This window comes from Homalodisca vitripennis, chromosome 5 (genome assembly GCF_021130785.1).
Source record: "Homalodisca vitripennis isolate AUS2020 chromosome 5, UT_GWSS_2.1, whole genome shotgun sequence".
NCBI classification, from domain to species: Eukaryota; Metazoa; Arthropoda; class Insecta; order Hemiptera; family Cicadellidae; genus Homalodisca; species Homalodisca vitripennis.
In genome coordinates this window covers 5461771-5533859 of record NC_060211.1, presented here as the reverse complement: position 1 = coordinate 5533859, position 72089 = coordinate 5461771, and the positions used below count along the sequence as shown (strand labels likewise).

Here is a 72089-nt window from a genome sequence, read left to right as displayed (position 1 = left end):
GACGATGTGGTTAGTTTACCATAATTGAGGTTATCTTTATAGGTTGTTTTTTAGCCTAGTAAATAGTCTATACAAATTAAATTACCCTAGTTCATTGAAACAAAGAAAATAGGAACTTGAAGAATTAATGTTTAAAAAAATGTAACCAATGTAGGTTAGATCGTGACTTCAAAATAGTCTACACTAGACTATTTTTTATACTATAAATGATATAAAGCTCCAAAATACATTTGGTGTGGACTAATTTAGAAAATGAAAATTTAATGTTAGGAAACAGGAAAGTTATGTTAGGTAGTTTAGTGAGTTTTCATCAGTTTAGCCTACTTCTAACAATATTCTGAGATAGGATGGTTGACTTGGATTGTTCAGATACCCTTATACCATTTTGATCCCAAAACTGAACCCGATTTTCTCTCCTTGGTAAACTGTTACAAGTTCTATTTTGTCTGAGTTGTTCATTTTTTAAATGGAAAGTATTACTTACAAGTGTTAAAGATAACAATATTCAAGAAAAAGTGAGGAAAGATTGAGTAAAAAACATTTGCACATTAGGAACCCAATTCCTTAATCCTTATCATATGCATAACCCATCATATATATAAAGTGCTGGGCTGGGGTAGTGTAGGCCTACTATAAGCAGACCTGGTTTTTGTGTATTGAAATTAGCAAACAATATTAATTAATCTTCCAAACTTAGAGATACTTAAAAAAAATTATTGAAAAAATGTCGGTAAATCTTAAGCTCAGCGACTACCGCTCCAATCGCTGTAATTTTTTGCATACTAACAGGTTAACGTAATTTCACCGAAAACAATAATCCCGATTATCGCTAACATATAAAAACCAGTTTTTCGGCAGTAAAATGTTGGCAATACAAAACACATAAAATAACGAGATTTTCGACTATCAAACTAAAAACAATGGCCGACCATGGTCGTTTTGATGAGTTTACAGTAGTCACGTGACAAACAGGAAAGTTTCCGATTGGCCGGGCGGGTCACGTGACCTATAGGACGGCTTCGATTGACCGCCAGACGTACACAAACAAACCCACATGGACAAGGAATAATTAGTGAAGTTATTGACATGGCGTGCAATGGTTCTTGTTACACGCTAAAAAGACCCTAGCTTGCGTATTCAAAACTCAGATCATGCGATGCTTGCCCGCTGCGCAGCGCTTTGCGCTGCTTCTCTTTAAGAAAAAAAATTAACTCGAGCTTGCAAAGTCCAAGCCCAGATCACGCCATGACTGCTTACACACACAAAACTCAGACAGAACTAACTTAACGCAGGTTTCATAACAAGCAAAAGGTAACCGGCGCGCGTTTATCACTGATAAGATAAGACGAGTTTATACTAGAAGTAGTACCTGGACTACTGCCCTACGAACTAATAATACCAAAAAAACGAATAAATGCGATGTCAGTCAGGTTTTTTTTAATTTTATTTTTTCCGACATTTTTTTTGGGGGGGGGGGGAGTAAACGGCTACGGCGATAATCAGGATTATTTTTTTCGGTGAAATTACGTTAACCTGTGTTAGTATGCAAAAAATCACGGCGATTGGAGCGGTAGTCGCTGAGCTTAAGATTTACCAAAATTTCTTATGGAAGGGAATAACAACAAAAAATGTTACTTTGTTCATAAAGCTAACCTAACCAGATTACCTGACTCCTACCTACCCAAGGAAATATTTCTTTCTTTTAGGGGGGAATATATTTTCCAGTGTTTTGGGCCTTTCCTCTCTTTTATGTAATTAATACTGCTATCGTAGTCACGTTAAAGCATTTTCATGGGCCAACCACCGTACTTTTTATTTAGTTTTTAGGCCTGTTCTCATATATATATAGTTAATATAGCTATAATAGTCACTCTTTAAACACTTTCAATTAAATATCAATAAAATCCTAAAATTGGGTTTTGTAATCTAGTACCTGGTAACATTTCTTATTAAAATTTGAGTTAGTAATCAAAGTTTACATAGGTCTAGTCAAGAACATTTTAAAGATGAATTTAGATCGTTTTGATTATGGTGTCCCTAAACACGATAGTTACTATAGTTCCATTGGACCCATTAGCAACATCAGGACTTAATGTAGGAATTCATGATAGGCAAGTGTACAAAGGTGGATTGATTACATATAATCAGAAATGATTTTTAAAAATTAGAACATAATTTGACTAAAGTTATCAATGTATAGGCTGTTATTTTTTTTTACTTATTCTCTCATCCTTAAAATAAATTTAATCATCGGATTGGGGGCTTTTATTTCATCATCTTCTAATCTCATTGGTTGTTCTCATAGCCAATGGAGCACAAATGCCTCCATTAAATCGTTGTCTTCGAAACACTGGTCTCCAAACGCTTTTCTGAGGGAGGGGTCCAAAAATATGTGAAGTGGATGTTCCAGTAATTCCCATCATGCAATCAAACTTTTCCTTCAGAACAATTATTTTTTGGCATTAAATACTATATATATATAATAATATTGGGTACTCTAGTATTATGCAGAAGCTACTATTTCTAGAAGACTTTTTTTACCGGAGACTTGAACAAACTACATTATAAGGAAGAAAAGGAAAAAATTATTGGAATTGGTTCTGTGTTCTCTGCCTTCCAAAAGAAAGCAATGTCGGCAAGAAGTAGGTCACTCTGTCCCTATCTACTTCTTGTTACTACGTGATATAAGTAGGTTTAGATTAGGTTATTATAAATATGTTAAAGTTGTACCAAAGTTAAAGATAACCTTTACAAGCACTCATGTGATCTGAGCTTGAATTTGGTATATCTTGAGTGATGCGTTCCTTTTTTGTCAGAAGTGTGGAAGGTGCCAACGATGGCCAGGGGCATTTCCAATCTGTAGTTTTTTGAGCTCAGATCATGTGCCTTATTGTCCAACGTTATCAGATATCAAAAAAATTGGATGATCTATCACATGATCTAAGGTCTGGAAAGTACCAATTGGAAATGCCCCTGGTAGGTAGTCAATGTGGCTTTGGTAATGTCTTTGTTGCCACCTCGCATTTCTGATAAAAAAAAAAGAAAAAAAATCCTCATGATAGAAGGGGAGACCGGGGGCACTATTGGACTGGGGGCACTATTGGACAATGCCTTTTATAGCTAGAGGGAAATTTTTGTCTCCCTTCAATTTCCCATTTTGGTATGCCTGAGACGGTCACATTTCACTGTGGAAAGTTTTGGTTATTGTGGCACATCTTCTTAGAAATTGAGTTCATATTTTATGTTTTTTTACCCAAAATGAAGTGATTTTGCATATTCACAAACTTATCTCTTTCACAGTAAGTATTATCCTGAAACAATTGTGTCTATTATTTTGAAATTGTTAGTTTAACTGACTATGCAATGAATTCATTCATTTTGAGGTTATGTCACTTCCTTTCTGTAATCTTCAATTTTTATATCTTAACCTACCTCGGGGCAGTTTTGGACAAAAGTATGGGGCACAATTGGACAAAACATTATTTTATGTTTTGTCATTGCTACATACTGTTTTTTTGTTTTTCCAGGTTAAAGATGGTTAGGAAGTATATAAATGAAAACAGACAGGGCTAATATTTCTGAAGAATCTATAGTAGCGGCATTAAAATGACTATAGAAATGGTAACTACCGATCCCAATTAGAGAAGCTGCCGAAGCCCATGGGCTTAAAAAAGTCGACCTACATTTCAGACTCAACAAAGTAAAGCAAAAGGAAGTCAACAATGAGAATAGTCTTATAGCTAATGAGCCTAACAATGGTAATGGAGTTGATGAGCTTAACAATGAGGATCATGTCAATGAGCCTGTGGGCAATGAAAATGTAACTTTATTTCAAGAGGTTGAAGATGAGCACCAGCCAGTAAAAGAGGTTTACTATAGAAGATATGGCCCCTGTTTATAACACTAAATACTCTCAAAGACAAGTATTTACACCTGAACAAGAACAAAAAAATTGCAGACTATTGCATTTGAAAGGTCCAGAATGAAACTATGGCCCTAACTTACATGATGGCCAGGGAATTAGCCTTCCAAATATGCCTTGGCTTTGAATCTCGATCAACGCATACCTGCTAAATGGCGTACTACAGGCTTATCAGGAGAAGAATGGCTAAAACCATTTTATGAAGAGACATCAAGGACTTTCACTTCGCCAAGCAGAAAAGACTAGTCTGTCCAGGAACACTAGCTTTTAATAAAACACAAGTGGGAACGTATTTTGACAACCTAGAAGCTTTGTTCGCAAAAGTAGAAGTTCCTCCGTCAAGAATTTTAAATTTAGACGAGAGTGGAATAAGTACTGTGCTGGAGGCGCCAAAAGTGATTGCAGCAAGGGGAACAAAAAAGGTGGGCCAAGTCGTATCAGGAGAGAGGGGGGAGCAAATAACTTTCTGTGCCGTCATATGCGCCGATGGGACTTACTTGCCACCAATTTACATTTTCCCCAGAAAACGCCCAAACTTTGCCTACATGATTGGGGCACCTGAAGGAAGCAAAGCTCTTTATTCTGATTCTGGTTGGATGACATCAGCTCTCTTTTTAGAGACGCTTAAAACATATCCAAAAGGCCACAAAATGTTCTAAAGAAAACCCCGTGGTTTTAACCTGGATAATCATGAGTCCCACATTGGCTTGGATGTTGGTGATGTACAGCAGAGATCATGGCATCATACATATGATCACTAGCCATCCAACACACAACGCACAAAAGTCAGCCGCTGGATGTAGCAGTTTTTAGTCCGTTTAAAAGGCGCTTACGTTCTGAATTCAATCTCTGGCTATCTCAACATCCTGGTCATACGATTACAATTCGAGAAATTTGCTCAGCTTATCTGCTAAACCATTTGTTGAATCTTTCACTGCATCTAACATCAAAAGTGGATTTCGTAAAGCTGGAATCTATCCACTCAGCCGCAGTGTGTTCACTGACAATGATTTCAAGGGTGCCAGTGTGACTGGACCGGAAAATAGCCAAAGCTCTGACGACCCCACAAGGCTCACAATCATCAAACAAGCCAACTATTGACCCGAATGTACCTGGCCCATCAACGCCACAACCAGTAAATGTTAAAAGACCTACTACATTGACGCTTACTCCAGAGGATGTCATGCCTTACCCCAAATTCGTTCCTAAGGGGAAAGGAAAGGCGAGGCCGAAAAAAAGGTCGTTCGCGAATTCTGACTGATACTCCAGAGAAAGATGCTCTTGTAGCAGAGTTAAAAGAAAAAGAACATAAGAAAAATGTTGGTGGAAAAAAGAAAACAAGAGAGGGCAGTAAAAAAAGGAAAGTAAGAAGAAAAAAACTGAGGGGGCTGTAGAAAGCTGTATCAAGATGACTCATCTAGCAACGAAGATGAGATACAAATAAAACAAGACGATGGAGGCCTTAGTCCTGAAGACTTTTCTGAGGATGAAGAAGAACTGTTTGATTACCTTCCTGATAAAAAACTATGCCACAAATGACTTCATACTGACAAAGTTTGCTTCTAAGAAGGCCATCTACCACTTTATTGGCCAAAATAGAGGAGCATGTGACTGATGGTTTCAGTGTGAAATTTCTCAAAAAGAACCAAAACTCTTACAAGTTTTACTTCCCAGAAAATGTTGAAGTCAGCTTTGTCGAAACCAAAGACATCGAGTTCAAGCTGCGACAACCAGATATAATTTGGTGGGTACATCCAGAGCAGCAAACTGCTTTGTTTTCAAGGAAAATTTGACTACTTTTAATTTCAAATAGTTTTTTACGTGTGTCTTCTGTTTTTTTCAGTTATAAAGTTTTGTATATATGTTTACTTAAATATAGATGATGTTTGAAAACCTATAAATGAGTTATTTTTATGTCCAATTAAACCAATTTTTAGCACTGTCCAATTTGTGCCCCAATAAAAAATCATTTTGTCCAAAACTGCCCCGACGGGGCAAATTTTGGACAAAATGTAGAGGTTTATAAAAAAAAAATAATCCACATAAAAGGGTGCTCAAATTAATCTAGAAAAATTTGTTGTGGGGTTCTAGAAGACCAACTAAACACAAGGCAAAAAACTAAAATTTTTTAACTAACAGTTTTCATAATTAGAAAAAATGCATATAAAGTGAAACATGAAATTACGTCCAATAGTGCCCCGGTCTCCCCTACCTAAATTCAAACTCGGATCACGTGAGCGTTTGTTTACTTTTTATTTTTATAATACGTACATATGTAGTTACCTACTTTTATATAGCTTATAACAAATAGTAAATAGAGACAGAGTGGCCTCCTTATCATCATCGCTGTTTGAGAGACAAAACATGATCCAATCATCATAATGACGTGTAATTTTCACAGTGAGTCAATTAAAATCTATCCTGTCTATTGTAGATTTTGTAGGTCTCTGGTAAGAAAATTTCTTCCAAAAATAGTGGCCTGTGGATAATACAAAAGTATCTAATACCTTGCATTAATTGTTTGTGGAGAAAATCAACAACAAAAATAGGTTTGCAAATGAAAAAAGGTTATTGCTATTATCTAGCAAGCAGACAAAAGGTACGATCCAACAAGTTTCATCTCCTCATTAGAATTGATTAGAGAGCCTCTGTGAAACCTGATGTCGAAAAAAGTGAGGGAGGAGCTGTCAACCATTTCTAAAGAGGAGTACAAAAAATGTTTCGAACAGTGGAAACACTGGTGAAACAAATGTATTAGTTGTATTGGAGAGTGGTTTTAATAGGATAAGGTTTTTTTTGTAAATAATTCAAAATATACAGCTTTAAAAAAATTACTCTGGTTTCTTTAGGGTACCCTCTCGTAACATCAGCCCATCCCCTAGACCCCTTTATACAACCAGTTCCAACAATATTTGGACACATTTGTATTTTTTTATATATACTTGTACATTCTATCCACAGTTTTATCAAACTATTTTTCATTTTTCTGATGCCACTTCCATCGTTACGAACAGTGATTGAAGAAGTTGTTTCTAAGATATTCAGCATGATGAATTACACTGAATGGTTATTCAGAAGATAGTGTTAAAATAATTCATTTAACCCTTTAAGCGTCACTGAAATTGTTAAAGGAAATTACAGTACATAATTAATAATTTTAAAACTATATTTTCTCATTTAAATTAAGATTGTAGAATGATACAATTCTAATGTTGATTGTTTTGCTAATAGGATGAAACTTCAAGTGTGGGAAGTGGGACTACCGACAACACATCTTCAAGAAGTGAAACTCCAACAAACAAAGGGAGGAAAGGGCGGAGGGGAAGGCAAAAAGTTGTTAACAAGACATCAAAGTTCGGCTATAAATTTACGTGAGTTGAGTTTCAAAGTAAAAAACATAAACCAAGCACCACATTATATGACAATAATATTTACCTTGACTAGAGTTTGTTTGTACTTTTTAATTTCAGAATACTTGTTAATACAGCGTTGTATTTATAGATTTGTGGGAAGTAATGTGTGTTTAATTTGTCGTTTTTGTTAATATATATGTTTTAGTATTATCTATAAATACAGAAATTTATAAAATTTTTTGAATAAGGTTAATTTTTTATGAATTAGCTCAGATAAAAAAGTTGAAATTCAGTATAGTTCGAAAACGTTTGCCTTCATTTTCTAATACAGAATTTAATTGTTTCGACCTAGAGGAGGATGTTATTAAAAATTTTAATAAAAGGCTATGTTAAACCTAGAACTGGCAATAGTATCATTCTGTATTGGCGACTATTTCAACAACCACACAGATATTTTTTTATAATTTATTCCATTTCATAACTGGCAGTTCAAATGTAAACAATTATACGTCAATTTATTCGTATGTATTTCAAGAATATTAAAATAACAATAACCTATTGTAAATAATTGTATGAACAAAATTGTATAAAAATACTTTTTGCAATTAATTTTGTAAATATTCCGTTGTGTAGCTTAGCAGTAAGTTTTATATCACTTTCAAGTTTTTATTTACTTTCATTGGTAAACGTGTTGCAATATATCTGACTGCATTTATACTTATGTAATTATGATAGTTATAAGCAAAAATAAAATGAAATACAAAATTTGAATCCTACCTTATTTACATATGTACATTATATAAAAAATTTCACTCAGAATCACTGAATTCCACCCTGAGTTTGTGGCCTCCCTGTGAAACTGGTCTTACATAGTGTTCAATCAGAGGGTAGAGCTTAGGGTGAACTCCACAATTACATCCAGGGGAAAACAAATTGGGTTTTCTTTTTCAAGATATTACACTCACGTACGGCACACAAGCGACAGTTTGAGTTGGTTAGTTCCGTGAGTTAATGAGCAGGGCCAAGGCCATTAGTAGGTGGAAGAACAACTTCTCTGTCTGACTCACACAACTTTGAGAGAACACTTACTAGGATATCATGTCTGCTACACAGTCTGTCATGTTTACCTCAATGTTAGAATAAACTTCGTCATCACTAAAAATAGGATGATCCAAAAAAAGCTCTCCAAGATCACATCATAATTGGTCTTTAAAGCTTCCATCCATAATAAACAACTAAAACTATATCCAAAGAAAGCTAAACCACAGTAATACCAACAGTAAAACACTATTAAATACATTTTTCCACAAATACTATTGGATTTGTTTACAACACACTACACAATACTACACTTGTTTACAGTTTCACAACAATATGAATGACACAGCAATGTGGCTGACGCGTATTACGTTTGTTGAGAACGATGTTCGATGTTGTACAATAATCGAAGTAAGAACAATAAATCGTTAATATAGTTAATGCCAGAATGTATCGAATAAAAATAATTCATATGATCGTAAATACCTAAAATTTTTCAACGAGTATTTGTCGTTGCCAATTCAGACAGACCTTTGGTGACAAAACTTCTTTTCATGTCAGCGGTAGGTTTAAATGTTTAACATTATTTTAAAACTCGTTTAACTCAAAACGATACCCTACCTTAAAAATGGTATCAAGGCCTGGCAGTAATATAAAATACAATGTTATTTGTTTTAATCTGTCAGTTATTTATGTAAAATATTCCAAATTTAAACTAGAATTTATAATGATTTAAAAATACAGTGGCTTCAATGTTCCGTTCTTGAACAGCTCGAACTGTAAGAGAGAGAAGACATCCTCAAACGAACACTTCAAATTTCAGTGGTTTGACATATATTTTTGTCCTTAGAGTTATATTCTGTCATAAATATTTCATGTAACTGTTTAGCTTGTGGTAACTCTGTTCGTGATGGGGCAGCATTTATGTATCATAGATGTGGGAATTTAGTAGGTAGTTAGGGTAATTACAATAGCAACTTTGAAGCTTAATACACAGAATTGGTATAGTAACATTTACGTTTTTTAGTATTGAACTAAAATATAGATTTGTATTAATGAAATTGTTATCTACCAATTAAAAAATGTAGTATTTAAAATGTTATGGAGAAATTAAACAAGAGTTATGTACTTTTCCCTAAACAGATGCAGCGTGAAAGAAGATCATGCACAGCCTCTTTTTGGAGTTCAGTTTAACCATTTGCTGAAGGAGGGCCAGCCCATGATATTTGCTTGTGTCGGCAGCAACAGAGTGTCCATCTACGAGTGCCCTGAGGACAGTGGAATACTCTTCCTGCAGTGTTACTCTGATCCTGATGTATCCTTTAACCACCACACTAGTGTAGTGAGGCTCAGCCTGTAAGGTAGTGTCACCTTACATTACACCACTCGAGTTTGTATAGTAACAGACCACTCAGGCGTGTATTGTCTCAAACTGTCAGAAAACGTAGATGTCCAATACACCAATACATCGACGATTGATGTGCTCCTTCATAAGGAACCAAACGGCAGATGCTGTGGTCACTCATCAAAGGTTTACTTGACTATTGACAGGTATAAGAACTTGGAACTTTTAGCGCTGCGCGACTGTCAGTTCTTCTTCTATAGGATTATTAAGGCACATTCCTGTATAGACTTTCCCTTGGAAATCCGTGGCATGTGTTCCTAGGAATTATGCAACCTTACACTTAGGTCCTGTAATGCCCATTCCAGCTTTAATTTTAGATGCATCCGTGTACCAGGCTTTGTTTTGAGTGTTCCTGAAGTCCAACTTAGCGTTCCAGTAGAGTTACGTGAATGGATGCTCAAAGTTATAGCAAACTTGTATGATGTATGGAACTGAATTAAGACATTTCACCCCAAGTTATCTCAATGAGGATAATCCAGTGCAGATTAGGTTCTCTGGAAAGAAGTTTCGTCCGACAGCATTATGACACTGGCCATTGCTTCCTTCCTCACGTGTAGGTGAAGTGGTAGCAGACCCAGCATTGCATCCAAGGCTGCAGTGGACAGGTGTGCATTGCACCACTTATATTCAGAAAGGTCTAGCCATGTTGTTCTTTGTATTTTCCTCTTGTTGCTGTATGAGTTGAATTTATGGGCTGAGCAAATTGTGTCTTACTATTTTATGATAACATGTATTTTATGTAAATGTGCATTATTACGTCGACGTAATAATGCACATTCTGTATAATTCTCTTACATTTGTATTGTGACATCTAGTGGCAATATATACACACTCCAGTGTGGACGTAATAATGCACATTCTGTATAATTCTCTTACATTTGTATTGTGACATCTAGTGGCAATATATACGCACTCCAGTGTGGACGTAATAATGCACATTCTGTATAATTCTCTTAAATTTTGTATTGTAAATCATAATAGAATGGAAATGTTCTTACATTTGTATTGTGACATCTAGTGGCAATATATACACACTCCAGTGTGGACGTAATAATGCACATTCTGTATAATTCTCTTACATTTGTATTGTGACATCTAGTGGCAATATATACGCACTCCAGTGTGGACGTAATAATGCACATTCTGTATAATTCTCTTACATTTGTATTGTGACATCTAGTGGCAATATATACACACTCCAGTGTGGACGTAATAATGCACATTCTGTATAATTCTCTTACATTTGTATTGTGACATCTAGTGGCAATATATACGCACTCCAGTGTGGACGTAATAATGCACATTCTGTATAATTCTCTTAAATTTGTAAATCATAATAGAATGGAAATGTTCTTACATTTGTATTGTGACATCTAGTGGTAATATATACACACTCCAGTGTGGACGTAATAATGCACATTCTGTATAATTCTCTTAAATTTGTAAATCATAATAGAATGGAAATGCTCTTACATTTGTATTGTGACATCTAGTGGCAATATATACGCACTCCAGTGTGGACGTAATAATGCACATTCTGTATAATTCTCTTAAATTTGTAAATCATAATAGAATGGAAATGTTCTTACATTTGTATTGTGACATCTAGTGGTAATATATACACACTCCAGTGTGGACGTAATAATGCACATTCTGTATAATTCTCTTACATTTGTATTGTGACATCTAGTGGCAATATATACGCACTCCAGTGTGGACGTAATAATGCACATTCTGTATAATTCTCTTAAATTTGTAAATCATAATAGAATGGAAATGTTCTTACATTTGTATTGTGACATCTAGTGGTAATATATACACACTCCAGTGTGGACGTAATAATGCACATTCTGTATAATTCTCTTAAATTTGTAAATCATAATAGAATGGAAATGTTCTTACATTTGTATTGTGACATCTAGTGGTAATATATACACACTCCAGTGTGGACGTAATAATGCACATTCTGTATAATTCTCTTAAATTTGTAAATCATAATAGAATGGAAATGTTCTTACATTTGTATTGTGACATCTAGTGGTAATATATACACACTCCAGTGTGGACGTAATAATGCACATTCTGTATAATTCTCTTAAATTTGTAAATCATAATAGAATGGAAATGTTCTTACATTTGTATTGTGACATCTAGTGGCAATATATACACACTCCAGTGTGGACGTAATAATGCACATTCTGTATAATTCTCTTAAATTTGTAAATCATAATAGAATGGAAATGTTCTTACATTTGTATTGTGACATCTAGTGGTAATATATACACACTCCAGTGTGGACGTAATAATGCACATTCTGTATAATTCTCTTAAATTTGTAAATCATAATAGAATGGAAATGTTCTTACATTTGTATTGTGACATCTAGTGGTAATATATACACACTCCAGTGTGGACGTAATAATGCACATTCTGTATAATTCTCTTAAATTTGTAAATCATAATAGAATGGAAATGTTCTTACATTTGTATTGTGACATCTAGTGGTAATATATACACACTCCAGTGTGGACGTAATAATGCACATTCTGTATAATTCTCTTAAATTTGTAAATCATAATAGAATGGAAATGTTCTTACATTTGTATTGTGACATCTAGTGGCAATATATACACACTCCAGTGTGGACGTAATAATGCACATTCTGTATAATTCTCTTACATTTGTATTGTGACATCTAGTGGCAATATATACACACTCCAGTGTGGACGTAATAATGCACATTCTGTATAATTCTCTTACATTTGTATTGTGACATCTAGTGGCAATATATACGCACTCCAGTGTGGACGTAATAATGCACATTCTGTATAATTCTCTTACATTTGTATTGTGACATCTAGTGGCAATATATACACACTCCAGTGTGGACGTAATAATGCACATTCTGTATAATTCTCTTACATTTGTATTGTGACATCTAGTGGCAATATATACACACTCCAGTGTGGACGTAATAATGCACATTCTGTATAATTCTCTTACATTTGTATTGTGACATCTAGTGGCAATATATACACACTCCAGTGTGGACGTAATAATGCACATTCTGTATAATTCTCTTAAATTTGTAAATCATAATAGAATGGAAATGTTCTTACATTTGTATTGTGACATCTAGTGGCAATATATACACACTCCAGTGTGGACGTAATAATGCACATTCTGTATAATTCTCTTAAATTTGTAAATCATAATAGAATGGAAATGTTCTTACATTTGTATTGTGACATCTAGTGGCAATATATACACACTCCAGTGTGGACGTAATAATGCACATTCTGTATAATTCTCTTACATTTGTATTGTGACATCTAGTGGCAATATATACACACTCCAGTGTGGACGTAATAATGCACATTCTGTATAATTCTCTTAAATTTGTAAATCATAATAGAATGGAAATGTTCTTACATTTGTATTGTGACATCTAGTGGTAATATATACACACTCCAGTGTGGACGTAATAATGCACATTCTGTATAATTCTCTTAAATTTGTAAATCATAATAGAATGGAAATGTTCTTACATTTGTATTGTGACATCTAGTGGTAATATATACACACTCCAGTGTGGACGTAATAATGCACATTCTGTATAATTCTCTTAAATTTGTAAATCATAATAGAATGGAAATGTTCTTACATTTGTATTGTGACATCTAGTGGTAATATATACACACTCCAGTGTGGACGTAATAATGCACATTCTGTATAATTCTCTTAAATTTGTAAATCATAATAGAATGGAAATGTTCTTACATTTGTATTGTGACATCTAGTGGTAATATATACACACTCCAGTGTGGACGTAATAATGCACATTCTGTATAATTCTCTTAAATTTGTAAATCATAATAGAATGGAAATGTTCTTACATTTGTATTGTGACATCTAGTGGCAATATATACACACTCCAGTGTGGACGTAATAATGCACATTCTGTATAATTCTCTTAAATTTGTAAATCATAATAGAATGGAAATGTTCTTACATTTGTATTGTGACATCTAGTGGTAATATATACACACTCCAGTGTGGACGTAATAATGCACATTCTGTATAATTCTCTTAAATTTGTAAATCATAATAGAATGGAAATGTTCCTTGACTCTGTAAAGGTTGATGAAAACTTTTACACTTGTGCCTGGTCTCAAGAGGAAGACACTGGGAGACCCCTGCTGGCTGTCGCAGGCTCCAGAGGTATCATCAGAATCTTGTACCCCGCCAATATGCAGTGTATCAGGCATTATATCGGTGAGTAGAATTGTAAAGGTATACAGCGTTTCTAAACTTTCCATCAATAGCAAAAAAATAATCAATAAATATTGTATGAAATTTAAAATCTGAGATAATGTTAGTAACTTAGGTTGCAAAGCTTGTTTAATTATTTGCATCAAACCCATACAAGTATCCAATAAAAAATAAATTATCACGTTAAATTTATTAAACTAACATGTATTTTGAAGGTCATGGACATGCAATAAATGAGCTGAAGTTCCATCCTCAGGACCCAAACTTGCTGTTGTCAGTGTCCAAGGATCACACCCTGCGGCTGTGGAATATCAAAACTGACGTGTGCATAGCAATATTTGGTGGAGTGGAGGGCCACAGGGACGAAGTGCTCAGTGCGGTACGATCCAAATCATTTATTCTCTCACTCATTTTAGTTGAATTTTTTAAGAAGTAATGGTTCCTCTGATGTTATTTTTGTACATTGTGAGAAACACTGCAGTATTTATTAAAAAGTAGAAGCCTGATTAGTACATTATTATTGTATTGTGTAGATTAGTAGAAGCTAGATTAGCCTTGAATGAAAATATAACAAAAATCATTAAAAGACTTGGATTTTAGAAAAGGTTTGTTTTTTGCTTAAAAACTAGATTTTTGATAAAAAATTATAAAAAAAACAAAAAAAACATGTCCACTGTTTACTATTATACACCTGCATGCCACTATTTGGTCACAATCTGTTTTTTTTAACCTGATTTTGGCTAATATGTACATTATTTTTACATGTGCAATCGTAACTTTACAAAAACCGACTTTAATCTGATATTACTATAAACGCATATTTCTATTGAACACCAAAATTCAATTTTTTTCATCACATAGTGCTTTTTGTATATTACATAAGTGGGAATATATAAAAAAAGGATAATAATTATGTTTATAACAGAATGTACTTCTTTTTACAGGCTTTCAAAAGATCAGTAGGATATGTTTGTCCTCATTTTTTTTTCTACATTTCCAAAGATGCCAATACTGAACCACTGTCTTAAATCTGCCAAGTTGAAACTTTTGTTTCAAAATGTAAATGGGATGTTGTGGCATGTTTACAGACTACATATTTTTGTTAGACATGTTCCACAAACCTTTTAGATTATTCCAATCCAAAAGATTATTAATTATTGAAAACCCAACTCTCCATGTACTACATTACTATTGAGGTTATGCACATCTTATTCCTAAAATGTTATGTCAATGGTAATGTTTTTATCTATATATATTTTTTTCCTACCTGCTGAACTTTTTGTAAAAATTGTTTTTACTATTTGATGATACCTCATTATTTGTATTAAAAACATCAATACACAAAAGTTATATTTCGGGTTGAGTAAATGTTTAGTCTGATAATCCCTGCCTCATGTTAATAGTTAAACCTGTCAACAAATTATTAGTTTAAGTTTGATTTATTTCACATTTATGGGGCTTATACAATTTGTATAATACAACAATAAAATATCAAGACCAGGCTTAAACCAGAAACTAAGGCATTAGCAGTTCAAGATGGCATAGACATTAGACAACAAACTAAGTTGCTAAAACTAATTAGTTAATCCAGATGAAGTATAAGAAAAACAAGCAAGAACAATAACGAGAGAATAAATAAGTACTGAAAACAAAGATACATTCTACAAGCTTCTGCCGGCTATGATAGAACCTAAGCCTATGCAAAACACTTAAGAAACAAATACGGATTTAGAAAAAAACCCAAGAAAAATATAGATAACTCAAAAATACGAGGGGGAACATTTTGAACACTTACTTTGATCACAGGTACTTAAAAATTGGTGTTTACTTGTAATACTTAATAATTTACATTATTCAATTGTTTTAAAATTCAAATAGCTATAACTTCTGAATGAATCCACCTTTTGAAGTCCGGTTTGCGGCATTGTACTCTGCTAAGTAAGACCTTTAATTTGATACCAAACTTGACCTATGCTGCTATTTAAGAATTTTGTCTGACTCCTTGTGGACCATCCCCCAAAGGGATTATCCGGTCGGTAATTGGGCAGATGTGTGCATTACTATCACCAGTAAACACGTGTGAACTTTGGTATTTCTTTCTATTGTGGTTCAAAAATTAAAAAAGAGGTTCCAGACTTAATTGTCACCCTGTATAATACATATATGCTATAAATTACCTAATAAATCCAATGGGGTTAGTTGATACATGTGTACCAATAAACATTGCTGGAAAAGTGAACTCATAATAGTGGGATATAACTATTTTATAAGTACATGCAAGTGTGGCCAAACACTTCACAGATGGAACTTTACTGTTTTAACTTAAGAAGAGACCAATGTTATCATTTCACCAGCCAGCATAGATTGTGCTTCCCTTTCAATTCAGGTCGGGATTATGTTTAATTTGTGTTTTCCCGCAATAATACTACTACAATGGGGAAACAGAATTTAATATCCAGTGCCGTTCTGAATGCTGTCTATTGGAAATTATTTGTTATGTAGTACAAAGTTAGCACAGAATAAATGTTGGTCACATAAGACGTCATGGTGCTCTATGTAATATGGTGGCATCTTATCCAATGTTGCCAGATTTGTGGAAAAATAATTCTACAATTAAAGACACAAAGATTATTAGCTGTAAAAGAGGGCTGACCTGTATTTAATTCTTAACAAGTGACATTTGTTATTATTTTTTTCTCATAACAGTCAAATTGTTATGGCGAATGTTAAAATAAAATTATTTGACTTCACAGGCTTGTGAACAGAAAAACTAATGTACTTGATGTACAAATTCAATTTACTATAATGTTCCTCCAATCAACTTTTTAATTACTGCACATGTTTTAGGACTTTGACTTGCTTGGAAAGCGGATAATGTCTTGTGGGATGGACCATTCTCTGAAACTGTGGAAGTTGGACAAAGATCACATCCAGGATGCAATTCGTGCATCTTATGATTTTAATGCGAGCCGAAGTGCAAGACCCTTTGACACTTTAAAAGAGCATTTTCCTGATTTTTCTACAAGAGACATACACAGAAATTATGTAGACTGCGTGCGGTGGTATGGTGATTTTGTGCTCTCCAAGGTAGGCTTGCTAGTCCTAGTTATTGGACATTAGTGGTGACTGTTTGTAGACAAATTGCAACTACTTCCCTTTCATTTATTTTTATCATTCAAGCTATTGCCAAATGTAATAATTATATAAAACGTATTGTTTTACTCAGCAAGTACTGTAGAACAATGTTAAAATTTTAAAGAATTTAATGAAATTATATTATACAAATTGAACAACATATGCTATAGTACAAAACAAAATTACCAACTCTAAGCTAGAGGATATTTTTTTCACGTTTGTTTAGTACTCCAAATGCAGAACTCCCAAAAATGCAAAACATACTATTTTAAAGTCAATGTTTTAGTCTTAGCATTTACGCAGTCACATACTACATAATTTTATGTTTATTGTGTTGTGTTGTTATTCTCTACTAGAATGTACTACAACAGCTCGTTTACAAATCAACAACAGATGACTTGCATTGTTTTGTTTATTTTCGTCTGCCCACTCAGGCTGTCATGGATTAACAACAATTTCCTACTTTGTGATATTTTTATGATTTTCTAAGTGCTACATAATTAAGATTGGCTTTGAATTTGACAAATTATTTATAGATGACTAACTATAAATCTGTTTCTGTATGTTCATTCAGGAATTTTGAAATTATATTTGAAAAGAACAACAACAACAAAAATCAAACTATTTTATATCTGTTATTATGAGAGTTTTCTGTTGTAGTCATGTGAAAACTGTATAGTCTGCTGGAAGCCGGGGCGTTTGGAAGATGAAGAGCTTCGTAGTAATGATTCAAACATTTCCATCATTCATCGATTTGAATACAAAGAATGTGAAATTTGGTTTGTCCGATTTGCGATGGATTTCTGGCAAAAAGTGAGTGGAAATTTTATTTCTTACAATATTAGAATGGTGTAATTAGTCTTCTAACACAAAAATTGTAACGGTTGTCTAACAGGATATTTTGAGTTAGGTACACTTGAGAATTTTGCATGTATGTATAAAATATGCAAGTATGCAGTAAAATATCTAGAAAGTAACAAACTACTTTCCACACAACAATATGGTTTCGGGAAACAAAGGTCAACTACTGATGCTGTCCTTGCTTTTATTCAGGATTGTCTGGAAGGTTTAGAGGAAGGTGTGCATATTAGTGCAAAGTTTTTTGATCTCTCAAAGGCCTTCGACACAGTATCTCATGATATCTTATTAATGAAACTTGAAGCTCTTGGTTTTGATTACAAGTCGATTAATTTTATAAAATCTTATCTTACTGATAGATCACAGGCAGTTTATTTTAAAGGCAATTTATCTAATTTTAGAAATGTTGACCAGGGTGTCCCACAGGGTTCAATTTTGGGACCTCAGCTTTTTTTAGTATATGTAAATGCTACAATACTTGCCTTGTAATATTGAAGATAATAATACTACTTGTTTTCTTTATGCCAACGATATTTGTGCTAGCATGAAATCTCAAAATGCTAATATTGATGATGTATATGCTTCAAAAGTTGATGCTTTGGCTGAGTGGTGTGATGTAAATAAATTATCTATTAATTTGACTAAAACTCAAGATCTTGTTATATCTTTAAGGAATAATACTTTTCAAACAATTAAATTTTTTGGCATAATGGTCCAGTCAAATCTTAAATGGCAATCTCATGCTAAATATATTGCTCCAAAAGTGTCTAGAGGAATTTTTATGATTAGAAGGTTAAGTTTAACCGTCAGATCTCAAGTACTTCTTTTAATTTACTATAGTTTTGTACATACATATCTTTCTTATGGTAACATCTTGTGGGCAAACAGTTCAGTGTCTCATTGTTTGTTTGTACTACAAAAAAGAGCTATCAGACTAGTATGTGGTGCTAGGCCTAGAGCACATTGTAAATCATTATTTAAAGAGTTGAAAGTTTTATCCTTACCTAGTCTATATGTTTATAATTGTTTGCTATAATATGTTAAAAAATACATTGATAATTTCAAAAGTCATTCTGAGGTGCACTGCTATAATACAAGATTCAAGGATAATTTAAGGAAGGAGCAATGTAAATTCTCAACAACTCAACAAAGTTTTAAGTCCAATGCCATAAATTTTTTCAATCATCTGCCTTTAAATGTTAGAAGTAATTGTATGTAAAGAATGTACTAATTGAGCATTGTTTGTATACTGTAAATGAGTTTTATGACATAGAATGTAGATAACATTCACTTTAAAAATACTTGACTATGCTAATACAAAATGTTTTTTGTCCTTGGCAATAAATTATTTGATTTGATTTGATGAAATGCAGGGTTTGGTATAAATTTTAGTTGTGTTCACTTTGGTGTTTAATTAAGTGTAGCAATCTATATTTGTGCAGTAATGCTTTTTTATTTTTATGTATATTTTAGTTCACAATTCAAGTTATATAAATGTTGTTACTATGACAATTTGTAATTGTAAGGGTCAAGTTTGAAGAAAAAGGGTATTTCTTTTCATTTGAATTCTTTTTTAATCACCTCAAATACGTTCTACCATACTATGCATAGAAGAGTAAATATTGTATTTAAAAAAATGACTAGAATTGTTACTATAAGAATTGCTTATTGAACAGTACATAAAATTAAAAATGAACAAAAAGAGAATTTACTCTCTAGACCTATTTACAAAATATACACATCACCCAACAGATATGCTTAGGCTGAGGTATTCTCTTTGTAGTTATTTACGAGTAGGATGGAGTCTAGGTTTGCGTGGGCATAGGCTTTGCCTAACTCTAACTGGTGCTGAAGTTTGTTCAGTCTCGTCATTTAAATCACGATCACTTGCTACACTTTTGTCCTCAGAAATAGCAAAATCAGGGTCAATATCATCATAACTATCAACAGTGCATTCTCATGTCTGCAAAACAATTGCATCACCGTCCACACACAGCCTCCCTCATTGATGCCATTTCAATTGAAAATGAAAACTCACTTTACATGTTTTTTGTTGGCAACTAAATAATCATAATATGTCTATTCCTAAACAAACAAATTCAAAACAAATGTTTAACCAAACAACAGCAGACGCTACAAGTAGATGGTCAGCTGAAAGTAAACACTACGCATTGTACTAATGCCGAAAGTGAAACCATAGAGGAAGATGTTCACGTTACAACAAATGTCGGACTGAGTCCTGCCTTGGACCGGAACAGCCGAGAAAGTGTTATTTACTTTTATTATAAAAATTAGCTTTGAACTTAAAGAAAAATATGTTTATATATCTCTTGGAGCTAAAGAAAAATTATAGAAGTAGTGTACAAAGAGTTAATATTATTCTGAAGTAAAGTTAAAAGTTGTACCTTGGTCGTATTTTACCAATTGTTTTATTTTCTTATACATACACTGCAATAAAGCTTTTCAATGCTATTCAATTTTGATTATTTTAGGCACTTGTAAAACATTAAAATTAAGTTTTGAAATATCTATTAAGAGAAATTTGACGTCCACTCTGAAAATGAAATTTTCACTTCATCATTGCATTGAAATGCTTCTTTTAGTTATTGAAAAAGGTGGAATCGGTCAGAGGCCGGGCTGTGTGGCAGGTGATCCAGAATTTCCCAGCTGGAATATTCTATTATTTCCTGAGTCAAGACAGAAGTTTGAGGTCCTGTGTTGTCATGGAAGAGTAAGATTACTTTTGTCAACTGCTGCTTCTTTTGTTCTGAACTGCTTGGCAGAGTTTCGCCAATGTTGGGCAGTAGATTTTTGCGTTGATAGTCATTCCACCAGCTTTTGGGTATAACCATATTTCATCTCCTGTGACAATCTCTTTGTAGTAACAAGTCAAAAAGGTCAATGAACTGTCTAATCTCTTTTGTGTGTAGTCCTCTGTGATAAGCTTAGATCTCATTGAGAGATCTCTGGATTTAAGGTTTCCTCGCACAATTTTATATAGGACAGATCTAGACAATTAAAGAGAATATCGTCACAAATTTTCATTTCACTCACTAATTCTTCAATAGATGGCAGATCTGGATGTTTTTTGTCACAAATATTTTCACAGCCACCTTTGAACTATTACATTTTGTTCTATTTACCTGGTAATTGCATCATCAGTATACACTTCATTAAAGTTGATGAAGAATGTCTGTAGCTGACGTGTTTTTGCTGTCTAAAAATATAGTGATAATCTTATCTTGCACGCAATAGATGATTCTTGGACATTTTACAGACGCACAGTGAAGCAGCTATAGAGCATGCTGAGAGGCGATATGAAGGCTCATTAAGGCGCTTGCATGAATTTAACAATTATAGAAGACAATGGCCCTTACTTAACTATCGATAGAGGAGACCATGCCGTTGGTATCTTCATGGATCTCAGTAAAGCATTCGATAGTGTCTGCCATAGCAGCCTTAACGGAGTTTTAAAACAGCTTGGGTATATCAGGAATCGTTTTAGAGTGGTTTGTGTCATACCTAAAGGATCGAAACCAGTATGTTGAACTATCTTATATTGATAAGGACAGCCAAATTAGCTCTGTAAAATCACAAATTAAAACTATCAAATATGGAGTGCCTCAAGGTTCTATTTTGGGGCCAATACTATTCCTGTGCTATATTAACGGTCTGCCGAAATCTGTATCTAGCATTAACAGTAGGATGTTTCTGTATGCTGATGATTCCAATCTTCTTGTTTCTCATAAATCTTTAAATGAAATTCAAAATGTATCCAATCTTAACTTAATATCAATACTTAATTATTTTAGTAGTAAAAATCTATTGTAAATCCCGATAAAACAAATTTTATTTCTTTCAGAACTCTTCAAAACAGAAATGATGTAGTACCTTCAATTGAAGTGCTTGACACACAAATAAAACAGGTAGACCAGACTAAGTTCCTAGGGTTAATTGTGGATAAGAACTTAACATGGGATAATCATATACAGCATATTGAAAAGAAAATATCCTCGGGGTTATTTGTTTTATATACTCTCTCAAAATACTGTGAACTTGATACCTTGAAAATGGTTTATTATTCTCATATACAGTCCCACATTTCCTTTGGCGTTGTGCTTTATTATGGAGCAACAAGTGATAAAAACTTGCAAAAAATTTTGATATTACAGAAAAAAAGCCATACGGATTATGCTTAAACTACACCATCAAGAATCGGTAAGACATTTATTTTCGAATTTAGGCATTCTAACAATTTACGGACTTTATATATTGGAAACGGTACTTGTAGTAAAAAAAGTAAATGACACATTACCAAAATTGGGGGCTTCGCACAATTATTTAATTAGGAATCGTAATCAGCTTGCAGCTCCACATATAAATCTAAAAATCACCTCAAAAAAAACCAAAAGTAGCAGGTATTAAGTTTTATAATAGCTTACCAGAACATATTTTAAAAATTGATAGTTTCTTACTTTTTAAAAAAAACAGTAAAACAATATCTTATAAGTAAATCTTTGTATTCTTTTGATAAGTTTTTTATAAACTGATAGGTGGTTGTGAAATACACTGTTAAAATGAGGGAATTTATTATGTATATTTATTATGTAAATGTATGTTATGTTATGTATGTTATAGCTGACACCATTCGATGTTTGTATGTTTATGTAACTGTATATGTACAAATTTTGAATAAAGAAATTTTGACTTTGACTTTGTTAGAAATAATTGAGGACTAATTTGGTGATTCCAAAGTAACTTTTAAATTTTTGTTATCCCAGAAAAAGACCCATGATGGAGTGTTAATTAAGAGCAACCGATGATTTTACACAAACTAATGATTGTTTATATTACGACACAAGCAAGACAATGAAAAGACATGATCAGCAAAAATCATAAACATAATTGTTCTAGGGAAGCCAATGTGAAAGAAATGTTTGTAACGTAATCTAAACTCGACTCTTGTGTTTATCAGTTGGTAGCCCTGGGAAACCAGGTGGGACGCACATTCGTGTGGGAGCTGAAGGTATCGGACCCTGCACAAGCCCGGTTCACCACACTGTCACACCCACGCTGCCTCTCTGCTGTCAGGCAGACCAGCTTGAGTCGAGACGGCTCCGTCCTGCTCTGTGTGTGCGATGACGGCACCATCTGGCGCTGGGATAAACTCACTAGCTGAGCAGTGAGCTGTAGTTATTGCTTTATTTCATAGACTGCAAGTTTTTATTCTTTTGTTTTATAGATTGTAAGTTTTTAATAAATTTTTTACAAATTGTACTTATTGTTTCTTTGTCCTGTTACGTAAATTTCCTATGTTCAAAATATGAGGTGATTAAGTCTTCTAGATCTTGGTGGTAGGTATTAAACAGCAGATTGTTATTAGTGGTAGTAAGGATCATGTCTGTACATTATAACATTACACTATCTAGTGGTGAATGACCTCTGAAATAATAATGTTTAGTTATAACAAAACTAAAATAAACCACTATACATCTGCATAAAAAACCTTAGTAAACAATTGATTATAAATTGTTTAATGTTATTTGGTAACAAATTTGGATTGAGTATTTTAATTATTTGATCACCAAATCTTTAATTAAGTTATTATAATTCTTACGAATTGTTAAAAGGTTTTCACACAATTCTATTAGCACTACTAATAATATGTAATCATAAACAATAATTCAAAATGAAGACTTTAGGTAGTTATAGATAATTAAATTATGTAATCTAATTTAAATAAATGTTTTCCCAATTGAAACAATTTTATTTCTAATATAATAGATGTTTTAAAGGACAATTCTATGCAATTATATATTTTTAACCTGAGATCCGCAGTAGAAAAACCTACTAACAAACAATCCTTTGCTATTTATGCACATAGTAATTTAAACATCTGTAGCCTATATTGTCAATTATTTAGGTTATGCGTACACTAATGGGCAAAAATCGATTCCCGATTTTTAAATTTAGAATCCTAAATATGTTGTTATAGCCTAGGTTTGATTTAGGCAAAATTATCACCAATCCAAATGTCTGCTATTCTTAAACCTTTTGAGAATATCCAATAATATAAAAAGTATTAGAATATATATAATTGTTTATTGTCATTACACACATATAAGTGTAATAGACATAGTCATGTTAATGTACATATATACAGTGTATATTTATAACTTAGAAATAGATCTATTCTAAAACAATTATGCCCTTCTGTGATAAAGAACCTTTAAATATAGAATTAAAATCAGCATCAAAGCACAGAATAAAAAGGTGTTAACAAAGCTACACATCAAAACGTCTTTATACTTTGACGTTGGTTCAACTTTTCTTAACTCCAGTGGAAGCTTGTTAAATAGCTCGATGTCCTGAATTTTATAGTTACTGGCAACCTTACTTAGCCTACAATAAGGTACATCAAGATGATTTCTTGTATTATACGTACATCTGATCTCAAAGTTAAAGAGTTAGCTTCTTTCTTAATGTCCAATAATAAGATCTTTATTGCCATTGATCATATATTCAATGAAATGCATTGTCAATACACTTTTTAGTATAAAACATACACTAATATAGAAACAAACCATCATAGAAAACCACAAACTGGATTTAACAGACTCAAAAACATTTCTCTTATAGTTGTAAAATAAAGATATATTTTAAAATTAAAACCCAATGATTTAAAACTGAATATTGAATCCATAGTTAAAAATCTGTCAATTTAATAAAATGGATTATTTAAAAGCCACAAATAAATTTGTCTTTTTAAATGAGTTATGGGAGTAACATGAGGAACTTCTGGAAGCTTGTTAAAAAATCTTACACAATTTTCTATATGGGATGTTCCAAATTTGGTCAATAAACGTTGAGTAATGTCAAGCTTATTTTTATTTCTGGTGTTGTGTGTATGAAATTGATTTCTAATGAAAAAGTTTGAGGTTTGTTTTAGTGTATAATGCGATATGGTAAATGTAGAGATTAATTATGGTAGGTATTTGTACCTGTATAAATATATATTTGAAATGATCTAATGGTGCAGCATGACAAATAGTTCTACTAACCCTTTTTTGTATTTAAAGCCTCCAGTATACATTTAAAATATACAAACTATATACAGTTAAAATATTTTCCTTTACAAAGGTCTACAATGGTCTCTAATCCCTGCTCCAGCCAATATTCTGACAACTTTCATCTGAATCACTAATATGTTATTTACTCCACTGAACTAACCCCCAGAGTAATGCCATACAACAGTATGATCTGAAAGAAGCTGAAATAGGCTACTTTTAAGATACAATTTGGTACATTTGTAAGTAAGTCTTTCATCAGGTAAACTACCCTCAACAAGTTATTAAAAATATAGTTTGTATGGCCAGGTAAGTTTCTTATCTAATATAATGCCAAGCAGTTTGGCTTTTTCTAAGGCCTTAGTTGTACATATATCAATTGAACAGACTTTTTTTTCTCTCTGAATACAATAAACTGAGTCTTATCCCTCTTTACCTCTTTAATAAAAATCCGTTGGCTCTAAACCAACCAGTAGCTTCTTACAGTGAATATTTACAGTCGTTCTATAAATTATTTACATCTACACCAGAGTTAAGGTTGTGTCACCAGCAAAACAAATCACATTACAAGGAACATTATAATTTGTCATTGATCATTATCAGGAACAGCAAAGGACCAATCACAGATCCCTGTGGTACACCCAAATATACGTTAATACATTCTGAAAATTTACCATTTATGAAACAATCTGCTGCCTCCCCTCAAGATAGGATTTCATTAAGGATAAGGAGGTACCACAGATACTATAGTAATTTAATTTGACAGCAAAGTTATGTGGTCAACACAATCAAAAACATTACTGAGTGACCCTAGTATCAACCCTATCGTCAAAATTTACAAGTGTGTTATTTAATAAATAATGAACTGCTTGAATTGTAGATCTCCTTGCCCTAAAGCCAAATTGACATGCTGAGAAAAGAGTGTTTATCTTCAAGTGCTGGTGAAGTTGCATATACATAATTTTTTCTAGAACATTGCCAAACACAGGTACTAATGATATAGGCCTGTAACTATATGGAAGCCTATTACCTTTCTTAAATATAAGAATTACTTTAAATAACTTCAGTTTGCTAGGAAAGATACCTTCCGTTAGACACTTATTATAACAAAAGGTTAGTGGTTGTAATACTACATTCACAATAGCTTTAAGTAAGACATTGGATAGGCCATAGATATCTTCACTGTTCAAGCTTTTTAGACAATTTATATGAGACATTACCTCTTAACAATGCACAGTTCTCCATTGGAAATTTGGGGCTGTGATGATTCTTGAGAGATCTCTTGAAGAATTGAGAAGATCCAGGGTAGCAGCTGTCTCACCACATTACTCGACTGCCTCTCTCACAGAAGAAGTGAAGAACCCGTTGAATTGATTATAATTTATGGAGACTTGAGGTTGAGAACTGGCACATGTCACTTAGCACATGGCTTCTCATGCTGCTTTACATTATTCCAAGCATACCACTCTATTTTAAAAGGATCCACAGAGATTTATACAAATAACTATATTTTAAGAATTAAGACACATCTCTTACCTTCTATTTTAATTTGACAGGTTATAATATAGGCTTCCAGAATATATCTTTAATCTGCAAAAGATATGGGCATATATATGCATATATTTGTATCACTTAAATAAAAAGTAATTAATTTAAACTTAGTGTGTTTAAACATTTAAAAACCACCACTAGCCATGATAAAAAATACTAAGATAAAAACATAATATATGTTATAGAGGAATAATAAATATATATATATACACATACACACAACAAAAAAAAGAGAGTGATCATCAGTTTCTTTTCCCCACTGAAGAGCTGATATCCGTGCATAGATGTGCATTATTGCACAAACAAACATAGAAGATACTAACTGAAAGCAAAATATTATTGAAAAAAAAAAAACAATAATTTATGTATCTATGCTTTTTCATACACAAAGCGCAACTAAAACTGGTTTCATTGATCTGTACTTTGTGTACTGGCATCTGCAAAATACTCAGCGGACAGTCTTGATGCATGTAATAAATAAATATAGAATTGCAAACAAAATATTAATTACAAAACTGAGATAATTTGTTAGTAAGATTGTCTATTAATGATTTTAAAGCACAAATTATAAAAACCAATTGGTAATTAATTCGGGTAAGTTATTTGGGTGTACTAATAAGTGTACTACCGATCAGACAAATAATGCGGCAAGTTTCTGTAGATTTGATTGACATCCTGTCGATTTATTCTCGAATCCGACTCTTTGTTGAAGATTTTGTTGTTTAGGAATCATTAATATATAACTGAACAACAGTTTTAGTTCATGATTAGCATGTCTTTTAATAAAGAATTTAAAAACATTGAATTTAAAACAGTTTAAGATAATGTTCTGAAACATCCCAATACACTTAGTGTGCACAAAAAGGTTCTTTGTCCAAAGAGATAGAAAATGATATTAAATATGTTTTATTTTATAAGTAAATACAGTAGTAGGTTTCTTCATTTCGTTAGTTTTTCTATTGGCTAACAATTATTGTTGATAACATCTTGTGTTTGTATTCAAGTTGTCACTCTGAGTTAACATTGTCTGCTAATTACTAGAGAGAATAACAGCTCCTGGGCACTGACAATATTAAGAAACCTACAGTTATGTACATGGAGTTTGAATCATGCAGATTTGTTGCCAGATTGTATATACACACCTCTTCCTCATATTGGCAGGTGTGATGATATTGTAGTTCTTAGTTTCTGTCTTACTACTTCCAAAGACTGAATATCTGGGTTTTCTCGCAAGCTTTCAATTTCAAAAGACTGATATAAAGCCTGCAACAAAACATTAGATTAATTGGATATTTTTTTAAGATTATTAGAGCTATAATATAAATAGATTTGTATATTTGAATGTTTATTTCATGATGGTATCAAAGTTATAAATTTTTTAAATATTTTATACATACGAGATATGGCTATTAAATAACCTACAATTATGACTCTACAAGAATTACTCATTCTTGTATTAAAGCACAAAATAGACATTTATAAAGTAGATTCTGAGGAGGAGACAAGAAATAAACAAGAGGCAGAGAAAGGAATATTACTTGTATTACAGAGATAACTCTGCAACAGAAGTCCAAGTGAATACTTTCAAATTCAATGAAGGAAAATTTGAAGGTACACCTAAACTCATTTCATAAAATATGTGATCAAAAATGCAAAATTGTATTAATATTAGACAGGCAACTAAGGGTTGTGTCTTGCATCTTAAAACAAAATATTTACCTGGATGTCGAGCACAAGATTTTCAGAAATGTTTTTAGCCTCAGAGTTTTCAAGTCTTTTCAGTACTGATTTCTTTATTTGGTAACACAGTTGTAAGTCTCTACAGCTGATTGTCAACATTCTGGAGCCAGGTTCCACATGCAGGAGTGCAGGGACACCATGCACACTTACTTGTATGCTGTACTTTTTTCCACCTGTTAACATCAAAAAGTTTAAAATTATGAATTTATTGTTAATAATAAATAGCATTAACATGAAAAACATAATGTAATTGTACATAATGTAGCTACGGTGGGAAGGGTTGATTTAATGTAAATGTTGTATTTAGATCCAGTTTATCTTTCTCTTAGTGCAGCGTTTGGAATCTGACTCTACCACAAATTTCATCTTTTGCACCTGATGAGATAATGAGAATATTCTTCACCTAGATTTCAATATATTTTGTAGTCTAGATTTCAAGACGATATACAGAGTTCATTATAAGCTTTTTTGTCGGTGACGTTTTATGGATCTCTTCAGACAAACATGGCTCCAGATTTCAGGAGTCAAATCTGACAGAGTCAGATTCCAGATGCAGAACTAACAGAAAGAACTTAATTAGTCTCTTATTAACAACAATCAGTGATACGTGTGGAGTTGTTTTAAATATATCTATCTGCTTAAATCAATTATGTTTAGTAGACTTGTAAACGGTCAACTAGGTAGTGAGGAAATAGAACTTTAGAAGCTGAACTTAAGCAGTCGGTTAATTAGTCAAAACCAGAATATCTAAAATTCAGAGTTCATGTAAAATGGAACTACCTTGGTTGTGGATTGGTTATTGCTTAACTAACCAGTAACAATATTAAATTCCGTATATATATAAACACATTCACCTTCACACACGTTTGAGAATGTCCATGTTTTAAGTTGATACACTTTCACAATGTTATTGGTATCACTATTCATTGAGATGGAAATGGAGATAGACCGTTGTAATCCTTTACAGGATTCTTAAAAAAAAGAATATAACAAATTCTTGTACTTTCACACCATCCCCAAGAGATCTTTAATCCGAAAACCGTGTCGTAGGATAGATCACTGAAATCCTTGATCAACACCTACTTGAAGAGATACGGAGTACAAGTGATAGAGCAGTTGACATGGTTTTCGGATTACAGAAAACTTGGGAACGGCGTGAAGGCACAAGAACTTGCTACCTTGATAACTTATCCGCCACTAAACACCAAGTAAAAAAAAAAATGCTGGCATTCTTGAAAAACTGTTCACACTAACAATAATTTAAACATAAAATTGAAGTAACATTTTGTTCACCATTTACAGTAGTTAGTATAACATGATCTCATAAGAAGGATAAAAGAGAGATCACGCTGCTGGTTTCTGCTGGGCTATAAACAAAAACCATTAGATTCTTAGAAAAGTGATATTTATTTAGATTAGTTATTATTTAAGCTCAGGACAGGATATTAAATTTGTAATTTGACATTTTTTATATTGATTACACTCAACTCTTTACACAAGAAGTGTCACATATACCTCTTGGTACCAAAATAAAACTACTTGTATAAAACAGTAGTTTTAGCATTAATACTTATTGAACTGTAAATAAAACAAGTAACTTAAAAATTCTGAAGTAGGTCTAAATACTAATTTTATTTTTCCCGTGAGTGAAAACTCATATTAAATCTACTGAAACTTTAAGCATTGGTTTATAATAAATACCATGAACAGACCACAAATAACATATAATATATCACATTTATATTTTTTGTATTAAATAATTCAAAGAGAAGTATAACGACTTTACACAAGAAACAGCAGAGAGAAATGTGTCACCTGATATCTTGTTCCAGTCATCCTCCGGGATTCTGTGTTGGCAGTCCTGAAGTAAAGTTGGCAAACATGCATTGATTGCAACACTGCTTGGAATGTTCAAAGCCAGTTTAAACTCTTGTGAGTAAGGACTGTTCGGTGGTGCTTCTTTGTTTATACCACACAAGATGTCTCCCAAGGTCTCTTGACTTCTTGACACATTTGATACCAGCATTTGAGATGACATTAAATGGCAGGAATCAATTTTAATCTAGTACACAAGATGACTTTAATTCATTGCAACATATATAAAAACTTCTTTAATATTAATTTTTATGAACAATACTTAATAATGAACTGAACCAGATTACCAGCCTATTTATATGGTTAAATTATTGAAACAACTAATTAATCTCTCAAGTAGCAATTGTATGATTGTTATAGAAGAAAAACTCATATTTTAGTCTGAACATCAATTCAAACATTGACATTTTTTGTAATGTTACAGTTTTTAATATTTCTGAATGTAAATTTCAGAAGGAATGGTCACAGTTTTTCCATTCAAATTCAAATTCTTTATTATTACAGTTTACATAATATATATTCTATTAATCCAGCACAGTTAGAAGAACGGGTGACATAGTCAAGGTATAAAATAGAACTTAATATTACTATCAGTTATGAAACATAGTCAACAGTTTAATTAATTAAGTATAATGTTATACAATTAAATATGTACAATGTTATTATAATTATAATAAAGTCATAAAAATAAAATGTATAAATTTATGTATTTATATTCAAAATGTTATTAAATTATTGTATCACATATATACTCTTTAATAGAGTAATATGTTTTTATTTTAACATATAAGAAACTTTTATTTTAAATGAATTATCTTTTTGAATTAATTTAAATCTAGTAGGCAACTTATTGTATAATTTTCTTCCAACATACTGTGGTGAACACTCAAAGCCTATGAATTAGAAAGTGCAACATATCAATCTTTATTTCTTGTATTGTAATTATGGTTTTAGTGATATGCTAATCATCTCAGCACATAAACCGATGGACAGGTTAACAGATTTAAGTCTAAATATTCCTTTGCATGAAGTTCTTCTTTTGGAAAATGTCATAATCTTTAAATATTTCTTTTGGATTTAGCATACCAGAACTTCCCCAAACTTCAATGCCATATTGCATGACTGAAGCAAACATAGCACAATAAGTCATAAGTTTTGTTTTTAAGTCAACAACATTTCTTAAGATTGACATCTGGAAACAATCAGAGTTAAGCTGTCTTCCCAAAATTTGAAAATATTCCGTCCATTTTAGATTAAAAATAGATTTAAAAAAAAAATAGATTAAAATCTATGTGGATTTCTAGATAACTTGCTGATTTCAAAACTTCAATGTTTTGACTCTCTAACTTGAAGTTAAATTCAAGATGGTTCTAGCTTTGAACAGTTTGGAAACCAACTAATTGAGTTTTAGTAGAATTAAATTTTAAACTATTTGCTATAAACTATCTTGATAATTCAAAAAGAGAGACTTGAATCAACATATGAAGGCCAATACTAGAAGTGGATTTGAGAATTGCTGTTGTGTCATCTGTTGTGAGAGTCAGTTGTTGACGGTAACAATAATCAATAACAATAAACAATAAAAAAGAGTAACTCGATAATTTCTAATATGAACCTGTTGCATATTAGGTCTATTCAAAAAGTACAATTGTAATTATTACAGTTTGGCTCACCTTTGAAGCCTTATAATCAATGTATCAAGGTTGCAGTGCAGCATGATTGGACCAGTGCTCTTTCTACTGTTTGAAACTCACAAGGACAAATATCAGATGAATACAAAACCTTAACATGTGAATTCAGCCCAAAACAGTTTTAAGGTGCCCTGAAGGAGTGAGCACTTCCCACTACACATTTTTGGCCTTTTTAGTACAAATAGTGTCTAATAACCAATATAAAACTTTCAGAGTAGTATTCTATATTGACTGTTAAATCCATAGCAAGCTGGATAAGAATAGTAATAATAAAAAGAACTGTTTGAATTGTCTAGTTTAAGCTGCAACTTTACCTATCTTTTTGGGGTCTTGAGTTACCTCACTCTACACTTGCATATACATTCTCATAGAAAATTTGTATTAAATTACAAGTGTCTTAATAGGTCCTCCAATTTGTTGACAAACATACGGCATATTAAAATTCAATAAAGATGTAGCGTTTGGAAAAAGACTACTACTAAGGTAAAAGCTCAGCGTAGGCTCAGTGATTCACCCAAGTTTTCAAGTAGTTCAAACCAGTCTAGAGATTTTAAAAATAATAAGAAAAGTATAAGATTTCTAAGGTACTTGTAATATTACAGCGGCTGATCAATAGTGAGGCCTACTTATTTTTGGTTGAAAAGAGTTAAACTGCACTGTTTATCACCTTACCTGTCCAAGAGGAACAATAAGTACGGGATGATTATTCTCCAAGAAACCTATCAACTCTACAGTAATTATTTCATCAAATGATATACTGTAGCTGGTATTTATTATCAGATTGCAATCACAGGTGAAGTCTTGATTTAATTTCCTCATTGATGTCTCTCTTTTATCCTTCCCAAAAATCTCCATACAACTCATCCAAATTTCACGGGAAAAAGAAAATCCACTCTCTTTGATTTTTACCACTACTGCGAAGTCATTTTCTGAAAAACAATAAATAATGTTTTTAAATAAATGGGGTTTTCCCTTTACTCACACAGTTTTTACTTATTCACAATCTTAAAGAATGATTGAAAGAATGTGTTACCTGAAGTCAGTTTTACAGACAACTGGAATAAGTCAGGAACACCATTCGCTGCCATGGCAACCGAAACAGCTCTTGTAATTTCGTTTTCTTCATTCAGTTGTTTATATATTTGTTCCAACTCCTGAGTGTGGGTGTACATATTGTCCAGTATACTCTGGTCGGGCAGCACAAACTGAGTGGAGGTCTCCAGGAGCGCAACAGTAGGGTTGAAACAATACACAGAACCATGGACAGTCACGGCCATCAGAGAACTGTCAGACCCTGGTACTGCAGTCATTGCACTGACACCTGAACCGAACTACACATTACTGACATTGTAACAATACACAGAACCATGGACAGTCACGGCTATCAGAGAACTGTCAGACCCTGGTACTGCAGTCATTGCGCTGACACCTGAACCGAACTACACATTACTGGCATTGTAACAATACACAGAACCATGGACAGTCACGGCTATCAGAGAACTGTCAGACCCTGGTACTGCAGTCATTGCACTGACATCTGAACCAAGGTAAACATTATTGGCATTGTAACAATACACAGAACCATGGACAGTCACGGCTATCAGAGAACTGTCAGACCCTGGTACTGCAGTCATTGCACTGACACCTGAACCAAACTACACATTACTGGCATTGTAACAATACACAGAACCATGGAGAGTCACGGCTATCAGAGAACTGTCAGACCCTGGTACTGCAGTCATTGCGCTGACACCTGAACCGAACTACACATTACTGGCATTGTAACAATACACAGAACCATGGAGAGTCACGGCTATCAGAGAACTGTCAGACCCTGGTACTGCAGTCATTGCACTGACATCTGAACCAAGGTAAACATTATTGGCATTGTAACAATACACAGAACCATGGAGAGTCACGGCTATCAGAGAACTGTCAGACCCTGGTACTGCAGTCATTGCACTGACACCTGAACCAAACTACACATTACTGGCATTGTAACAATACACAGAACCATGGAGAGTCACAGCTATCAGAGAACTGTCAGACCCAGGAACTGCAGTCATTGCGCTGACACCTGAACCAAGGTAAACATTATTGGCATTGTAACAATACACAGAACCATTTACAGTCACGGCTATCAGAGAACTGTCAGACCCTGGTACTGCAGTCATTGCACTGACACCTGAACCAAACTACACATTACTGGCATTGTAACAATACACAGAACCATGGAGAGTCACGGCTATCAGAGAACTGTCAGACCCTGGTACTGCAGTCATTGCACTGACACCTGAACCAAACTACACATTACTGGCATTGTAACAATACACAGAACCATGGACAGTCACGGCTATCAGAGAACTGTCAGACCCTGGTACTGCAGTCATTGCACTGACACCTGAACCGAACTACACATTACTGGCATTGTAACAATACACAGAACCATGGAGAGTCACGGCTATCAGAGAACTGTCAGACCCTGGTACTGCAGTCATTGCACTGACACCTGAACCAAACTACACATTACTGGCATTGTAACAATACACAGAACCATGGAGAGTCACAGCTATCAGAGAACTGTCAGACCCTGGTACTGCAGTCATTGCACTGACATCTGAACCAAGGTAAACATTATTGGCATTGTAACAATACACAGAACCATGGAGAGTCACGGCTATCAGAGAACTGTCAGACCCTGGTACTGCAGTCATTGCACTGACACCTGAACCAAACTACACATTACTGGCATTGTAACAATACACAGAACCATGGAGAGTCACAGCTATCAGAGAACTGTCAGACCCAGGAACTGCAGTCATTGCGCTGACACCTGAACCAAGGTAAACATTATTGGCATTGTAACAATACACAGAACCATGGACAGTCACGGCTATCAGAGAACTGTCAGACCCTGGTACTGCAGTCATTGCACTGACACCTGAACCAAACTACACATTACTGGCATTGTAACAATACACAGAACCATGGAGAGTCACGGCTATCAGAGAACTGTCAGACCCTGGTACTGCAGTCATTGCACTGACACCTGAACCAAACTACACATTACTGGCATTGTAACAATACACAGAACCATAGACAGTCACGGCTATCAGAGAACTGTCAGACCCTGGTACTGCAGTCATTGCACTGACACCTGAACCAAACTACACATTACTGGCATTGTAACAATACACAGAACCATGGAGAGTCACGGCTATCAGAGAACTGTCAGACCCAGGAACTGCAGTCATTGCGCTGACACCTGAACCAAGGTAAACATTATTGGCATTGTAACAATACACAGAACCATGGACAGTCACGGCCATCAGAGAACTGTCAGACCCAGGAACTGCAGTCATTGCGCTGACACCTGAACCAAGGTAAACATTATTGGCATTGTAACAATACACAGAACCATGGACAGTCACGGCTATCAGAGAACTGTCAGACCCAGGTACTGCAGTCATTGCGCTGACACCTGAACCGAACTACACATTACTGACATAGTAACAATACACAGAACCATGGACAGTCACGGCTATCAGAGAACTGTCAGACCCAGGAACTGCAGTCATTGCACTGACACCTGAACCGAACTACACATTACTGACATTGTAACAATACACAGAACCATGGACAGTCACGGCTATCAGAGAACTGTCAGACCCTGGTACTGCAGTCATTGCACTGACACCTGAACCAAACTACACATTACTGGCATTGTAACAATACACAGAACCATGGACAGTCACGGCTATCAGAGAACTGTCAGACCCAGGAACTGCAGTCATTGCGCTGACACCTGAACCAAGGTAAACATTATTGGCATTGTAACAATACACAGAACCATGGACAGTCACGGCTGTCAGAGAACTGTCAGACCCAGGAACTGCAGTCATTGCGCTGACACCTGAACCAAGGTAAACATTATTGGCATTGTAACAATACACAGAACCATGGACAGTCACGGCTATCAGAGAACTGTCAGACCCAGGAACTGCAGTCATTGCGCTGACACCTGAACCAAGGTACACATTATTGGCATTGTAACAATACACAGAACCATGGACAGTCACGGCTATCAGAGAACTGTCAGACCCAGGAACTGCAGTCATTGCGCTGACACCTGAACCGAACTACATTACTGGCATTGTAACAATACACAGAACCATGGACAGTCACGGCTATCAGAGAACTGTCAGACCCAGGTACTGCAGTCATTGCGCTGACACCTGAACCGAACTACACATTACTGACATTGTAACAATACACAGAACCATGGACAGTCACGGCTATCAGAGAACTGTCAGACCCAGGAACTGCAGTTATTGCACTGACACCTGAACCGAACTACACATTACTGACATTGTAACAATACACAGAACCATGGACAGTCACGGCTATCAGAGAACTGTCAGACCCTGGTACTGCAGTCATTGCACTGACACCTGAACCGAATTACACATTACTGACATTGTAACAATACACAGAACCATGGACAGTCACGGCTATCAGAGAACTGTCAGACCCTGGTACTGCAGTCATTGCACTGACATCTGAACCAAGGTAAACATTATTGGCATTGTAACAATACACAGAACCATGGACAGTCACGGCTATCAGAGAACTGTCAGACCCTGGTACTGCAGTCATTGCACTGACACCTGAACCAAACTACACATTACTGGCATTGTAACAATACACAGAACCATGGAGAGTCACGGCTATCAGAGAACTGTCAGACCCTGGTACTGCAGTCATTGCACTGACACCTGAACCAAACTACACATTACTGGCATTGTAACAATACACAGAACCATGGACAGTCACGGCTATCAGAGAACTGTCAGACCCTGGTACTGCAGTCATTGCACTGACACCTGAACCAAACTACACATTACTGGCATTGCAACAATACACAGAACCATGGAGAGTCACGGCTATCAGAGAACTGTCAGACCCTGGTACTGCAGTCATTGCGCTGACACCTGAACCAAACTACACATTACTGGCATTGTAACAATACACAGAACCATGGACAGTCACGGCTATCAGAGAACTGTCAGACCCTGGTACTGCAGTCATTGCACTGACACCTGAACCAAGGTAAACATTATTGGCATTGTAACAATACACAGAACCATGGACAGTCACGGCTATCAGAGAACTGTCAGACCCTGGTACTGCAGTCATTGCACTGACACCTGAACCAAGGTAAACATTATTGGCATTGTAACAATACACAGAACCATGGACAGTCACGGCTATCAGAGAACTGTCAGACCCTGGTACTGCAGTCATTGCACTGACACCTGAACCAAGGTAAACATTATTGGCATTGTAACAATACACAGAACCATGGACAGTCACGGCTATCAGAGAACTGTCAGACCCTGGTACTGCAGTCATTGCACTGACACCTGAACCAAGGTAAACATTACTGGCATTGTAACAATACACAGAACCATGGACAGTCACGGCTATCAGAGAACTGTCAGACCCTGGTACTGCAGTCATTGCACTGACACCTGAACCAAGGTAAACATTATTGGCATTGTAACAATACACAGAACCATGGACAGTCACGGCTATCAGAGAACTGTCAGACCCTGGTACTGCAGTCATTGCACTGACACCTGAACCAAGGTAAACATTATTGGCATTGTAACAATACACAGAACCATGGACAGTCACGGCTATCAGAGAACTGTCAGACCCTGGTACTGCAGTCATTGCACTGACATCTGAACCATTCTACACATTACTGACATAGCAACAACACTGCATAATATACTGTTAGTCATTAAATTTAATGTAATAAAAGCACATTCAATTGTTAAATATACAAAGTCAGGTCAAACATTGACCTCTAGCTATCTCTTAAGTTCAGACAAACTATTGTATCTAGCTGTAGGTTTATTATTATATGACGCCATTGCAATTTCATGATGAAACTGTAAATAAAGAATATTTTGAATTTGAATATTTTCAATAGTTTCTGTTGTAAAGAGTTTACCTCTTATTCAGAAATACTAATTATAAAAGAAAGCAATACCTTACCTTTGATTGGTAACAAGATCGAGTTAAAAGTGAGTTCTTTCTTCGGTTGCAACTCATTGGTATAGCAATCAATCAAGTTTGAAGAAACTAAACAATTTCTCACACAAATGGAGGAATGAACAGAATCGGGCAGACTCAAATTTGTAACACCTTGTCCAGTATAGACGACCACTCGGCCAGAGCTGAGTACTATGACTAGATGTGTGTACAATCCACTTGGATCTGTAAAGAAAATACATACATTATGTTTAAGTAATTCTCTGTAAAACTGAATAACTGAGGGTATACCCAAAAGTATTTTAGAATTGCACAGCAAAGGGTAAACCATGTGGGTTGTTAAATTTCCCATGCAGGGTAAGAGTCCCTGGTCTACTTATATCTTTATATCTAACAATATATTACTGAAATATTTGGCTCCAACATACAAAAGACAATACACTATATCATATCCATTCTTGATGGCAATTTCAATTGATGATACTAAACAGGTTTATAATAAATGAGTCTAAACCCATTTGCAGATTTATCTTGACCTCCTTGAATTAAATTCACTAACTCTCGATTAGGAGCCACTAGGCCAAGATGAAGGTCAAAATATCAAGAATTTTATTGTCTTTAAAAACAATTTGTGCAATGGATAAAGTCAATATTATATTCCATTATAATAATAACAAAAATAATAATAAAAATCACGAATCTAATCTATAAATATAAAATAGTCAACTATACTAACAAGTCTATAACAGTAACAATAATTGAAATAAAACCTATAAATTTTAATTTATTATGAATAAAGTAAGTAAAAAACAATGTAATTAAAAATTTATATAACTAGTATCAGAGGCCAAACATTCATGTAAAGAGCAAAATACTTTTTTTCTTAGCCAATTTTCTATTACTACTTTAAATCAGGCTACTTATTAAAAACCTTAATTTTCATGAAGATTCGCTGCTTTTCCATTTTTCTAATTTAACTGTGAGTATGTCACACATATAAAGGTCTTGGAGATGTGCATATTATAGTATACAATGTTAATTAAACTTCATTATTGAATATGGATGATTTGGATAAGAGATTCTTTATGTAAATATACCATTATTGATCAGAAAATGACTTTAAACAAAATGTTTTATAAAGCAATGCTGATTCCTTCTTCAAACAGAAAAACGTAAATAAGAGTACAAACGTTTCTGTGTATGAATATATAAATATCCTACTCTCTCTGAGCAACATGAATAAAAAGGTCACTTTCAAGTTTTTATTTCTTTGAGATCTTTATAATCCAGGGAAAATTGATTCTATACCAGTATGAAAGCTCCATATAAGTACATAAAATCATTTAATTTTGAAGATAGAAGCAAGAACCGTAGTTATTGTACCTTTGATCCAGTGGACTGCTTGTACTCGTTGATGAGTGTTGCAAAGGATGGATGGACTCTTGACCGGAGTGTTTGCACAAAACCAAAGGACCAGTCCAGAGTCCAGACCCACCACAACAATGTCAGTGTCCAGCACATCCAGATGTTCTTGAAAATGCTGCTTCAGAGATGGAGCCAGTGAGCTTACAGCACAGGAAGACACAACTGCTTCCTACAACAGGAAAACATATTCCTGACAGCCATCCAAAATTACATGGAATAGAACATTCTGTAACTGTTTTGTGAACCTATTTTTAATATTGTACTTAAATTATAGATAAGTGAAACAGTTCTTTCAAGGTTTGAAAGGATGATAGTATTTCGGCCATTTGTCATCGTTATATGTTACAATATCTATAACACAGCATTTCGAGGATTTAAATCTACACTCTTTCTCAGGTGTACAAATCATAATACATAAACATACACTAAAATCTTAAAAAGTGTGCCATTGGACTGCAACTCAAAAAACTTTTGTAATACATATTGTATGCTGTAGAAACTTAGTGTTAGTGTTTTGTAATATATAGTTTTGGAATTTTTAAGCATAAGAAAATTACATCTATACTTTTTTACATCATATTTTTTTTAACTGACCTAAATAGGAGAGTTCAAACAATACAATCTATGACTATATTATTTGTATAGTAAGATTGTTCAGATACAATATTATTTTTTTGTTCAATTTTGATAAACATTGTACTTCACAAGAATAGAAGAAATAAGACTATATTGGTAAAAAAATCAAATTTTGTTTTTTGTAGAAAAAGTGGATTTCTTAACATTGCCAGTCTGTATGTACAGGTTTTTGATTCTTGAACATAACTGGTAATCAATAAACAAACCAATCATAATCAAATTTTGTGTGCAGTAATTGGTAGTAACATGGTTCTTTTATTCCTTTAGCCTTATGATATATATGTTACATAACAGATGAACATTTTACTATTAAAACAATTTCCATCATTATGCAATGATACCATTAACTGTAAAATATTGATTTTAAATATGGCATTTTTGAAGTGACTATTTCTTTTGGTGGGCTATGTTCGATCAGTATAATCATATTATTATAGACATAAATGTAGTCTGAAATATCACATTGTCTGGATCTATCCCTAGGGGCTTCTTCAAACTTTCCTTGGTTATGGAATTTTCAGGTTAGTTACTTAAGCTCCAATTTAAAAGCTGTCAAAATTTACAGAACCAATTCATACTCTGTTGTTGGTAGCTACATTGACTTTAACACACTACAAAACATCCAATACCAATCACTGCAAAGAGACTAAAATATGGCAAAATACTGGTTTGCGTGCCATAATTATAGTCCGTGCACAAATAAATGTCCATCAGGTCATGTACTAAAAATATAAATAAAACTAAGCATTAAAATAGGTATTAAAATTAAACACTAACCAACATTTAAAAAATTACTACATGTAAGAAAATAAAGTTTTGACTAATAGTTACAAACAGTGTGCACTAGTCCATGTCCCTGCACTAATTGGTTAATTAATACATAACAGGCCCTGCACTAATACAAATATAAATATAACTAGGCGTAAATGTAAATATTAAAACTAAAACTAGGCATACATTTTGTGAAAGACTACATCTAAGAATACAAAACAGTCATGATTTGACTAAGAACCGTTATGTAATCAGGTCTCATTGATTCAAGTACATTATATCAATCTAAAGAGTATTGGGTCATGCAAAATACAGATAATAACACTAAACACATGCAGAAATTAAAAACAAATTAATTTAAATAGCCAAGCAGAATGGAATGGTCAGACTCAAAATATTCAGTTAGGCTGTAGAAAGGGATATCTGACAACCAGGATTTTAGGACAGGCCCAAACTTCTGTACCGGGAGCTGTCTAACTGTAAGGGGTATGGAGTTGAACATTTTAGTGGCTATAATAGGGAAGCAATTTGAGATCTTGTGTAACCTAGATCTATTTACATGGACATCAAGGCATCTCCTGGTTTCATACCTATGTACACCTGCATTAGTGATGTAGTCATCTTCTTTATGTTTAATTGCTAAAAGACATTGGTATATATATACATTGTACACTGTCATAATTTGGTGTTGAGAAAACAGTGGTTTACTACAGTGTTCAAGCAACTGTGCCCCACTTAGTACCCTAAGGGCTTTTTTATGTAACCGAAGAACTCTAATTACACTGGCAGAGTGTCCCCAAAGCCTGGTACCATAAACAATGTGGGAGTGGAAAAAGGCAAAGTAAGCTAACTTAACAAACTCAAAGGGCATTTCTGCTTTAAGCTTTCGAAGCAAAAAAATTACCCTACTAAGCTTACTACACAAGGCATCAATATGCTTATTCCAGACAAGCTTCGAATCAAGATTAAAGCCAAGCAACTTCACTCCCTCCACATTAACACCATTGTTGCACAAGCTAAAAGTAATCGCCTGAGTCTTGTCCTGGTTTAGGCACAAACTGTTATAACTGAACCAATATGAAGCATTTGTAAAAAGGTTCTTAACAAGTGTTTCTGCGGTTGTAGAGTCCTTATGAGTTGCAAACAGGGTTGAGTCATCGGCATACAACAGAATATTACCCGCTACATTGTAATAAATATCATTAATGAAAATGATAAACAAAAATGGCCCCAGAATTGAGCCCTGAGGCACTCCATGTTCAACAACCAAGGGGTTTGAGGTTGTACCATCCCAGGTTACAGACTGTTTCCTTTGATCTAAGTAAGATTTCAAGATTTTCAGGGAGCAACCCCGTACACCGTACCTTTCCAGTTTCTTCAAGAGGATCTTGTGCGACACGCAATCAAAGGCACGTGAAAGGTCGCATAACAGTACAGCAGTAGAACTTTTTGCTTCAAAAGAATTAAGAATGGCCTGAAGAAGTGAGTCCACAGCTTCGACAGTAGATCTATGCCTTCTGAAGCCAAACTGTGCTGGTACCAAGAGGTGATGTGACTCAAAAAAATTGCACAGCTGATCCAGCATGACAGATTCAATGACCTTGGCAAACATAGGTATTAGAGATATAGGTCTGAAGCTCAATACCTCGTTCTGTGGACCCTTCTTGTAGACGGGGACAGTCCTCGATGCTTTCAAAACCTCAGGGAAAACCCCTTCGGAAAGACACAAATTTATTAAGTCTGTTAGAGCAGGAGCTATACTATAAATAACCCTTCTTAACACATCCACAGACATGTCATAGATGTCTTTACTCTTGGAACTCTTAAAACCATGCACTACTTTTATTACTTCTTCCACGGCAACTAGCTTCCACGCAAAATTAAAAGGTACCACAGGGACCGAAGTTAGATACGCGTCCCCATTCCCACTAGGAAGAGTTACCAGAGACAAATTACTGGAGTTAACAAGATCCTTGGCAGAGTTAAGAAAATATGCATTGAAGACTTCTGCTGTGGCAAAATTGGTGTCAGGGGCAGACACTCGGTGCTTACTCCTATTTATATAGTCCCAGGCTGCCTTGCATGGATTTTGAGACTGTGCAATAAAGTTTCCCACGGCAGCCTGTTTGGCCTCCATAACCTTAGCACGGTATTCCCTCCTCAGATGTTGCACCCAAGGTTTCAGATTGGACCTACTCTTAGACATATCACACACTATGCCAATGAGACTTAATCAACGGACCGCTTGCTAAATCTATGACATGTGGCCTCCAATGCTTGAGGGTGAAAAAAACATGTTTATGGTCAGCGATCTGAGATTCACTTATCAATACATCATAGTTCCACTTATCAATATTAGTTAAAAATGAGTCCAGGGAGGCAGCACCTCGTGTAGGCTCGGAAACACTACTATAAAAATTAAAACTACGTAGTAGATTTAAAAAGTCTTGAGCATCATCCGAGTTAAGACATAAATTAATGTTACCAAATTATAGAAACCAATATAAATAATAATAATGAAATTGTATAAATATTTATTATTTTAATATATGTCAGTGATCACCATAATAAAAGAAATGTAAAATATATTATAAAAAGATGTATAAAATTAATACAAAATATAAATATTTTTTATGTACAAGAATTAAGTGTCTCATATAATTGGAAAACTTAAACAATAACCATTTAATAATTAGCAAACATACTTCTTCAAGATTTATATTCACAGCCTGTTATAATAAGTAGTCACTTCTGTCAACCAGTCCTGCGACTGTCTTTACATTTTTTTAAAAACACATTTATTTTATTTATTGAATTAGGGACCTAATAAACTTTAGTTCCAATATCTACATACCTTAGAATTGTATTTCCTGAGGTCCAAGATGAAATTCAAACTGATATTTGGATATAAATAAACAAGAACAACTAAGTAACCATCTTGGTTTGTTAGAACTGCCATCCTGTTGGTACAGTGACAAACATTTATTACATTGTCACAGTTGTCTATTTTTGTCATTAATTTCTCCGTCCATTTTGAAGACTGGCCGTGTGATGGTGGAGAACTGAATATATCATCAATTTCCATAAACTGTCTGGAGAAAAAGAAACATTTTAGTAACAAGAACATGATGAATTTAGTAAGGTTATTAGAAACAAAGATTATTTTAATTTACTCTTTTACATTTAATTGCTGTATTCAAAAACAAAACAAAGTGGGAGTTCAGTGGATAACGTCTCTGACTATTAACCTGGAGGTTCCAAGTTCAAATCCAACTGCAGGCAAATATTTTTGCTTGATAAATTTTACTGTGATAATTTTTTTAGAGTTTTTATTTGTATTTTATTGGATTGACAAAACAAATAGAGTTTATTTGACAATAACATATTTATTTGTTAAATTGTTTTAATAGGACTAACTTGACTTGTGTGTTCATTTTTTATTATTTTATTATTTGTGTACAGTGTTTAGTGTCTGTAATGGATCAAAGTTGTGTGAATGACTGTAGAGTGTGTGGCAGGTATGTAAAAAGTGCAGCCATATTTTGCACTGGTACTTGTAAAAAATGGATTCATTTTAAATGTATTGGTTTGACATATTCAACAATTAAAAATATGACAGATGAAGAGATAGGGGTATGGTTGTGTCCATTGTGCAGTGAAGCTGAACTGAATGGTTCTAATATGAATAATAAAAATGAAGATGATGATTTTAATCTTTCCCTTTCATTGGCTACGGAATTAGGTAGTGCCATCCTCCAAGAAAATGAAAACTTGAAGCAGGAGTTGCACAAAGTAAAAAATCAAAAGTCTACATATGAACTAGAGTTGGAGGATAAAATTCATCAAATAGAAGAAGAAATAAAAATAATATTAAAAACTCATAGTGATAAGGCAAATGAAATGGATGTAACAATAAAATCTCTTGAAAGAAAATTAAAAATGGAAAAACAGCTAAGGGAAGAACTTATAACACAATTAGAACAGGAAAAAAAACACTGCTACCCTGATCAATAAAGACTCTGCCCTAGGCTCTCCTCAAAATACTGTAATAAAATCTCCAAATTTTCAAACGCAAATTATTATTCAGGAGCTGAATTCTTGTAAACAGGAAATTGTGAAATTGAATACTGTCATCACAGTGTTAGAACAAGACAAAAGGACGTTAGAGAATAATTTGACTGAATTAAAAGCCCAAAATTCAAGGTGTATGCACTGTTTTCCAGTTTTTCAGGATGCCCAATGTAATAACAGAAGAATTTCTAAAAAGCCTATCCAACAAGATAACACAGCTTTTCAGATACAGTGCAGTAATCAATTTGGGGTTTTATCGCCTGTTGATGTGAATACTCCTAAATCTATCCTCAATAAAAATTGTAGTAAAAACAAAAAAACTAGAAAAACAATACTGACTAGGCCAACATCTCCTGAGATCCAAATCCCTCTACAGCCTCAAATAATAATCGATAACAGCCCTTCACATCCCTCCACTGCAATAATAAATGAATCCTGCAAGGCTCATCATAAGATTTTGTTGTGTGCCGACAGCCATGGACGTGATTTGACTTGGAACTTAAATAAATTGATTAAGACACATCAAACAGTAGGTTTTGTAGCCCCCAGTGGTAGAGCCAAGCAAATTCTTAATCCAATAAACATTCAAGGGGAAAAACTGGACGAAAAAGACATTTTGGTGGTGTTTTGTGGTACTAATGACGTCTCAAGGAATGAGGCAAATGAAGCAATAAATATAATCAAAGACACACTTGAAGAACATTCAAATCAAAATATAATACTATTAAATATTCCACATCGATATGATTTAGTGCAATGGTCATGTGTCAATGAAGAAGTTAAGAGGACTAATGGTATTCTACAAGAAATAAGTGATCAGTATAATAATGTCAAGTTGGTGAATGTACATGATGCTGACAGAAAACTTCATACTCGCCACGGTCTGCATTTCAATCATAAGGGAAAACTGTGGCTTGCAGACAAAATTTGTGAGGCAGCTAAGACTTTTTGTGACACTGCTGAAGCTTCCCGGAGCCAGAGTCCAACCAACCCGGATGGTGTGCAGAGGGATACCGAGCCGCAGCTACTGGAGGAGACAACAGCATCGGGTGAAGAAGAGGCAGCCACAGTGTCGGGAAACTCCACATCAATAATTCTAGATCCGTTAAAGTAGCATATGTTGATAATAAATGCAAATTTTTCAATGTTTTCCATCTAAATGTTCAGTCAATTAGGAAGAAAATTGAAATGTTAGAACTTTTATTAGAATCACTAAATTGTAGTATTTTAACACTAAATGAACACTGGCTAGTCGTAGAAGAAAGTCAGCTTTTTGTTCCTCAAGGGTATAGTCTTGCAAATATTTATTGTAGAAAACCGCCATTAACTAGAGGAGGGTGTAGTATTTTTGTAAAAAATGGATTGGATTACCAACCTATTGATTTGGAAAAATTTTGTATTGATACTGTGTTTGAAGTAACTGCAGTTTTATTGAGTAAGACCAACATTATTGTAGCAACAATATATCGCACACCAGGTTTAGACCTCGCTTGCTTTCTGTCCTCTTTAGATAGTTGTGTTGGTTTCCTGTACAAAAAGTACCCTTCCAGACATATTATTATTTCAGGAGATTTTAACATTGATATTTTAAAAGATGATTTAAATACTACAAACTTTCTCAATACATTACGCTCTTTAAATTTATACTGTTTAAATCATGAACCTACAAGAAATGTAGCTTGTCTTGATAACATTGTTACCAATATGTTTAAAAATGATATAGAATGTCAGATCATCGAGCCTCATATCTCTGATCACTCTGGTATTTTAGCAGTCTTCCACGACTTTATGGGTAATGATCCAAACAAACAAACATATTTCAAGCGAATGAGGGACTTAACTCCCAAAGCAATAAGAAACTTTAGAATGGTGCTAAGTGAGGTTGACTGGAATTTCTTAAAAACATACTATAGAGTTGATTTAGCTTTTAATGATTTTATTAACTTTTTGACAACTTCTTTTGAAGAATGCTGCATGATAAAGAAAATAAAAGTAGATTTAAATAAAAATATATGTAAGAATAAGTGGTTTACACCTGAGCTGAGGTCATATAGAGATTATGTTATGTATTTGTATGATTGCTATAAGAATAATAAAGGTCTTGCTGAAGAAAATTTATATAAAGATGCATATTTAAATGCTAAAAGATGTTATAAAGTAAAAATAAAACAAGCCAAGTTAGAATCTCATGAAAATTATATTCTTAGTTCTAAAAATAAGTGTAAAGCTGCTTGGAATGTTATTAGATTAGAAGCTAATTTAAGACCTGCAAATCAGGAAACAAAAATTGATTCAGAAATTTTTAATGACTATTTTATTAACTCTGTAACAATATCAAATGTAAATAATGTAGCAAGTAACTGTAATATAGCTGCCATCCAGTTTTTAAATAGGTATATATCTAACATGAATATTGAGATTAACGTTTTCCACTGGAAGCAGATTCCTTCAAAAGATGTGCTCAAGTATGTTTCTAAATTGAGTTCATCACAAAGTGAAGATGTTTATGGTTTCTCCAACAAAGTAGTCAAGGAAATAATAGATATTATTCTAGAGCCCTTAACACTTCTTTTTAACATGATGCTTGAGCAGAGTGTTTTTCCAGATACTCTTAAAGTTGTACCTATTTTTAAGAAAGGAGATAAATTGTGCCCCTCTAACTATCGCCCGATATCATTAGTTCCTATATTTAGTAAGGTCTTTGAGTGCTGTATAAAAGACCAACTGTACAATTACTTTGCTGAGGGAGAACTACTAAGTAAGGAGCAGTTTGGTTTTTTACCTGGTAAAAACACTATCAAAGTAGTTGAATCAGTTGTTGAAAAAATCTTAAGAAGTTTTGAATGTAAAGATATATTATCAGCCACTTTAATTGACTTGTCGAAAGCTTTCGATAGTATATCTCATGATCTGCTTTTAAAAAAACTTCATTGTTACGGTATACAGGGTAAAGAATTGAATTTAATGACCTCTTATCTAAGTAATAGGAAGCAAATGGTAGCACAAGGTTCTGACGTATCAAAGCTCAAATTAGTTCAAATGGGTGTCCCTCAGGGCTCGGTCCTGGGGCCTTTTTTGTTTATTGTAGCTATAAATGATTTTGCTTTTAGTGTACCCTGTATGTCCGTTTTATATGCGGATGATACAACTTTACTCAATTCTGGTAAAGACCTGATCAGCTTAGACTTGGTGCAAGGTAATGCAATGAGGGTAGCTTGTGATTGGTTTAGAGCAAATTTCTTAAATGTAAACAATAGTAAAACAGAGAATATTTATTTCAGTTTAAGAACTGCTGTAACAAGTGGAAGTAAATCAGTTAACTGTTAGGGGTACATTTGGATGACAGGCTTAGTTGGGATACTCATACAAGTAGTCTATGTACAAAGCTATCTAGGGTAACATACTTATTACGTAAATTAAGTTTATGTGTAAGTAGAGAAATGTTAATAACATCATATTTTGCCTTTTTTCACTCACTCTTGTTATATGGAATACTTCTTTGGGGTAATAGTAGTGGAGCCCAAAGAGTTTTTTTGTGGCAAAAGCAAGCTCTAAGATTGATTAAGAATGTGAAGGGTAGGGAATCTTGTCGCCCGATCTTCAAAGAGTTCTCCATAATGACAGTATCATCTATGTATATATATTGTTGCTTAATGAGAGTTAAAGAAAATCTAGACAAATATGAGGTGCGTCAAGACATCCATAATTATAATACAAGAGCTAAATACATGTTAAATTTAATACCAGTAAGACTTGAAAAATTTAAAAAAAGTCACTGCTTTATGGAGGTGCAGTTGTTTAATAAATTACCTGATAGTGCATGGACAACGAGTCTAAATAAATTTAAAACAGTTCTTAAGAATTGGTTTAAGGTTGCACCTTTTTACTCTGTGGATGAATTCTTAGTCTGTGATACAAGTACCATAATTTTCTGATAGTCTGTTTTAAATGGTCTGATACAGCTTTTTAACTATAAATGTTGTTTTAATTTGTACTGTTTATATGTTAGTTTTAATTGTACCAGTTTGAAATCTTTTAATTTAAGCTCAGCATTCTAGTCAAACTATTTTAATTTGTTATATTCATTTTTCAATGTAAATTTTGTGATAAATTATTCATTTGTGTTTCCTATTTGTAAGTATTTGAATTTTAGCACTGGTGAATATTTATTATCCCTTTTTTTTATATATATAGTTTTAGAAAGTAAACCACTTATGTATAAACTTACTACAGAAAAACATTACTTATTACTGTGTTATAACCACCATAGAACTTTAATAGATTATATATATTTATATTGTCTGTCTGACCCTTTGCACAAGAAAGGTGACAGATGTAATCCGGATAACTATAGAGGTATATCACTCCTCGATTGTACTTATAAGATTTTTTCAAAGATTCTCTACAACAGGATTAAGGACCAACTAGATCAAGAACATGGAGAATACCAAGGAGGATTCAGGCCTTGGAGAAGTTGTACAGAGCAAATAATTACACTAAAGTTAATTATGGCATATTATAGAAAACAAAATAAACAACTCTCAATAACATTTGTTGATTTCAAGAAAGCCTATGATTCCATTCATAGAATATCACTATTAAAAATACTGAGACATTTTGGACTTCACCCCAAATTAATTAAATTAATAGAACTAACATTAACTAATACAAAGTCTAAAATAAAGTTTAGAGGAGAACTTTCAGAACCATTTCAGATAAAGACTGGCTTAAGACAAGGTGATGGATTATCACCGCTTCTTTTTAACTGTGCATTAGAGTACGTCATGAGGGAATGGGAAAGAAATAACAAAAAAAACATAAAGATTGGATATCAAAGGGACAACATTAATCTGAACTGTCTGGGGTTTGCTGATGACTTAGCTCTTTTGGCCAATGACATTCAGGAAACAAAACAGCAAATTAAATCTTTACAAGATATAGCTCAGAAAATTGGTTTAAAGATATCGTTTGAAAAAACAGAAGTTTTATTAACGCAGCCTCCACTTGCAAATAAAATAAGGTTGGACAACCACAATATAAAAATTGTGCAGAAATTTAAATACTTAGGAGAAGTAATCACTTATAACCTGAATGAAAAACCATCTTGGCAAAGTAAAGTAGACAAACTAACTAAGATTAAACATGCTACTAAGAATACGTGTAATAAAAAATGTCTTTCAATAAATACAAAATTAAGCCACTACAAAACAGTTGCTCTGCCACAAATTACATACGCAAGTGAAACAATATTTAAAACAACAAATACTATTGCAATAGATAAGGTTCTTAAGATGGAGAGAAGAATAGTCAGAACTTGCTTAAACAAAAACTATCAAGTAGACGGAGTTTGGAGACTAGCTTCCAATGAAACAGTCTACAAAAATATAGAACCCATTACAAGTATAATTAAAAAGAAACGAATATCATTCCTGGGGCATTTGTTAAGAACACCTGAAAATAGAATTAGCAGGAAAATAGTAGAAAAACTGTGGTATAGTAAAAGTGACATTAAATGGATCACAGAATTAAAAGAAGATATGAGAGAGTTACAAATTACAGTAGAGGATTTAAAACACAAGACAAACACATTGAAGATATTGAATGACAAACACTCTACACTACAGCTGAAAAGAAACAAACAACGAATAGGAAGAGTGGTTCCGGAGGAGGAAAGGAAATTACGCTCGGAAAGGATGAAGAAATATTGGGTGGATAAAAGAAGAAAGACTAGAAAATATAAAGTGACTAAAGTGGTCCAATGTAGGCCATAAAATTATAAATAAAATAAAATAAAAATTGTCTGACAATGTCTATTGTACCTGTGTGTATTTAACGACAATAAAGCTTCTTGATTCTTGAAAGCTAGTTGAATAAAGATATTAATAAAGTTAAATTTTTATAGTATTTCATGTAAGATTGTACTACAATGGTGTACAGCAGAGAAGACAGTTGGAGTCCGACCAATGGCACAGTGCATTGTTGCCATTGCCATATCGCCAAGCATCTGGCAAAAATGCTATCATTATGGGGGCTTTAATGTCGTTGAAAATGTATCTGTATGTTTCTGATGTTTGGGCATTTTTTAAATTCTCTTTTATATACTGAAATTTATGTTTCTGTGTATAGGATACAGTACTTTGATTCATATCATATACTTGTTTGGTTATAACTTGCCACTGCGGACAGAAATTAAATCACAATATTTATTTTGAATATTTGTTTTATAAACAATGATTTGTTAGGAATTAGTATGACCATATTTTTAAAAAGTATTTATTTAAATTTGTAAGTAAATTTAATCAAATCAAGATTGTTTTTACTGCATTTTTAATGCTTTATGGAAAATAATTACATTTATCATTTATGAAGTAGGTGATGATATTATATTAAATATTACCTACTAATTTGGATTCACAACAAGTTTTTCCCATAGTTGCTAGGTGTAGACACTCCTCATAGTCATCAATATCTCCTGTATACGATATATAAGAAAGTACCAATGTCCAAAAAAAGACCAAGAACCAAAAAAGACCATATCCTCTTGAGTGGCATGTTGAGTGCTTCTTTGTTAGCTGTTCTTAACATGGACCAACTTAAAAGCTTTGTTCCTTTATTCCTATGCTCATGATGCAATGGAATTATAATCACACTTGTACGGGGAAGTCACTATTAAGCTAGCAAACAAATCTAGTTCATAGACTTTTTTCTTTTTTTAAACAGGCATACTTTCATTAACAGCTCTGGTACTGTATAATCAATGTTCTTTGCTTGGATGGAATGGTATGGAGCGTTACCCTTAACAGTTACTGATCCTTCTTCGAGAACATTTAGAAAGTCAATGAAAGATTCTTTGAATGACTTTACACTCATCTCATCATAATAGTCTTAGTTTATAATAGTTGATTAAAAAATCCACTTAACCTCTATCACAAATTCTTCATTCGACCCAACATGACAAATGATGAGAGGTCTACCTTGTCGGTTTGAATAAATACTATAAAATACGAACATATGCGATTTACATATTTCTGGATTACAGTTGTATGGTAAGTGGAGATAGCAGTAAAAATAACTGAACTCATGCTTCTTCAGTTTGTGACTTACTTTAATTTTTAATACAAATTTAATTTGTGTAGTATTTAATAATTTATGTCACTTGAAAAGATTTTCAATCATATTTTACTTGGAATTGATGTTAGCATTATTGATTTTTACAGTAGCCTCAACTTACAAAATATAATAGATTCTAAAAATTGTTGGCTTATATAAAGTTTATACTTTTATTATCATTTATTAAATCAAGTTAATACAAAAAGTTATATACATAAAAGTAGAATTAATAGATATTATGTTTCTTTTTAATATTGATTAAATGCGGTTTAAGTATTAAGATTAATATTTAAAGGCTTTTTAAAACATAATTGGTGTACAAATGGTGAAATTCAGAATAATATAAATATTTTATTTTCATACAACACTCTTCTTCTGGCTGTACAAGATTAAACATATCATAGGAAAAAATAATAGGTACTTTGTTTTATATATAAATAATTTCCTAGTTTTAGACCTAGAAATGATTTTTTTTACCAAAACTTAGGTCTTTCCACGCTCCTTATATCTATATAGCGTATTAAAGATTAAGAATGTCCTTGAAAGAGATTAAGCTCTGTGTCTGTTTGGTGGATGGGCACAAGATATCTGTCATTGGCTGAGAGCAAGTGGCAGGCCGCATGGACCACATCCCTAACAATATTCTTTGCTGCACTTGCCTATAAGAGCCATCTGTACTGGCGGCCATCACCAATGTTTAACCTCAAACACTTTGAAGGCCATATTTGTTGTCGTAGAGATGTCTTGTTTAAGAGATCAAATAAATACACAGATCCGTATTTAAGCATTCGCTATTCTGTACTCGTGCAGAGGGTGGAAATGTTTGTGAAGTGGCAAAATATAAAATTTAATTTTTCATATCAATGATAAAATATTTACAAAGAAATAAAAAAATAATACGTTTAGTTATATTACCCTTGAATCATGCTATTGTAAAATTGTCTGAATGAAGGTGCATAGTAAAGTACACAGGTATATGTATATCAACAGATATTGTTCTGAGTGAATCTGCAGGTGACGTCCCGCCAACCACTCTAATACTCTCGGATCGAAAAATATAGATACCCGAGTTTGAACATGAACCAAAAACTAGTATAGCTCAATTACGGGAGTTACGTTAAAACTTAGTTTGTTTATTTTTGGTATTCACAACATGAAGCAAATAATTACAAACAATAACTACTACTTTTTATTTCAATATCAAAAAGAAAAGGTACCGGTTTTCGGCGCTTTTCAACCAAACTGCAACTTTAATAATCCATACCTTATAGTAACTTGTAATCTGATTAAGACCAAATTTTTATATAACACTTTATGAACGACTGATAAAGTGTACATGGGTATACTATTATTAAATATGGGCATGTAAATATGAATATAAAAGTTTTTTTTAGTTAAAAAAAAATTTATTCAGAAATAAATCTCAAACTTGTATGTACTTCATTGATTATATCGTCAAAACATATACACTTAACAAAAATTCTAAAGAACGTATGGTTGCATATTAATTATATCTTTATAATGAGACATGTTGCATAATTACGATAAAAGATAAGGGGGTAAAAATACAAGATGTTTAACATTGTTCATATGGGAAAAAATTAAGGTCTTTTCACAAGCTTTTAATAAAACTATGAGAATATAAAATGGAGTTTTATTTCTTACAAAATATGATTAATGAGATACTCACAAAGGGCTGTTTGTATTCTGCTTCACTGTTTGAAGTGAATAAACGATGCCACTTTTGACCACAGCATAAGCAGAACCATTCAAACCAAAAATGTCTATAACACTGCTATTGAGAGAGACATCCTATAAAAAGTACATCAAAGACATATCAATTAGGCATTATAATTTCTAAAATAGATTCATTATTAGCAATCTACTGACAATTCAAATGAAATACATTTTGTAAAGCACCTGTACTGAACTGATACTTTAATGTTTAACATTTAAAAATAATAATATTCATTAGATTACATATTTAATGCCAATTTTAGTACAAACAAAACCAGTCAACAGTAATTTCTTATGTCAAAATATTTGTATAAAAATGTGATATCAATATGTTATTTGTATTCATGTACACACTGATTCCATCACATCATCTGCTACATTCTTACATTATGTATCCGCTAATGCCAACCCAAAGAGATAAAGAGTCAAATTTATCAGATTTAAGATTTTTATTTCTCAGAAACTGAGAAATAATAATTTGTTATACTGTTAAATTCGACAAATTTATTCCTAAGCGTCCACCATGTATGTGATATTAGAGTGTAACTGTTAATATGTTACATATTTTTTAACATTTCAATTAAATGTAGAAAAATGTTAATACAGTAATTCTAACACTAGGCCTCTAAAAACATCATTGGACTTTTCTGAAGAAATATCTAGCTTGAATGTCACTGTTTTAATTTACATGAAAACAAATAAATAAAATAATTCCATGCTAATGAGAATTTACCACTTGGACAAAGAGCAATGGCCACCAATCTGACGTACTCATGTGGACATCTGTCTTTTGATTCTTTGGAGGAAGAACAACCCTAGTGATGCCTTACACCAGCCAAAGCAGTTGGAGGAAGAGCAATGGGCCACATTCAGCTGAACTTATGGGGGCATCTGTCTTTTGATTCCTTGAAGGAGATTCCTGTGATGGTTGGTACAAGTCAAAGCACAGTTAGAGGAACAGCAATGGCTCAGATTCTGTCGTACTCATGAGGGTGTCTTTTGATTCCTTGGAGGAAGGTGAACTCCATTAATGGCTGACATCAGCCAAAATATGAGGGTCAATCAATAAGTAATGAGACAAATTACTACTACTCAAAAATGGCTGAACTTAACAACCATATGAAATTTTCAAGACAAAGTTGGCAACCTTCTCATGACATCTGATCAGCTCTTCAATTAATTTTGTGAACATAGCCTCATATACTCAGTAATCCGCTGGTGAGTCCGCTTGAGAATCACACTCTGGAAGAGCAACATGCTATGATCAAATTTTTAGTCGCGGAAGGTGAAAAATGTTGTACAATCCACCAAATAATGTTAAAAGTGTATGGAGGCAACTGTAAACAATCAAATGTTTACAAATGGGTAGAACAAAGTGTCCGTAAAAATGTTTTTGACAAGTAACGCAGTGAATGACCTGACAGGGTTGGGACTTCCTCTCTCGGATTAACACATTAATTCAGAACAATTGGCATATCACTGATGAGTATAAAAATAAACGTGAGTGTTTGAATTGGTCATAAAATTATTCACTACAAGCTATAGTACAAGAAAATCTGTGATATGGGTGCCTAGACAACTCAAAGACGCTCACAAAGAAATCCAGCTTCAAATCATTTAATAGTTGAAAAATCTATATTCAACTGGAAGAAGAAGGTTTTTTTTAAAAATAACTGTAACATATGATGAAACATTGATCTACTACTATAAGTCAGATTCAAAATAACAGAGCCTTGAGTGAAAACATACGAGATCATAAGGGAACGGCGTTCCCTTACCTCCCAAGAGTGCCGGAACGCAAGGGAACGCTTTTAAAACTACGAGTACAAGTTTTAGTTAAAAAGAATTGTAGGTAGGATCAATATTATGCTATGCTTTGTTTGCGAGTGACTCGTAAGCAGATAGTAAGCGCCCGTACAAGCAGTTGTGAGCTGTGATGAGTCTTGCACGGAATCAGGCAGGAGGAAGGTGACGGGCGAGTCATCCTAGTTCGCGCATGCGCGGCTGCGCCTCTCAATAACAAAGCAATACCCACCCCACCCCCTTCCTTTCCCCCTCCATTCCTTCACCGCGCCACCGCCCCAGTGATCACAAGTGTGTTGACTAGTTGACTTGACCTTGGTGTGTTTCGCGTTTAAGTTACAAGTTGCATCGCATCCCATCACGCTTAAGTTCGTTTTTGAGGTGCAGGTCGTTGATTGTGTTCGTGTTTATGCTTATTAGTGCTGGTGCAGCTAAATAGTTTCCTAATTGACTATGACTACCAGAAAAATTGTTGATTTCTTTAAACCTAACCCTAAGAAACAAAAAGGTTATGCGAATAATGAGAACTGCAGTTCGGAAGCATTGACTACAACTTCAATTGTTGATCAAGATAAAAAAGAAGACGCAATCGGGATCAATGAGGATAATTGCGATTACCATTCCCCTTCGATTTCCTCGTCGGTCAAAATAGTATCCAGGTTGGTGGGTTTGGGATCTGATGCAGACGAAGCTAAGGTTAGTAATGAAAATAATGATTTTGTTAATAGGGGTGAACAGCCAGTTTGTTGGTCTGAAGAACAAATTGTTGAATTTAAAGCTAAAAATCCATGGTTAATTGTGAACAGAGAACTAGGTTGCAACGTTTGCCGTAGTGTGAGTACTCTAGGTGCAGAGAAAACGAAGGGCCTAAAGATTAGCGAAGAGTGGGTTTTAGGAACTGTTACCGCTTATGGAAACAATAAAAAAGACCAGCAATCCTCTCTTAGGAAAAAGATATTTTTACACCGTGGGTCTCGAGCTCATTCTTTAGCTGAAAAAATACTCATTGAAGCTAAGAAAGATACAATGAAAAAAGCTGTTGCTTCTATGCATAAAGAGCAGCAGATTGTAACTGAGCGCATTTTCCGCACGGCTTATAAGCAAGCTAAACTAAATAGGCCATTTTTTGAGTTTGAAACTGAAATTGATCTTCAAATAATGAATGGCTTAGATATGGGGCGAATCCTACATTCAAATGTTGCTTGCTCCAATATAATTCATCATATTTCTGATGAAATGAAATCAGACTTGATAAATGGCCTAATCAAGTCAGACTCTAAATTTTCCCTGCTTTTGGATGAAGCCACTTCAGTTTCAAACAAAAATGCTTTGGTGGTTTATATCAGAACTGTTCTAAAGGGAATGCAAAACCCTATGACAGTGTTCTTAACACTTTTTGAGCTAAATAGCACAACATCAGCTGGTATATTACAAGAACTTTTAAATCAGTTACAAGCATTAGGTCTAAGCTTTGAATTCATGAAAGACCATATGATTGCTCTAACTTGTGATGGTGCTTCAGTGCTACTAGGCAAGAAATCTGGCCTTGCTATACAGCTTACTGAAACGTTCCCCAACTTGTTCATTTGGCATTGTTTGAACCATCGTTTAGAGCTTGCCGTGCACGATTCCATAGAAGAAGTAGCTGGAATCAATCATTTTAAGATATTCATGGATAAAATTAGAAACATGTTTAGTTGTTCACCGAAAAACAGCAGGGAGTTGGCAGAAGTTGCTAAAGGACTAGAGGAGCAAATGTTGAAAATCGGCCGTGTTTTAGATACTCGTTGGGTAGCCTCCAGCTTAATGGCGGTGAAAGCAGTTTGGACAGATTTTAAAGCTTTGTACAATCATTTCATTGAAGCATCTGAAGACAAACAAAGGGACTCGAAGCAACGTTCAACTTACAAAGGGCTTTGTAGTACATTATCTTCTACAACTTTTGTACACAACCTGGCATTGATGTTCGATGCTCTAGAAGAGTTATCGGATTTATCCTTACAGCTTCAAAAATCAAGCCTCAACCTTATCCAAGCCCACAGTGATGTAACACTGTTAATCAGTGTTTGAAAACCGAGTTGAAAACATGGGTAGACGTTCAGTGGAAGCTAAAATTGCTATTGACGATTTGATGTTTCAAGATGTTAAACTTTGTGTAAGATCCAAGATACCCAGTATTCCAGAAAAACAGTTCTATCGGAGCCTCGCTAACAACTTGACTTCAAGGTTGCTATCATCATCTTCAAATGCGGCTGAACACTACACCAAAATCATGAATGACATCAAAGTGATCCACCCCATGTATTGGCCAAAAGACTTATCCATCACCTACGGAGAATGTGAGATCCAGCGAATCTGCGATAGATTTAAGATTAGCAACTCTCAGGATATAATTAGAGACTTCAGACACTTCAAGCAGGGACTGAAGCCTATGTTAAGTGGAGAGAAACCTACTATTCTAGAGCAACCGCCGTCGTTTAAGAAACTGATTTCCATCATAAATAGTATTGCAGTGTCTAGTGCTGAATGTGAACGTGGGTTTTCTGCAATGAATCTAATTATGTCTCCTCTTAGATCTTCACTCTACATCAGCACTGTTTGCGATTTATTGCGGATCAGGCTCTTAGGACCTCCTGTGGCTAGATACAATCCCGAGCGACACGTCAAAACCTGGCTGGCGAAGGGACACCATTCTGCACTTGACACCAAGTCAAAACAACGAGGGCAGAAAACTTACCATGAAGACAGCATTGCATTGTGGGAACTTTTTTCCTAAATCTGTTTTTTAAATATCTTTTAGAATTTCAGAACATTAAGTTTTCATTAAAATAACTAGCCTATGCCTAACTTATAGTTGTGTTCTGAACTCAAGTTTCTGAGTTCTTTTTTGTACTTACAGTTAGTTTTGTGTATTGTTGTTTTGTTTCTTTTGTAGTTTTCACTTTAAAATATTAACAAACAACTAAAACTAAGTTTACCAACAGTCTTGGCATTGCCTTACAATATTATACTACAAATTCGTACATATTTGTTATAATAACTAATAAGCAAATAAAATAATCAACCTTAACTTTTTAAAACTACACTAAATTTAAAAAAATGAAACCGTGTTACTCCACTCTGTGTGTCATTTATTTTGTGTGTAATTAAACGCTTCCTTTTCCTTTCCAAGAAGTTGGTTTATTTTGAATGTATTAATATTGTTTTGTACCCATAAGGTATGCAATTTTTTTGTAAAATATGCAAACTTGTAAAAAAGCTGTTATATTAACAAACATCCATTTACATATTAATATGTATTATTATTACTACTGTAATGTGTATAAATAAAACTGTGAATAAGGCTCAATTTGTTTTTATTTTACCATTCATTAAAAAATTAATATTGGCGAGCTTCATTGATTCAAACAAAATGGTCAATGAAATCAAACCAAATATTTCTGGGAAATTTAAAGTAGGCAACAAGGTGTTAATGGAGTAGAGTAGAGTAGAGAGTAAACTCAATAATTTAAATTCATGTTTTTATTTTCTTACATTCTAATCAAGCACCTTAAAGAAAATAAACAGCATTAAAATATCACTTGGTATTTTATAAAAATGAATGTATTATTATGTCTGGGTGGCCTAAAAACAAAGGTTTACAGTTATAATTTTCAAAAGTTTTCCTGGGTGAGGGCCCCCCTCCTTCCTGGGGTGTATTCCATACCCACCGGTCTGAGCTTCCCGCTTTAAGAGTTCCCACACCTAAAATTTTAGAAATTAAGCACTGGTCTGGTGTACTATGAAGGTCTGAAATTTTTTACAGGAGAAGTGATTTCCCTCATTTACACCAAGATTTTTATAATTACACTGATTTATAAGAGGCACTTGTATATTTCAGCTGGTCTAAAGCAATTAAATCTATGTTTTCATTATTACATACATAGAATTTAGTTAGTAATATAAGAAATCAGTAATACCTGTGTTACTGATTTCTTGTATCATTAAACAATGATACAACACAACAACAACAATAATGAACTTTTGTGTTTTTCACAATCTTTCCATCATCCAAAACAAACTTTAAGCTAACATTTTTTATCTAAAACAAACCAAATGGCACATATACATACAACTAGTGAAAATTAGTAATTAATTAATATTAATTATTTACTTGTATTTTTAATACAAAGCAAATTTTAAGTTTTGTTTGTGGGAAAAGTCATATTTAGTATAGCTAACAAGACTTTACTATTTCATCAATACTATTTAACTATTGGTCAACTGAAACAAACCACTTGGCACATATATCTGCACATGGGAGCAAATAAGTTAATCCGAATCACAATATAAGTTTAGCTGGTTGAACAGAACACAATATAACAAATTGCAAAAATACCCATGTCATTGATGGTCAACTTGTTCAACCTAGAGAAAACCATACAGCTGCTTCGGAGAACAGATGGTTCTCAGAAACAGCCAAGACTTAAGATCCAAACTTATTAAGATCTTTTCACTCTGGGGTGACAAAATCCTGTAACAAGTAACTGTGAGGCAGTCGACTGGAACGGGAATAAAACCCATAATCCCGACCTGGAATCCCGAGGGAACCCACTTGATTTTGAAGTAGTGATAATCAAGCTCCCACTAAAGTTCTGAACTGACTCAAACTTTAGAAGTGTCCATAACTTCTCACACTGATACTCAATAAATACTATCATATGCTTGATTATTTATTTTATTATATATATATATATATATATATATATATATATATATATTATGCATTTCTTTTACATACACCTTTGCTCAATTTCACTTAGTAACACAACAGCCAATATACCATTGTCACATAACTTGAATTCTTAAGTTTATTTGTTTCACATTGCTTTATTTCTTCCTGAGGGAAAGAGATGATTGTCCGCGCACTGAGTCCTAAAAGGACCTTTGTGCCTCCCTATCTTATATTTGTATCCTCAGAATATGAGAATTTTACAGAAGCTGATCAGATTTGAGGGTTCCTGTTCTCTTATGTCTTTGGACCTGAAGAGATATGCTCCCAGGAATCTTTTCTGAATTTTAGATATGGCAGGACAGTTTAGCCAAATATGCTCTGCTGATTCCTCCTCTTTTCCACAGAGTCTACATTCATCAGTCTGGCTAAGGCCCACCTCCATGAGGTGTTTTCTAAGGAGGCCATGTCCTTTCAGCATCCCTGTTATCATTATTATATCCTACTTACTCTGATCTAGGAGAGATGCCCACTACAACAGCAGGATATTAGTAAGTTTTAGAACTCTTTCCCCACACACAGTTTAACAGTCTTCATGGGGAAATATTATTCTATTTTGTATTCTGTGTACTATAGCCTGTATGTTTTTTGAGAATAAATCAGCTTTAATTTGATTTTAAAATAGCAGGTCTACATTGTCCCAGGGTGTTCCGAGTTCAAATGATTAGCTCTTAAACCCATTCGGAACATAAGACTGAAGCAATGACCAGGGATGATGATTTTTTATACAACCTTTGCCACCTGCCAAGCATCAAACCAAGGATGATAAACCGGAGATGGGACGACTAGTTCGGAGTAAATTTGAAAAGCCAATTGCCACATCTATGAGCAATTGCAGCCGAAGCCATCACCTAACCGGAGAAAGAACTGAGCAATTCCAAACTTTCCTAATGTTACTTTACCAAAAATTGAACTCATTGGTTCTCAGTATCAAAGCTCTCATCATGGGGCACAGCCTTAAAATCATCGTTCACAACCAGCAAAAAAAAACTGATCACAGAATATCATCCTGCCTTATACTTTGATCTTAACATTAATAAACACGATCTTTCCTGCCACTTTCAACACTGCTGAACTCCATTCATAGAGGCTTTAAAAGCACTCTGGATCTCTTGTAGTTGCCAAAACACTACCATTAGCAAAGTGACTTATTTTGCAAAATGCCTTTGTACTAAATTGCCTTTACTAGAGATGTAACGTGAAGCTAATGCAACTTTGACTAGTTCAGAGATAACTTATTTAATATAGCCGCTACCAAAACAATACTGGCACTAATCGATTACGTATACTTTCCAAAGATCGGAGAACCAAGACTTATGGATATGCCTTACTACCACTGAAGTTATGCTGATGGATCGAAATTCAACTGACCTAACAGAATTTGAATAATAGTCCTAATCAAAAGTGTCTCTAAAGTCATCAGAGCCAAGAACAAAAGAGCCAATGAAATGATTAAAACATGATTTTTAAATAAAAGGACAAATTTAGATGCTTGACTGTATTTTACTGCCTAGGAGTAACACCATGAGTCTAGAGGCAGACTAGATAGACTGAATCAAGAGCAGCAAGAACTGAATCCCAACTCTGGTCTGTGGTATCTTCTCTCAGCTTACTGGAAACAAAAGATCTGGCATCTCACATTACACTATTTCAAATTCATGAGTACTATTGATTCAACTAAAAAATAGGTGCAATTGGCAACTATAATGCAATAAAAAGATACTACATATTGAGGCCTTAGCCAAAGAAACAGGAAATACATACACACAAGGTCAGGTCATAGTAAACAAAATAAAAATCCATTAGGGAAAAGATTCATTTAAATGCAGTACAAAAACGATCAGTTTGTTTTTTATTATCTAAGGCATTAAACAAAAACTTGACATTATCTTTCGCTATGTGGCAAATGCTTTATAGTACGAATATATATATATATATATATATATATATATATATATATATATATATATATATATATATATATCTAGTTGCAGACTAGGCCTACTATGATCATCACAATATCATCAATACGTTGCATAGCTTGATTGTCAAAGTTTTAAGATAATTCAGATTGAGAGATTATATTCTGTGGGCCTATACAATATTGTATTTTTACCTATGATAAATCTTACAATGAAGCCTTCTTCTTATTTTTCTAGAGGCTTTTTAATTAAATATGAAATACACAATGACTGCCATCCATTTTTTCACTCTTCCCTTGCATTCAATAAGTCTTCAAAGCTTTAAATATGTAAACACTGCAATTTTTTACCAACAGATGACTGCGACTAAGCAATATCACTCAGTATAGATCCATAGTAAAGGTGTAATATCTATTACACCTAGACATTGTACAGTAGTTTAATATGTTGACTGCAGTAGAAGCATAAATGTTAATGACTCTCACTAGTTAAGCAGTGTAGGTTTTAGTTAATGTAGGCTACTTACATGTTTACTAATCGTATTATCTTCAGAGAGACTCTTCAGGATTTCGTTACCAATAATATCAACAGTTGTCTCATAAATTGAAATCTTGTTTGATTGCCACACAAAAATTATATTTTTTCCATCAATGCTCAGAGCTTTAATCCCTTGATGATATTTCATGTTGTTTGTGCTTACAATATCTGTCAAGAAATATTGACTTCCCTTCATTGTTAGTGGCTTCTAAAAAGTTTTGTTGAGGATAGATTCATCCAAAGTAAATGGTGTACGTCTACAATAACGTTCATCAAAGCCTAACCTTATCACCATACTACTGCTAATGTTACTTATCCATAGACAATCCACTACAATCACAAAACACGGTTATGAAAACAAGCAAATTTAATAATACAATTTTATTAACAGAAGGACAAATTTTTGCGAACACTAAAATAAACTATAGTTATATTTTTCACAAAAAACTTAACATAATCTTAATTTTTGTTACGCCAAACTGAAAATGAATGATACATTATAACATAACAACCTACATCACATATTGTTTTGAATGAACTTCAACTTAAACTGAAAGTAGGAGGGAATTGAAGTTATTGAAGGAACACCGAACAAGACAACCAACCACGTTTGTTTGTTTACTTACTCCTTTTGTTTTGAGCAGTCAGCTGTACAAAAGCCAGCTGCATTAGAAACATAAAGTACCCTAAAGGCGGGGTTTGAAACTCCTCCAAAAGTTCAACAACTAGAGATGTACACGTATAGTTAGTTGAATAACTTTAGTTTTCTAATATTTTAAAATTCATCTTTATCTATATAATAGTAACAAGAATTGATAATGCATATAATATGTCTAATAATAATAATAATAATACTACTTCCTCTCTTCAAAATGAAATCTTGGATTCATCTTCAACAAGTACTAGGCACTAGAACGTGTCTAAGTATATATTGAAAATTAGTTTAATACAAAGTTATTAAGCGGCAGAGTGCGATAAACGGACCTGGTTATTATATCGCTTATTACAATCATTGATACTTTATATATCGAATAACAGAACTATTAATCGATATCAACAAATCTAAAATACTAAATATTCAAGTCACACGTTTCAAGTTAATAGAAATAGTTTAAACAATTAAGTAATGTAATAAATAATAAAGGCACTATAACCATTAATCAGACGGCAAAATTAAGACCGGTGATAGGAAAAATTATATATAGTAAAGAAACGTAACAACTAAACAAACATCTTTAAACTGAGAAAGACACAGTAAATAATCTTTTGGTGTTATTTTGTATAGTTTTCTAAAGTGAACCACATTTTTATTTATTTATTGAAAGAAGTTACTTATAGAACCAATTGTGTTTAAAATATAATCATATGTGTACAGATGGTGCAGATGATTTATTTTATTGTTATTATTAATTACTATTCGTTAATTATATCGATGGGTATAATAATTAAATATGGTTCGATAATTTCGATATAAAATCTCGGGTCCGCTTATCGTATTCTACCCTTATTAAGTGATATTATTTTAATTTAGTAATATTACTTTTTAATTGAACAGAAACAAACTACCTATATCACTAGACTTCTTTTAGGCTGATAACAAGAAAGGTCTAGTATATTACACCAGCTTAAGATATTCGCGTAACATTCCGTGGAATGGAAAATATTTTATCACAGATCATTTCTCCATAAATTTTCAAGTCCGTCTAATGCTTTCCAAAATGACAAAAAATTGGTTGATGTAAGTGTTCCCAACATATATTCGGAGACAGTCACGTATATTGCAACGCAAATACCTATAAGACTAGCAGCCCATGGACTATTCTGGAACACTATGTATGTTGCGAAGCACAGACCAACATAGGTTAAATAACGAGTAACGTCAGAATATGATACATAATTTTTTTCGTTCACACAAAGGTTATCTTTCAAGACAAATCCGGGGGCACATTTCTCGCACATATCCGGCCCATCTCCCGTACATGTATCACAAGACGGATCACAAACGAAGCAAGAATAAGATCCCTCGTTGTTAACACAAAATTCGTTTCTTTTACATGGCGACCTTTTGTTAAAACATTCATTAACGTCCATACACCCCTTTAATTTATCTAATCTCCAACCTTCTTTGCACTGTAAACAACCTTTAGTACCGGCCTGAGTACAATCGTCTACGCATGCTGAATGACAGCGGGCACATAACATTTTATTATCATCTTTATAAGACACATAATAGGAAGAAGCACAATCTTCACAAATTTTCCCAGCATATCCGACATCACAACTGCACTGACCATTTCCTTTTCTGGTTCCATTTCCTTTACACTTTCCATTGTTGTTGCACACTCGATCAGGATAACCTGGACAAGGATTGCACTGTGGTCCATAATGACCATTAGGGCAACAGTAGTTAAGCTTTTCAATACACAGGTAATTTAAAAGATCGGGCGAATCTGCTTTGTGTTTTAACCACCAGTTTTGTAAATAATCCTTGCATTTATCGGCTAAAGTGTGGCATTGATCCTTGGCCCTATCCTCTTTGCATAAGTTTGTAAAAACTTCTTGAAAAACTTCCACAGTATACGACACTGATTCATCATTTTCTGGTGTCTTGTCGTTCGATAAGTTGTTGATTAGATGCAGTTCACTGTAGAAAGACCCAACCAACATTTTACAGGCTTGACAAGCCGGGAGTTTGAGACTTGTAAGCTTTACTTGTTTATTAGTCTTCTCACTCCACACACTCTTTAACCAATACGCAAAAACAAAATTCACAGACAAAAATATTAATAGTTTCACCTGCATAGTTCATGAGCACCAAAAACACGTTCAAACTGCAATTCTATTTTAATTGATAACATTGAAAACTGTAAATGACATCACTAGTTAATTTATAGTGACATGTGTAAATGGAAACTCGTATAATACGTGGATAACACTTTCACTTTACTAATTCTGAGGTTTAGGAAAACGATTGAGTCTAAAGCAGTTACGTAACAACAAGGGTAACAATTGCATGATCATGTTTTAAGGTTAAAACATTGACAAACTGAGAGCAAAATATCAGAGCAAGTTTCTCCGACGCGCATAGAAGTAAGCGCAGTACTCACATGGATCAATACTCCTCAACGGTTCTGGCGCAGACGATGAGCGGGGACTGAGACTATTGCTATATTATATTAGTTTTATATTGTATTAAAGAGTAAGTTACTGAGTAAATATTACTCAAATGTTAGTGATTGGTTTGTTATGTAACACGTACTAATATTTTATCAGCCCATACACTTTTCGAGGAACGGTTCTACGTTCAAGATTTATTGGAGCTATCAATAAAGTTTGGAGATTTATTTTATATGACCACTCAACAATAACATGTATTAATGCGTTATAGGATCTCAACATGAGCTTAGGAGGAATTATAACAATTATATAAATAAGAGCAACCGAGAGTTTTACTCTTACTTGTTAAATCTGCGCCCACTGTCCTCTCAATAGTTATATTAAATAAAATATCTTTATAAATTCTTCAACATCTTCTGTTGGCGTATTCAAAACTGCTTTGTAATTCTAATGGTGTAGGGACCATCTTGAGGAGAAAATCAAGAATATAAAACAAAACAAATCTAGTTTTAGGAATCTTAAAGTGCCAATTCTAGATATTTTAATAGCTAAAATTATAGCTAATTAACTATAGGAAATGGCGGTTGGCTACGATCATGCTATTTTCTTGTCTAAATTGCCTAATTTCTATTGAAGGAGCTTGGTCTATGTTAAACTTTTTATTATATAAACAAAAAGACGTATATTTTAAAGTATAACTTAAAACATATGTTTGATTCTACATGTATCATATATGTATATATATGAAATAACAGTTACTACCTTTTATGGCTATATAATGGTTTAATACACTTCAGTTAGTGATGAGGTTTCAGTTGAATTATAATCTGATTCGCATAAAATGCCAAAAACACTAGAGTGATCCACAAGAAGCACGGGGGCAATTATGGACATTGGACAAAGGATCGTCAGCTCACGAGATTCAATTTTTAACAGTTCGATCCGGAAAAGATGTCCATTGAGATTTGACATATTAAATTCGTTACTGGTCTTTCACTAAGTGTTGAAAATATTACGGAACATTGATTTTGTTTCAACCGAATCAAGTGCACATGCATAGTAATGTAAACTACTTGGGTCTGAGTACATTCAAAGAAGGGGTATCTACAAATGTTGACAAGGTAAATCGATCCTAAACATTCATGAACCATATGCTATTAAAGATAGAAACTTTTATTGCCATAACAAATTTTGTATTCAAGGTCCATTTATAGATTTGCTGATATTTATGATCCTTTCAACGCAAAAAAGAAGTCACTTGAACGGTGGAATCTTCAGAAGCAGTATACAAAATCAAACAAACAGTATCTTTTTCAGTCTTAATGTTATTTGACAACAGCGTACAGTAGTTGCATGTAACAGAATTTTATTGTTTTGTGGCTAGCGGCATAGATAGAAAATAAACAGAAAATACCCCAGCTGTCAACCTCCACAGTATATGGAAATCGTGAGAGCAATGTTCTAACAGTAGTTATCCATGCATTTTCATATAATGATAAAAAGTAAAACAAAATAAGATGTATTCATTGATATAAAGGACAATTTTGGATTTGTGGATTTGCCACTTCAGTGACAGAGTTTGTAAGAACATTGAAAACTCTGGTAAATAATGTAATGGTAAATTACAAAATCAGAACATCTCTAAAAGCATGTTAAACAATGATTCACTCCAACTTCAGGACTCTGGTTTCAAACTTCACATACTTTAAAACAGACTTGGGTTGTGAAGGAAAGAGGATTTTTTCCGGACATTTCAGTGAACAAAAAAAATCAGTAACACTACGTTTCGAGATCTGCAATCGGATCTCTTCTTCAGGTAAATAACTACCTAACACATAACTACAAAACTAGGTTAAAATAAACAAATAATACCAGAGCGTATGAAGGAAAAATCCTGTTTCCTTCACAATATCTCCATCGTCAAAAATAAACTTCAAACAAAGACTTGGGTTCACATTGATGTGCAAGTAAAAGTCTAAAAGGTCAAATGTTGGATAATTCTTTGACAAAGTATTTCAAGAGGACAACAAAGTTTACGTTCACTTTTGATGACGAAATAACTACTACTACCAGCAGAATTATTATTATTAATATTATTAGCCTTGCAAATGTAGCAAGCGCTACAAATCCTACCCTTGCTATGTAAAAAAGTTAGTTTGCTGTTGTAGTTACTGTACTGTACATACAATATACATAGGTGACGCATTCTACCAGAAAAGAAATAAATTAGGAGACAACGCATACTAGGCTCCACTTTCCACGATACAAGGATGTATACATACATATTTCATCTTATTCGCTTTCATCATGTGACTAAAGTTTAAAACTAGGTAATAAATGAACTAGTGTTCATTCCACGACTGTTCTTTCCAGAATCGTAGAGACTCAATACTAACGAGTTGTTAAAAATACGAGTATCTGTTCATAATTATTATTGTCTAAAATTTATACGAATTTTAAAGATTTTCATATAAATAACTTTATTTTTAGTGCAAATTCGAACTATTAGCATTCACATATACGTAATCGTATTTTAAACAATTTATTAGCAACGAGACACTAAAATTTAAGTTTTTGAAGTGAAACATTTTTGTATTTTAGAGTAGTTTGTATCTATATCACATTATACTCGTGTTAAAAGCGCAGGTTTAGATGCGCGGCCGGCACCTAACTAGCGTGCGCTCATAACTACCACTTCAAAACTCCCATCGAATATTTCATTGTAAGATTTCTGAAATATAATCGTTTAAACTTTATTATATGTACAAAACTAACATTTGTCTGATAAATTACAGTGCACGCAATTTCCCACCATAAAACATATCCATACACGGGTGACGTGAGTGTTCCAAATTGCTGTATAATGTTATTTTAAGAATTGTAGTGTACATGAGTTTTAATAAATCATTACACTCATTAGTTGAAGAAATTTTAGTCATACTCAAAATGAATGTTTATTATGACGTGCATTAGAATTACTTTCATGTTATCAAATTCATACTATGTAATTTGACTAATTTATAAATTCTTCGTTACCAAGAACTGTTGTGATCGATCTTTATAGTCTCCACGGATCACCACACCCGCCAGTCCCTGTCTAGACGCTCTTGACAATAGCCATGATCTTGTTGCTTCATTACCTCAAGTCAGGGTTTGGCAATATTATCATGTTCCCCTTGTACTGCTTCTTGTGATGTGGCATATAGCAAAATATGAAATTTTACAAACTACTGGGAGTCAAAAAGGAAGAGAAGTGGCAGTAATCGAATGAGACTCCTGTGTACTTACAATATTCAATGTGGGTTAGTTGAACATCTACTTATGCTGAGTTGTTAGGAATAACAGATGAACTTTCTGGATTGAGGGGAGGTCAGCGATATACACTCACGTGTGAAAAAGCAGAGGAGCAAGGCTGACTCTTGAGGCAATGGTACATTTAGTACTGATTTTCAGGTAGCCATCTTGGTTTTAGTTTATCACTATCTTTACTGCAACACGTGATTTTGCATTTAGTTACTGTATAACAAAAAACAAAATGTTTAAAAAGAAATTTACTCTTATTCAAAGTATAGTTTAAAAAGTTAAATTCATTCGATCTTTTATGGTTATAATACAAGAGCAATTCAGTTTTGTTTTTCGAATAAATATCTTTTTCCACCACTGCCTTGAGGCTTATACCCAGAAAGACCTTGAAATTTATGACGCTCAACATAAAATTAAGAAAGATTGCGAGAAAAGGCACAGTGGTTGTATAATTTACATAACAGGGGCATGCCCTTATTTTGGAATTGTGCATTTCTGACTCTGCCCTCCTCCATTCATACCCACCACTTCACATCATCTACCAATCATCCCCGTACAGTAGATATTAATTTACACCTCACACGTAATGGTGCAACCCCGTATCGTCGCGACCGGATGATGGCACCTTTTCAGAGAATTAATTATTTACCGTGGATCCGCCACTAGATTTCCCCTATCCAAACCTAAACAGCTTTGACGAGGTAAAGATAAAATAATAATTTTGATATGGTTCCGAAAGTTCCCTAACTATAACACTTAACGTGTTATAGACGATCTACACACCCAGCCTACTGTACACGATAACCGCACAACGACTCCCGCTCTATGCTTGCTATCCTAGGCCTACCAGAACCTATCCAGTAGAATTCCAGATAGTAGGAGGCTCCCATTGTTAAAGCTATGACCTAAAGTCTGCGCAGCTGGCTGTCGTTTCGCGGCTACTGATAGATTACGCGCCAAATTCAAATCTATATTGGCACTCACCGTAAGGGGCCAAGCTATCGTTTAACACAATATTTTACTTCGTGGTTTTCTATAAATTATAATTACAATTCTTCAATAATCTACTGTTAGTTGTAAAATTAGAATAATCAAACATAGAAACAAAATCAAGATTTAAAAAAATAGGCCTATTTATTTCTCTACAGTAAAAATGTTAAAAATCACTTTCTTGATTTGAAAAAAGCCATTCTTTTTGAATTTCATAAATGACCTTTAGGTTACTTAAGCAAGATTTTCTTCTAGGTTGCCTATACGTAAAATCGTCAACAGCTTCATTGAAATGAACACACCTAAGATTGTTTATTAGGTTTAATTCAATGCAAAACACTGTTTGTCTAACATTGTTATTTATGCTGATGACACCACTCTTTTTTCATCTAATAAGCAGTTGAATACTCTGAAAGAAAACATGGATGCATCTCACAGCTTGGCTTTAAATTGGTTCACTTCTAATAGACTGATATGTAATCAGGAGAAAACGCAAAATCTGCTTCTCAGCTTATCTGAAAATTATGAAGATCAATCTGTAAAATTGTTGGGTTTTCATCTTGACAGCAAGCTTAATTGGAAATCACACATTGACCATGTATGTAGAAAAATATCTAGAGTCTTGTATCTAATGTGGAAACTGAGGGATTTTGTTAGCTGTGAATATTTGAGAGTGGCATATTTTGCCTTTTTTCAATCACACATTTCCTATGGCATTGTTTTGTGGGGTCACTCCAATGCTGTGAATGATATTCTTCTCATTCAAAAAAAAGTAGTTAGAACCATCAGTGGAAGCAGCTCTCTAGAACATTGCAAATCACTTTTTATCAATCTCAAATTCATGACAGTTATTAACCTTTACATTTTTCATATACTAGTCTATACAAAATTACAAATTACAGATTTCAATACCAGACAAGATTTTCATCAACACAATACCAGGGGTAAAAACAAATTAGATCTCCCTCAGCACAGGCTAGTCAAAACCGGCAACTCTTTTAAATTCAATTGCATAACTTTTTATAATAAGCTGCCTGCATCTGCTACAATGACTCCTTTCAATATTTTTAAACTAAAGATAAGTAACTGGCTCATATGCAATCCATTCTACTCTTTAAAAGAATTTTTAGATTCTGACATAAATATCATTTTTTGATTAGTTTGATTTGTAGATTTCTGATTTTTCTATACTGTATTAGCTATAACGTAATTAACAAACCATGTGCACACTCTTCATAGATTATATTAAACCTGTTACTTGGTCATAAAATTAGTATAATTATAGTACAATATTGTAATAACTAATTTTGTTGTTGTAAATATCAGTGCTGTATATTTTGACAATGCCTATTTCATATTGTTGTGACCAATGGCTAATAAACTTCTTGATTCTTGACTGTTGCAGGAATAAATAAAACATAAATATTTTCTTTGTTTACAGTTTGTTAAAAGGTATGACGTTTCGAGGATTGGAATCTATCCTCTTTGTCAAATGAGGGAGGTATTAGTATGAACAAAAATATAATGAAGAGAAAGAAAAAAAAGAAGGGAAAGATAAGGGTTGAAACGTTCAAACATACTAAAAAGCTGTTTGGACAAAGACAGAATAGCACATGCCTTAAAATTAAATTTAATGGTTTGGCTATATTGAACGGGTTAAAAACAATGTTGTAGCCTAAAACAGAATCTACGATTTTATTAGCATTAGGTAGTAGATTGAGTGTTCATAGCAGTACTGCTATTTAAATCAATGTCTCCTTCTTAATTGATTTATGATATCAATGTGGACTTAACAATCCATTAAGTAAGATCACTATCACACGGTAACCTTTCACAACATGGTACTAAGTCTACACCTCCTTCTGGTCTCCATCCGCTGGCTGTGCGACAGTATAATGGTAAACTTTCTCAACATAGTACTTAGTCTAC

The 72089-nt window shown here is 33.7% G+C and overlaps 3 protein-coding genes across 5 annotated transcripts in view; 1 reads left to right on the top strand and 2 right to left on the bottom strand.

Moving 5' to 3' along the window:
- LOC124361736 (polycomb protein eed-B-like) overlaps positions 1-23260 on the top strand; it is a 23549-nt gene extending 289 nt beyond the window's left edge. Inside the window, exons 1-8 of the mRNA XM_046815692.1 lie at positions 1-9; positions 7154-7293; positions 9457-9628; positions 13858-13993; positions 14206-14369; positions 16838-17077; positions 17786-17938; positions 22959-23260. The exon at positions 1-9 is cut by the window's left edge and continues 289 nt beyond it. Coding sequence (XP_046671648.1) covers positions 1-9; positions 7154-7293; positions 9457-9628; positions 13858-13993; positions 14206-14369; positions 16838-17077; positions 17786-17938; positions 22959-23162 — 1218 coding nt within the window. The 3' untranslated portion in view covers positions 23163-23260. The remainder of the gene's footprint in view (positions 10-7153; positions 7294-9456; positions 9629-13857; positions 13994-14205; positions 14370-16837; positions 17078-17785; positions 17939-22958) is intronic.
- A 4231-nt stretch (positions 23261-27491) lies between these two features.
- On the bottom strand, positions 27492-64124 carry LOC124361735. 3 transcript variants are annotated; one of them, XM_046815690.1, is made up of 10 exons: positions 63377-64124; positions 53671-53792; positions 43654-43891; positions 39351-39561; positions 37971-38192; positions 32941-33228; positions 32580-32836; positions 30157-30403; positions 28321-28514; positions 27492-27864 (listed from the first exon to the last, which is right to left on the bottom strand). In XM_046815690.1, exons 3-10 carry the CDS (start codon positions 43882-43884, stop codon positions 27751-27753), a joined length of 1764 nt encoding a protein of 587 aa, XP_046671646.1. In that variant the 5' UTR covers positions 43885-43891; positions 53671-53792; positions 63377-64124; the 3' UTR covers positions 27492-27750. The 3 variants fall into 3 exon arrangements, with proteins under 3 accessions (XP_046671646.1, XP_046671647.1, XP_046671644.1); XM_046815691.1 differs by having other exon boundaries at positions 43654-43887; XM_046815688.1 differs by lacking the exon at positions 63377-64124 and adding an exon at positions 62740-63367.
- Positions 64125-64174: 50 nt separating this feature from the next.
- Positions 64175-65822, bottom strand: LOC124361734 (cysteine-rich with EGF-like domain protein 2). Its single transcript, XM_046815687.1, has one exon. It carries the CDS (start codon positions 65550-65552, stop codon positions 64419-64421), a length of 1134 nt encoding a protein of 377 aa, XP_046671643.1. The 5' UTR covers positions 65553-65822; the 3' UTR covers positions 64175-64418.
- Between the last annotated feature and the right edge of the window lie 6267 nt (positions 65823-72089).

Excerpts from the sequence above, each read along its gene's own strand:
- LOC124361734 (XM_046815687.1), bottom strand. The coding sequence starts at position 65,552 with ATGCAGGTGAAACTATTAATATTTTTGTCTGTGAATTTTGTTTTTGCG.
- LOC124361735 (XM_046815688.1), bottom strand. The coding sequence starts at position 62,946 with ATGAAGGGAAGTCAATATTTCTTGACAGATATTGTAAGCACAAACAAC. Across the intron at positions 33,229-37,970 it reads GATCTTGTTACCAATCAAAG|GTGTCAGTGCAATGACTGCA; the intron begins GTAAGGTATTGC and ends AGTTCGGTTCAG. Across the intron at positions 27,865-28,320 it reads ATCTTGTGCTCGACATCCAG|GCTTTATATCAGTCTTTTGA; the intron begins GTAAATATTTTG and ends GTTTTGTTGCAG.